Source organism: Lotus japonicus, chromosome 1, assembly GCF_012489685.1.
Source record: "Lotus japonicus ecotype B-129 chromosome 1, LjGifu_v1.2".
NCBI classification, from domain to species: domain Eukaryota; kingdom Viridiplantae; phylum Streptophyta; class Magnoliopsida; order Fabales; family Fabaceae; genus Lotus; species Lotus japonicus.
Window position 1 is genome coordinate 92990417 of NC_080041.1, and position 58317 is coordinate 93048733.

General features: G+C 37.1%; 6 protein-coding genes across 8 annotated transcripts; 3 read left to right on the forward strand and 3 right to left on the reverse strand.

The window, feature by feature from the left end:
- Window positions 1–9316: 9316 nt before the first annotated feature.
- LOC130727888 (pentatricopeptide repeat-containing protein At5g42310, chloroplastic) lies at window positions 9317–13220 on the forward strand. Its single transcript, XM_057579164.1, has 5 exons — window positions 9317–11148; window positions 11587–11739; window positions 11851–11922; window positions 12372–12556; window positions 12831–13220. Exons 1-4 carry the CDS (start codon window positions 9418–9420, stop codon window positions 12480–12482), a joined length of 2067 nt encoding a protein of 688 aa, XP_057435147.1. The 5' UTR covers window positions 9317–9417; the 3' UTR covers window positions 12483–12556; window positions 12831–13220.
- A 136-nt stretch (window positions 13221–13356) lies between these two features.
- Window positions 13357–17134, reverse strand: LOC130727889 (uncharacterized). The gene is made up of 10 exons (XM_057579165.1): window positions 16915–17134; window positions 16376–16544; window positions 15977–16114; window positions 15643–15712; window positions 15512–15567; window positions 15109–15234; window positions 14648–14787; window positions 14148–14220; window positions 13990–14064; window positions 13357–13836 (listed from the first exon to the last, which is right to left on the reverse strand). The coding sequence occupies exons 1-10, from the start codon at window positions 17052–17054 to the stop codon at window positions 13537–13539; spliced, it is 1287 nt and encodes a 428-aa protein (XP_057435148.1). The 5' UTR covers window positions 17055–17134; the 3' UTR covers window positions 13357–13536.
- Window positions 17135–20049: 2915 nt separating this feature from the next.
- LOC130727890 (uncharacterized) lies at window positions 20050–21074 on the forward strand. The gene is made up of 2 exons (XM_057579166.1): window positions 20050–20278; window positions 20372–21074. The coding sequence occupies exons 1-2, from the start codon at window positions 20158–20160 to the stop codon at window positions 20893–20895; spliced, it is 645 nt and encodes a 214-aa protein (XP_057435149.1). The 5' UTR covers window positions 20050–20157; the 3' UTR covers window positions 20896–21074.
- A 4557-nt stretch (window positions 21075–25631) lies between these two features.
- LOC130712337 (uncharacterized) lies at window positions 25632–27655 on the forward strand. The gene is made up of 4 exons (XM_057562176.1): window positions 25632–25641; window positions 25738–26183; window positions 26749–27586; window positions 27639–27655. Exons 1-4 carry the CDS (start codon window positions 25632–25634, stop codon window positions 27653–27655), a joined length of 1311 nt encoding a protein of 436 aa, XP_057418159.1.
- Window positions 27656–28781: 1126 nt separating this feature from the next.
- LOC130732240 (uncharacterized) lies at window positions 28782–29684 on the reverse strand. The gene is made up of 2 exons (XM_057584334.1): window positions 29303–29684; window positions 28782–29223 (listed from the first exon to the last, which is right to left on the reverse strand). Exons 1-2 carry the CDS (start codon window positions 29465–29467, stop codon window positions 29041–29043), a joined length of 348 nt encoding a protein of 115 aa, XP_057440317.1. The 5' UTR covers window positions 29468–29684; the 3' UTR covers window positions 28782–29040.
- Window positions 29685–43769: 14085 nt separating this feature from the next.
- LOC130727891 (1,4-alpha-glucan-branching enzyme 1, chloroplastic/amyloplastic-like) lies at window positions 43770–52050 on the reverse strand. Of its 3 annotated transcripts, XM_057579168.1 has the most exons (15): window positions 51630–52046; window positions 50951–51070; window positions 50167–50377; window positions 49755–49824; window positions 49397–49663; window positions 47855–48761; window positions 46987–47103; window positions 46785–46847; window positions 46327–46434; window positions 45560–45661; window positions 45223–45290; window positions 44997–45078; window positions 44658–44774; window positions 44115–44246; window positions 43770–44026 (listed from the first exon to the last, which is right to left on the reverse strand). In XM_057579168.1, exons 1-15 carry the CDS (start codon window positions 51678–51680, stop codon window positions 44000–44002), a joined length of 2442 nt encoding a protein of 813 aa, XP_057435151.1. In that variant the 5' UTR covers window positions 51681–52046; the 3' UTR covers window positions 43770–43999. The 3 variants fall into 3 exon arrangements, 2 of the variants coding, with proteins under 2 accessions (XP_057435151.1, XP_057435150.1); XM_057579167.1 differs by having other exon boundaries at window positions 43770–44246; window positions 51630–52044; XR_009015457.1 differs by lacking the exons at window positions 43770–44026; window positions 44115–44246 and having other exon boundaries at window positions 44874–45078; window positions 51630–52050.
- Window positions 52051–58317: the final 6267 nt, after the last annotated feature.

Sequence of the window (58317 nt, forward strand, 5' to 3'; positions counted from 1 at the left end):
TCGCTAGCTTTGAGTTGTAAGGAATGGGCTTGTTTGGCATTAGCTTTGGCGTCTTCAAGCTTCGTAGGACCCAATTCAACAGCTCCGAATTCAGCCAGACGCGCAACATGAAACGTCGCTAAAGCGCGACGTAGCAATCTGCTGCCCTCTCAGCTCGTATAATGCTGAGGTCAGCTAAACATTGTGGTAGATCATTCTCAAAAGGAAGACCAGTGAAATCTGGAAGGTCAAGTGAACAAGCAGAGGTTAAGCAAGTGAACTCCTCCGCCACCGCTACTGCAGCAGCGACGAATGCAAATGTTTCGACGAGGTTTCCCTGAATAACTCGCTATCGAACCTGGTGATACTCAGGAAAATCCACATGGTTCTTGGAAACGATAACAGAAAGGTCCTAAAGATTTTGGAATATGGTTGCGGCAGCGACGAATGGGCACTCGGTGGCGGATGCAATCATGTCGGCGGTGATTGGGAGCCTTTCCCCTCGAATACGGATTTGGTGCCCTCAGATCCATAGCCTTTCCCCTCAGATACGGATCTGAAGCCCTCGGATCCATAGCCCTTCCCCTCGGATCCGGATGTTGAGCTTGTCAAAGAATCATCAGTATAGTCATGATCGCTGTTGGCATCAGCGTCAGAGTCATTTCTCAACATTCTCGTAGCAGAGAGGGAGAAGTAGTGAGAGAAAAGAAATTTTGATAATAATCTCCTTTATTCATTCATACAATGGGTTCTACGTTCCACAAGGCCCAAGTAACAACTTGATAAATTTTGATACTTCAACTTCAGCAACAGCTTCAATGTCAGTATCATAAGTACTTTGAGCACTAGTAGCTCGAGCAGCAGCTGATACTTCCGCAAGGCGAGCCGCTCGAAACACCGCAAAAGCGCGATGACAGCTATCAGAGGCCCCCTCAGCTCCCTTCAGTGTGACCTCAGCAAAATATTGTGCCTTAGTCGCTGCATGATGAGGTATGTAAGGAAGATGCATGAATGCGGTGGGACGTAGAGCACCCGCGTTGTCCAAAAAGGTGAACTCCGACACCGTATATGCGACAAAAAAAATTGAAGACATCGCCCTGGTGGTTGCGCTTGAGGCCAACCTTTTCATAGTGGGGCAAGTTGGCTTGGTTGTTCATTATGTAAAGTGAAAGATCCATGATGTTTTTAACCCGGTTTTCCATGGCGAGCACGACTGGATTCTTAGTCGGACTATGTAGCTGGATCCATTATCATCGGATCCGGAGCCGTTCTTGACCAAGTGGGAGGAAGAAAAAAGCTTTTGAGACGGAGAAGGTTGCTAGCTCCTGTTTTCCAGAGTCGTGCTAGGGCTCTACACCCAGATGTGTTGTCTCTCCTCTTGAGGTTGCTTCTTGCGTTGCTTTACCTTGGGATCAGTTGGTTAACCCGAGGAAAGTTCATACTAGAGGAAGGAAGAAAAAGGGCTCTGAGAAAACACCTAATTGATTTGTTCTAGAGGTGGACGCAGTTGTTGATGTGGATTCGAGAAGGAGAGATGTTGTTTTGATGGGAAAGCTATTTGGTATGAAATATGACTACACAAAAGCTATTTGATGGGAAAGCTATTTGGTATGAAATATCACCAGATTGCAGCCCAGATATATGGTAGCTGAGGTAGTTTCTTGGATTTTGGTTCTTTCTTTGGGGTAGGGGTTTTGTGCTTTTGAATTGTTTTAATTCTGTAGGGGTTGGTTTATTTGGCATTGAAGACTTATTTTCCTTTTCGTAACTTTTTTCTGTTTTTCTAGTCAAGGTGTGCCTGTTTTTGGGTTGCGTTGTCGCTATTTTTACAGGCTTTTTGGTTACTTAGGGGAAGATTGTCTATCCTGAACATTTTCCTCGATAAAACGATTATTTTACTTTACAAAAATTTGATTAATTTTTAAAGTTATCATTCGGTCTATTCCCATAAAATCTCGCTTCCAAACCTGATGATACTCAAGGAATCCACATGGTTCTTGGAAATGAGAATAGTAAGGTCCTAAAGCTTCGGGACTCTGGTTGCGGCGATGGTAGATGCGCGCTCGGTGGCGGATGCGATCATGTTGGCGACTGCCTTTGTCGTATGATCAGAAGGATTCAGAGCCCTTCCCCTCAAATCCATAAACCTTGCCATCGGATCCGATCTTTGTGTAACTCTATTCAATTCTGATTTTTTTTATAGACTAGCGTGACTGAGACTAGTGCAACTGAACTTATCAAACTTCTTTATTTGTCGATGGTGGTCAGGTACAACATTCACAGTATTGAAGTTCATTATGGCATGAAAAGTGTACTCAGTACTCCTCTAAAGCTTGTTTAATTATAATCTTCATATAGTTGGTCGTTGAAATACGGTTGTCACCAAGTTGGAGCCTTGTGCCCTACGTTTTTTGTTGATCGGCTGAAGTCTAGATGTTGGCTTTGATCTGAGTCTTCCATGGCCTTGTCGTGTGGTTCATTTTTATTGCAGCTTTCTTACATGATTTGGAACTTGACATGTGTGTATGTGTGTTTGAATATTAGTTGAGCAGACTATCAAGAGTTTGGTTCACTTTTAATTTTGAAGTAGACACAAATTGATGCTAGTTCTTACACAGAAAACGCTCATTTCACTTCTATTTCTTTCACCTCTCCATAGTAAAAAAAATGGAAATGCTAAGTTAACAAACTAACAACTACCATCTCCTTGGAGGTGTTGTTAAGGCTTTTAAAATTGTGTACTCTTTTTCCCTCACTAGGTTTTACCCAATGGGAGTTTTCATAGTAAGGTTTTAATGAGGCATAATTTTTAAAAGCCTAGCTTCCATTGGAGTTTTGCATTTTTTTTTTGAACCAACAAAAAAAAACTACAATTTAGGTTAAATAAATTGTACATCAAAACTAAATGAAAATGTCATACAGCCAAAATAACACCGCATAGTAAGAAGATAGAAGCCTCCCCATTCCTCTACATGCCCATCAAACTTACTCAACAATCTCTCGTCTTTGTGTTGAATAATGTTTCGAATATACCTAACTAGATCTCTAACCAGACCAAAGTCATAGATTGCTCCCTTCTTTCCATCCAACTTCAACCGCTCATTTTCAACGGAATCGAAGAGGTACTCAGAATGATCTGGGTCGAGTTGTAATTGCCACAATGGCTCAACACAAACCTTACCTTTTATCGCCTCTACATCATAGTTGTAGGGAATTGTCTTCAACTTGTTTCCAACATGTGTGAGAAAACCTAATCTCGTCTCTGAATTCTAGAAGAAATGATGGGCGAGAACAAATGATATATCCTTCCTTTCTAGCGGAGAACCCTTTAATAGAGGAGAAATAAGAAACCTAGCTTCTGCACTTATATCCTTACTAAGAGACATTTGGTTTTCGTTAATTCGCTCTTAACACTTTTGAAGATACTAGATATCCGAAAAGGGATGATTTCCATTTGATACACAGAAGTAGATTACAAGACCCAGCCCGAACATATTAACTTTGGTTTTTTCTGGTCCATTTTGTTTATCGGGGGCTTTCCATCCTTCAGTGCCACCCCAACCTATTTATCGGGGGCTTTCCACACTTTTGAAGTTTTGCATTTTTTTCTTAATCTTGTATTTACTTCTTTTGTATTGGGTTGAAGTGCCCCTTATACTTCTATTCAATATATTGCTTGGCTTATAAAAAATACTAACCTGTAGAGTGCAAAATGCACGCGAATATACATAATATATGTTAGGAAAATTAACTTTCATGCAACTTATAAATTGTGTTGTATTTTGTTAGATCAGTTTATAGCCTTATGCATATCTATATTTTTTTATATTCACTTGAAGTAATTCATGGAATCTTGGTGGCCTCTATGGTGAAGCACTTCACATGTGCTGCACTAGTACATCACCTAAATGACATGCTGCAACAGATATTGTAACTGGGAATGGAATTTGGTATGAAATATGACTACATAAACGACGTTGTCCTTCACCAGTTTGCAGCCCAGATATACGGTAGCTGAGGTAGTTTCTTGGGTTTTGGTTTTATCTTTGTGGTAGGGGGTTTCGTGCTTTTGTGTTGTTTTAATTTTGTAGGGGTTGTTTTATTTGGCATTAAAGACATATTTTCCTTTTCGTAACTTTTTGTTGTTTTTCTAGTCTAGTTGTGCCTGTTTTTGGGTTGCGGTATTTTTACATGCTTTTTGGTTACTTAGAGGAAGGTTGTTTATCCTAAACATTTTTCTCAATAAAACAATTATTTTACTTTAAAAAAACTTGATTAATTTTTAAAGTTACCTTTCGGTCTATTTCCATAAAATCTCACTTCCAAACCTTATGATACTTAGGGAATCCACATGGTTCTTGGAAATGAGAACAGTAAGGTCCTGAAGCTTCGGGACTCTGGTTGCGGCGCTGGTGGATGCGAGCTCGGTGGCGGATGCGATCATGTCTGTGGTGGTTGGACTGCCTTTGTCGTATGATCAGAAGGATTCAGAGCCCTTCCCCTCAGATCCATAACCCTTGCCATCGGATCTGGATCCCTCAAATTTGGATCCCTTCTTCTCGGATCCATCGCTTTTCGAAGACTCATCAGTGTACTCAAAATCGGTTATTGCATCAACATCGGATTCCCATTCAGATTAGTAGAGAGGGAAACGCTAGTAGAGAAGAGAATAAGGAGAAGTAGTGAGAGAAAAGGGATAATTAGTGAGAGAAGCAGTGTAGTTATGATATTTACTTCTGTAACTTTGATTTGACTTTCCCATTCAGATTACTTAACTTGATTAATTTTTAAAATTACCATTCGGTCTATTCCTGTGCTCAGTCCCCACCCTTATTTTTGTTTGGTACATAGTGTTCACCCTTATTAATTGGGTTAATGTTGAATGCCTTAATTTTAGAATTCTTTCATTTTTAAGAGCTATGTGTTACATACTTACATGTCTACATGGAAGGTGTAACATTCTTTTTTCTCTAGCGCCTAAGATCAACTCAAGAGCACACAATAGGAACCAACTCCTCTGATAATTGCTGACCTGACCATACTTTTTATATTACTTTACATTTTTGCTTGTTATTACAAAAGCCATTGTTTTTTCCGACCTTTGTGTAACTCGATTCAATTCTGATTTTTTTTATATACTAGCTTGACTGATACTAGTGCAACTGAACTTTTTTATTTTCCTTTTTACTTTGTATTATGAGGGACTGAATATCGTTGATAAGGACTCTGATCATACGAGATTCCTAACATATCATATGATTCCCTTTCTTGAAAATCCGCACTTTTCCAAACCCAGAAAATAGAAGAAATTCGGGGATTGTTCCTTGGAACAAATATTTTAATGCATACCTCTTCTGGTTGATATATACCACACTCTATTCGCGTAAAATGATACACACTAGCTAACAGTCCTCCGAGTGATACATCATAGGCACATTGGGAAAGGCAAACCCATGAGAATACCTCTTCTATCAACAGAAAATAGACACTATGTGACTTTAATGCACTGGAAAAAACTATACTATGGACCTTCACCTTTTAGTAGATTATCTCGTATAAATAATTAATATTTGATATAGTTTTTTAGTAATAATGGAATAATGGAATAATTCTATGCATAGGAACAAAAAGAAACAGATCTATTCTATACCCGATAAGTAACAATAAACAATGGGGGTTGACCCTATACTTTTTATGAGGGTATCAAACTTCTTTATTTGTCAATGGTGGTCGGGTACAACATTCACAGTATTGAAGTTCATTATGACATGAAAAGTGTACTTAGTACTCCTCTAAAGCTTGTTTAATTGCCTCAAGGTGAAAATGTTTAAGCAATCTTCATATAGTTGGTCGTTGAAATACGGTTGTCACCAAGTTGGAGCCTTGTACCCTAAGTCTTTTGTTGATCGGCTGAAGTCTAGATGTTGGCTTTGATCTGAGTCTTCCATTGCCTTGTCGTGTGGTTCATTTTAATTGCAGCTTTCTTACATGATTGAGAACTTTACATGTGTGTATGTCTGTTTGAATATTAGTTGAGCAGACTTTCAAGAGTTTGGTTCACTTTTAATTTTGAAGTAGACACAAATTGATGCTAGTTCTTACACATAAAACACTCATCTCACTTCTAGTTCTTTCACCTCTCCATAGTAAAAAAAAATGGAAATGCTAAGTTAACAAACTAACAACTACCATCTCCTTGGAGGTGTTGTTAAGGCTTTTAAAATTGTGTACTCTTTTTCCTTCACTAGGTTTTACCCAATGAGAGTTTTCATAGTAAGGTTTTAATGAGACATAATTTTTAAAAGCCTAGCTTCCATTGGAGTTTTGCATTTATTTTTTTGAACCAACAAAAAAAAACTACAATTTAGATTAAATAAATTGTACATCAAAACTAAATAAAAATGTCATACAGCCAAAATAACACCGCATAGTTAGAAGATAGAAGCGTCTACATTCCTCTACATTACATTTAACAAATAAAATCACTACATTCCCATATTAGACCTAAAATAGGACCTAAAATCATCATCGTTGCTCCACTTTTCGCCAACAAATTTATGAAGATACATGAAGAGAAGCGGGAAGCATTCTGTGAAGCAAGCATCTATCTTTGATTGAATCGACCCATCATGCCCATCAAACCTACTCAACAATCTCTCATCTTTGTGTTGAATAGTGTTTCGAATATACCTAACTAGATCTCTTACCAGACCAAAGGTCATCCACCTTCAACCACTCATTCTCAATGGAATCGAAGAGGTACTCAGAGTCTTCAACTTGTTTCCAACATGTGTGAGAAAACCTAATCTCATCTCTGAATTCCAGAAGAAAGGATGGGCGACAACAAATGATATATCCTTCCTTTCTAGCGGAGAACCCTTTAATAGAGGAGAAATAAGAAACCTAGCTTCTGCACTTATATCCTTACTAAGAGACATTTGGTTTTCGTTAATTCGCTCTTGACACTTTTGAAGACACTTGATATCCGAAAAGGGATGATTTCCATTTGATACACAGAAGTAGATAAGAAGATCCAACCCGAACATATTAATTTTGGTTGTTTCTGGTCCATTTTGTTCATCGGGGGCTTTCCATCTTCTGTGCCACCTCGACCTATTTATCGGGGGCTTTCCACACTTTTGAAGTTTTGTATTTTTTTCTACTTCAATTTTTTATTAATCTTGTATTTACTCCTTTTGTATTGGGTTGAATTACCCCTTACACTTCTATTCAATATATTGCTTGGCTTATAAAAAAAACTAACCTGTAGAGTGCAAAATGCACACGAATATACCTAATATATGTTAGGAAAATTGGACTTTCATGCAGCTTATAAATTGTGTTGTATTTTGTTCGGTCAGTTTATAGCCTTATGTGTATCTATATTTTTTTATATTCACTTGAAGTAATCCATGGAATCTTGGTGGCCTCTATGGTGAAGCACTTCACATGTGTTGAACCTGTACATCACCTAAATGACCTGCTGCAACATGTATTGTAACTGGGAAACATAAGAAAACGAAATTTCTAAATTTGACCATGAAGTTTGAGAAATTACAAAGCCTACCTGACCCTTCTCATGTTCATCTTCACTTACTAATCTCATATGGAAGAGGTCCTTATTCCCCCCCCCCCCCCACCTACAATTTCTGCATAAGTAACGCAACACCTGACCATAAGAGAAGGTTAAATCCCAAGTTAGATTCAAAAAAAATTCCAGCATCAATTAATCAACCAATTATTTGAAGTTCCAACAATAATGTGCCCCATCGCAGTCATCCAACATCAACAAGGTTTTTCTCAAAAGTCTGGTTGTTTCAAGTTAGAGACCCACTCTTAACCCAGAAAAGCACATCCATGGCTTCCACCGCTTCGATGGAAGACATCATTTTTGTGATTGCCCCCCTGCATACATATAACTATTTGTCTTTATTTGCATATCATCAATAAAAATGCACAATTGGAATAACCCAATCGGCTTGTATATAACCTTAATCAATTGTAAGGTGTTAATTAGATTGAACTTAAAGCACCCAATTGACCTGTATATAAAAATGCACAATTGAAAGAACCCAATTGACCTGTATAACTTTTATTGATTGTAAGGTGTTAATTAGATTGAACTTAAAGCATGAAACCAACCTTATTAAGTTTGACTACAAACCCCAAAACTCAAATTTAATTAGGCTTAAACAATTCATTAACATTCTTCATCAAATTTAAGCTTATACAGTTTCACTTTCGACTTTTCAGCATGAAATCAACTTCTTCAATTATAACACCCAAAATCGGAATTTGATTACGAGGTGAAGTTAAATAATTCATTCTCAACCTTATCTTTAAGGATACATATCATAATTTTGAGCATAAAATGAACCTCGTAAGTTTAACTATAGAAACACAATATGCGAATTTGATAATGGGTATTAGAGCCAAATGATTCAATACACGTCCTCGTCGCTCTAGGAATTTGATAAAAAGCTATGGAATCAGCGATGATGCACTCATGACCGAAGATTTTAGCAGCCATTGTAGAGAAGGGGGCCTGCACGTACGACTTCGCCATGGCTGGAACAGAAGCGACAATGACGATGAGTGGTGGCTCTTGGACTGCGACGACGAAGGTTTGGCCCGCAGAAGCGGTGCGAACTAGATCGGGGTCGGGGCCCTTGTTTGCTGTTGGAGGCACTGCCATCGTCAATGACGGCGGACTGGTGGGGGGACACAAACAAGGAGGTGTAGTGAGGTGTTTGGCAACAGGTTTGACAATGTCGTTGAGGAACTCCGATCAGGTGGTCGCTGGATCTGCGGCGGCTACGGGTTAATGACGGTGGGGGTAGGATGTGGTATGAGTTTGTTGTGGAAGGGGAAAGTTGTTTGAGGACTCTACTAGTATTTTCACAAGACTAGCTTTACATGTTGTCATTCATGAATCACCACCATTGATTAAAATAAATAAATAATGATATATCCAATGGCTATGAGGAGGTGCGGTATTGGTGCAACACATGTGATGTGCTTCACCATAGAAACCACCTCGAATCTTAGCCCAATACTTGCAAAAACTTGTATGCAATCTAACAACATAAAAACCAGCCCATATTAACTCTTCATTGAACAGTAGTCTCAAAAATCTCTCATTATCTGCTTTAGATATTCATGAACAGTGCTAAAGGGAACTCTATAATGTCCATTTTTCCAGCATGAATAATGACATAAAAACCTTGAAATAATAGGTTTTTCATTCTCTACGAAACAAATTTACCATGGAAGATGAGAAGGTTGTTCTTTCTCATTAATTGTTTTTTGTATATATAACTTGAAAAGAAAAGTAAAGAAAAGAAAAGAAAAAATAAAGTGTCTTCTCCAAGCTTGGTGTGGTCATAAACGAACAAGCTTCCCTGTTCTATCTCACTGTGTGACTGGTTTCATGATAACATGTTGGCTCTGACACCACAACTTTCTACTCCACCCACTATCTTCCCTTCTTCAACCCACCACCTCAATTACTCCCCCATCCGCCTCCGCCACCACCTCTTCCATTTCCAACCACACGCCACCGTCTCCTCCGCCACACCCATCATCGTCGATGACGGCCCTGACGACATCCTCGCCCTCCAAAACCGCCGCTACGACTTCACCCCACTCCTCAACTTCCTCTCCAACTCCCCTTCCCCCGACCCCGACTCTCCCTCCCCCACCTCCCTCGACTCCACCGAGTTCCACCTCGCCGAGTCCTACCGCGCCGTCCCCGCTCCGCTCTGGCACGCTCTCCTCAAATCCCTCTGCTCCTCCACCTCTTCCTCCGCCTCCTCCATCACCCTAGCCTACGCCGTCGTTTCATGGCTCCAGAAGCACAACCTCTGCTTCTCCTACGAGCTTCTCTACTCCATCCTCATCCACGCTCTTGGCCGCTCCGAGAAGCTCTACGAAGCGTTCTTGCTCTCTCAGCGGCAAACGCTGACTCCTCTCACCTACAACGCCCTCATCGCCGCCTGTGCTCGCAACGGCGACCTCGAGAAAGCGCTCAACCTCATGTCCCGCATGCGCCGCGACGGTTTCCACCCAGATTTTGTCAACTACAGCTCCATCATCAGGTCCCTCACGCACTCCAACATAATCGATTCCCCCATTTTGCAGAAGCTATACAGGGAGATTGAGAGTGATAAGATTGAAGCTGATGCTCATCTTCTGAACGACATCATTCTAGGATTCTCCAAAGCCGGTGACCCGACTCGGGCAATGCACTTCCTCGCTGTGGCTCAGGGGAACGGGCTGAGTCCAAAATCAAGCACCCTTGTGGCTGTTATCCTTGCTTTGGGGAACTCCGGCCGGACCGCGGAGGCGGAGGCGCTGTTTGAGGAGATTAAGGAGAATGGGATGGAGCCTAGAACGAGGGCTTTCAATGCCCTGCTCAAAGGGTATGTGAAGACGGGCTCGCTGAGGGATGCTGAGTTTGTGGTTTCTGAGATGGAGAGGAGTGGTGTTTTGCCTGATGAGCATACTTATAGCATGTTGGTGGATGCGTATGCGCAAGCCGGAAGGTGGGAGAGTGCGAGGATCGTGTTGAAGGAGATGGAGGCGAGTAATTTGCCGCCTAATTCGTATGTTTATAGCAGAATCTTGGCGGGTTATCGCGACAAGGGGGAGTGGCAGAAATCGTTTCAGGTTTTGAAGGAGATGAAGAGTAATGGGGTGCAGCCTGATAGGCATTTTTACAATGTGATGATTGATACTTTTGGGAAGTTCAATTGTCTTGATCATGCTATGGCAACGTTCGAGCGAATGTTGTCGGAGGAGATTCGACCCGATACGGTTACTTGGAACACGCTGATAGATTGTCATTGTAAGGCCGGGTACCATGATAGAGCAGAGGAGTTGTTTCAGGAAATGCAGCAGAAGGGATACTCCCCTTGTGTCTTGACTTATAATATCATGATCAATTCTATGGGGGCACAGGAAAAGTGGGACCAAGTGAGTGATTTGTTAACTAGGATGCAGAGTCAGGGATTGCTGCCGAATGCGGTAACGTTTACAACCCTTGTTGATGTGTATGGAAAGTCAGGAAGGTTTAATGACGCGTTAGAGTGCTTGGAGGTCTTGAAATCTATGGGATTCAAGCCAACTCCAACCATGTATAATGCCCTGATCAATGCATACGCGCAAAGGGTATGTAGGATGCTGTTTTGTGAGTTCTTTCACCATATGCCCCAGAAATTGTTTAATGCTTCAAATCCTAGTATAATTAATCATGGATCCTTATATACCAATATGCTGATTGCATTATCCTAGTTTACAATTCTGTACCAAGTTACTCAATTGAACCATGATAAATTCCCTGTCTGTACTTATTATGCATTGGGAATGGATCAAGCACTATGAACAGGTTCTTTTTCAAAAACCTTGAGAACCATTCTGGTGCTGAGCTGACAGGCATCAAATGTATTTTTTCTGCTACGAAATTTCTGATTCCCTTGTTCTTTAATCTTCCTCCATTGAGAAACACATGGCACAAGCTATGGGACTAGACCAGAATGCACTAACTCAGATTTGATGAATGGATTGGTTAGGTAATGATTTTGGTATTATTTGACGTAATTTGGGCAGGGTCTGTCTGATCAAGCAGTAAACGCTTTCAGGAAGATGACAGCTGAGGGTCTAACACCCAGTCTTTTAGCTCTCAATTCATTGATCAATGCTTTTGGTGAAGATAGAAGGGATCCTGAGGCCTTTGCTGTGCTGCAGTACATGAAAGAAAATGTATGGCTTTTTTAGCATGTTTTTCTTTCTCTTTTATGGCTAAATGTTTTACATGTTAATAATTGTCTCTGGTAAAGTACTTAGGCATCTTTTCGCTCATATTAACTACAGGACTTGCAACCTGATGTAGTTACCTATACTACACTTATGAAAGCCTTGATTCGTGTTGACAAGTTCCACAAGGTACATTATATAATATTACTACTTTCAGCTTGTCTTCTGTGTTTTCATAAATAATCATAATCCTTCCGTCTTGCATGATGTACCCCACCAAGGGGAATTGTTGTAGGCTTTTTAGCACGCCCCCATTTTTAGAATTCCAAGTATTACCTTTTTCTGTAGATGTCGTTCATATTGGTATGTATTCCCCAAGCTATGGTGACTCACAGTAAACCAATCAATGGAAAATAATGATTTTTCAACTTAAAAATTGGCATGGATTTGGTCTTTTGCTGTGTTTTTTATATCTTAAGTATCATTCGCATTCCACATCATGCCTAATATGGATGATAGTGTGATTTTTCACGGATGAAAAACAAGACTCCGGTGAAAGTTGTATATTTATTAGTTTATTTGTGACTTTAGGTCACTCAACTTCATTGCAAAACTATGATGCATCATTTGGGTTTCAGGTCCCCGCTGTGTATGAAGAAATGGTTTCGTCTGGATGCACTCCAGATAGAAAGGCTAGAGCAATGCTGCGGTCTGCTCTTAGATACATGAGACAGACACTTAAATCATAAATTATCAAGCACATTAATATAGCCTAAACACAGTCGAATCGGATCACGTGGTGTACATTAATCTAGTTCTGAAGGTTAGTGCTAACTTGCTACCTCTGCTTACAATTGCATTTTTTTGCCTTCTTAATTTCCAAGCATACATGATACACCCAACGAAAAAGATTTATAAATTCATCCATCAAAATATGAATTTGACATTGATAATCTTGATCAAAACATAGTAAAATATGTTGCTAATGTGATAAGAGGTGGCTGTATGTTGATTTTCATAAACAATTTTTGAGTTTTTCATGTTTGTTTTGCTGTATTAGTACAAACTATGAACTTTCTGTGAACGTTATCTGACAGGATATAATAGGATCCATGGATCCATATAGGTGTGTGCTACCTAGTGGGAAAAGGTTGAATTGTTGTTGTAATGTAATAACAATATTATGATTCAGTTGAAGTCTTTGAGACTAGTACAGACGATTCGGCAGGATGCATTTGCGTGGTTTGTCATCCTGGAAATATGTGCACCAACAAGTCTGAATGAGAAATGAAGTTGCTGAAATAACATCCCCCTTCCTTCATGCAGAGAACAATTAGAAAACTAACTGGCTTACGGTAATGTTGTACTATGTATCTATCAATCTTTGGGATTAATGTAATACTGTGTTTATTGTAATTAAAGCTCATACGTTAAAGGAAGAGTTTAGTGTGTCAGCATTTCAATTACATTGTCATTCCCAGTGTCAATTACTTATAGAAGCTTCTCCCCAAATCTAAAATTGATTTTGACTTAAGAATCAATTATTTTCAAAATTGATTATGATAAAAGAGAAACTGATTCGGACATACTATAAGTCCTGTTATTTCTACTTTGAAAATTAGATGAATCAATAAATAACTATGGAGTTATTTTACATATCAATGGAGACCAATTACCGGCTCCTTAGTTGAACACAATAAAGAATCAGCTCATGTGAAGAAGCGTTACATTGAAATACAGAACAATTTGACTTGTAACTTTTTTTCTCAAAATTGAATGTACATTTTCAGCTACGACCTAATTTTATAGGGGCATAGCAGCAACAATTGGTCTACACTTACTTTTTGAAATTCTAGAACAAAACATGAACAATAGTAAAACTGAAGATAGTAAAAAGAGCCTGAAATACGTTCTTATTTCTTGCATTCCAAGCTCAAGCACCTCTATCTTTTTTCCGTATCTATTTCTCCTCTCCATCAAATACCCATCTAGATATTCATCTATTGATACCAACTTATCCAACTTCAAGACAGACTCACCAAGCTGAAGTGGTGCCAATTTAAAAATCGTAAAGAATGCTGCAGACCAGTCACTGAGAACTCTCTGAAAATGAAAAAAATGCCAAACATTAGGATCACTGTCGTTTTACTTTCTTAAACACTTTGCATATAAAGGAAGAAGAAACAGGTTCCAAATAAACTTAGAACGAATGGACTAATGGAGTGATCATTGCCGAGAAGTTTTGAAGTAACATACGTTGTAGCTAGCAAGGTCAACTGGATTAAACATTTTAAAACAGTCTTTTGATGAGGCTGTTCCATCTCCGTATATCTGCCCGTCAATATAAGATGTTAGTACTCCCCTAGAACAAAATTGCTATAATACGAAAAAGGAAAGAGATCCTGCTGGCATACCTCAAATGTGAAAGCCATGGGAACCCTCACGATGTCGTACATGAAATCTGTTGCAGTCCCGTGAGCAAAATACCTGGATGAGCAAATTCTAAACTTGAGGAAGGACTGAAGTATATAGACTATTGACAGCATTGCAAAGGCGTCATTTGACTACCTCAAGCCAGTCAATTTGAAGCACTGAAACAGATCAGGTATGTTGTACTCTTAAACTTTACCATTTTCATTCTTTTAACTCCAAATTATCAAAAGCAGTAGAAGGCAGGAAAAAATGTAATTAGTGAAAGTAAGAAACCTTTTTACAGTCATTAATCATATTCCAGTACAAATAAACTAATCCTACAGAATCACTATTTTTTATTCTACCCAATAAGACAGGAAACAGAAAGCAAACATATATACAAAACACAAACATTTGGCCTAGTGAAAATTTGTATCAGATATCATCAGATTCAAATAAAAATCAAGCTATGATGATCATATTCAAATAAAAATCAACTAACCCTACGGAACCGCCTCCAGACCCAATCATGCAACGCTTTTGGCAATGAAGCTGGTTTACTTCTTCAAGCAACAACTTCATCCGTTGCAATGGCAACCCATCAGGTGTTCTATTTTTATGATCATATGGCATAAAAAGAGCCTGCATATGTGAAAAATTCATGCTTTAGGAAGATTCTATTGTAATGCGTGTCAAGCTAGAAAATTTCAACTAAAGATAGTTCTTGTATTTTTCAACAAAATATGGAGAAAACATGGTTTTAAGCCACTGGAGTTCTCCAAACATCAAATGAACCATCATGAAGAAATTGATGCATGATGCTAATAGATCTATCAGAGTGTATTCTTCCTGCTTGGGATACATAATGTGCACATCCTGAATTATAGCATGGATACAGATAAAAAGTATATGGGAACATTGAATTTGATTTCTACAAACAGCTGAAAAATGAAGCAAACTTACTTCCATTCCAGAGTGCACATTGACCCATATATGCGGTTGAAAAGATATCGCAAGATTCCGCATAAGTTGACTTTCAGGCTCGCTAAATGGAGCGAGTCCAGGATTCTCCTCATAAGGATCATAATCCTATAGATTTGAACAATTATTAAAATGAAAAAAAAATACTTCAAAAACATCACACGATTTGACATATTGGCAGAAAATAAAGAGATCAGTGCACAGATTGACATCCAGATAGTAGGAAGAATGAGAAAAATCATCTGGCTAAAGCCCCTTCAAGTGTCACACTATGTTGTTATCACAATCTATCTACTAGGTGCAAGTCAATACTGGGCACAGTAAAAGCACCATTAATTAACAAAGTTTATGGCATGGACAGATAGATTGAAGACACATAACAAACCTTCTCCTTTTTTCCCCAGTCTACACTCCAGTTCCGGTTGAGATCAACTCCTCTGCCTGCAACATAATATAAACTCAGGTTTCAAAGCTAGTCAATTATTACACTAAACATTACAAAGGGGAAAAAAAGACCATTTCTTCTCTCGCAAAGATCTCCAGCCTCAACAAGTTTGCGGCCATTCCAGTTTTCCATCGGAACTACCTGTTAAGCAATTAGACATCAGCACTGAAAAGATACCAAATCTCTCCTGTTAACTGTATCAGACTACAGATGCATATATTTCTCATCTAAATTCTATTACACTTAGTAGAAGTACGTAAGTCTAAAGCTTCAATGTGGAACTCATGGGACAGAGTGGGAATACTTCATATATTTTAGTAGCATCATGATAATCAGAGCTCAGTTCCATAATGGATTTCATGATTATCAGTTTATCACATACTTATGGCAGAAATTTTTACTTACTTTTATGACTAGCTTGTCAAGTGTACTGTTTAAGGAAGCTTGATCCATGCCGGGTAGAAATTGTTCTTCACTTAGAATAGACAAAATCCTTAAAGCAAGTTCTGTGGTAATCAGCTCCCTTCCATGCTGCCCAAAACTCTGGAAGACAAGGAATCATCTGTCAAAAACACCAGAATAACCAATTTGAGATAACTATCCACTACAAGCTTAATTATTATAGCTTTCTCTAAAAGAACGCCCCCACTACAAATTAGCTATTATATTATCACAATTTCTTCCCTTGTTGGCATTCAACTCTCGAAGGAGAATCTAGTAGACAACACACAACTATTTGCAGTACTAACAATCTTCTAACACGAAAGTTTACCACCAAAACCAATTAATATATAGAAAGCTTACAAGAAGTATCCGAAGCTTCAATCTCTCATCATTCTCTTTTTTCCGCTTGCAATAAGTAACCACCGGAACCTCAGCGCCATATCCTTTGTTTCCAGCTCTAAGTGTCTCCACAGTGAGTTTATCCGAATGACGATGGACCAAGGCCCTAATCTCCTCCATCAAATTGTCACTGCAGAAAATTCCACAAACAAAAAATGCTTCAACAAACAAATAATCAAGTTTCACAAAAAAAAAATCAAGCTCAGTACTTCATCAACTCACAAAAACTAATATGCACATGACAATTGATAAATTCAGTCAGTTGCACAGAGGTAAAAATAGAAACAAATCAATTCCTACACAATTCAAGGAAAACTATCGATTGAGAGAGCGTTGTTCAGATTGATTGAACTAAATCGTAACCGGAATTTAACGATGATTATGTAACACGTGAATTGTGAAATTCTAAGATACCGATTTCTGTAATTGAATTACGAAATTGAGCAATTTAAATTCAAATCTATGGAAGGTGAGGAATTAAGGTAGATCAAGTTTGTTACCTGGAATGGTAGAGATCGTGGTTGATTTGCGTGATGGAAGTTTGATTGTTTGATTCGCCATGAACATGAAGATGAAGATGAAGAGAGTGGAGGAAGATTGAGAAGAAGAGAAAACATGAGAGAGAAAGAAGATCCGCCATGGTAGGCAAGATCTACAGTTTCATTTCTTCATCATCGTTCTTGTAATTTTATTTTATACGTAGTAGTAGTTGTTAACTTGATTAATTAATTCTGAAATTCTTTGCTTAATCATGTTTATGTTTTTGAATTGGACTAGTTACTAGTTACTTTTCAGGACGGATTGCTCATCATTTCCACGTTTAACGGTCTCGATTGAACCAAGTTTACACGTCACTTCACATATACAGTTTTTTTCTTTTCATATACTCATTTTCTATATGAATTTATTTTTTATAACGTCATTTGATTGTTGACAACATCATAAAACTGTTTTTCTCAAGGCAGACAAATCAATCCGGCCTTGAAATATACTCCATTTTTTGTAGTTCCTGCTGCATGATGAAAATTATAGAACAAATTCTTGAGTCAAGTTCGGTTCATTAATTAAATCATGAATGTGTACTACATTGGATGAATTGGTTCTTAGTATATGTTTGAATTGATTGAATAGATGAGAACAAAATGAAATGATACTTATTTGGTTGTTCGAATTTGATAAAAAATGATGAAATGAAGTATAATTGAAGACATTTCAACGGTTCCCACCAGCCATAGACCAAGTGTCTTTTTAGTAATTTACATTTAAAAAAATTAAACCCTAAAATTTTCATTTCATCCTGCACCAGATCTGTCGGCTCTACCTCACTCCTTTCTCTCTCTACCTCCAACCATGGCTTCTTCATCTTCTAGAACCAAATCCAGTGGACCAGTTCTACGATCTTTTTCACTCTCTGGCAGATTCTGCTCATACACCACATCCAAAACCCCTTCTCATCACAAACCCTCTTGATCAGTGGGAGTGAGTCTAGATCGGTGTGCTGAAAGGTTGGATCGAAAACCCTCTTGATTTCGTGGATGAGGAGGAAGTCGGCGTCGTAGATCGGCGTCGCTGTGATCCTGACCTTGTTGATTTTTCCCCAAATTTCAAACATTCATCTAAGAGAGAGATCAGGTGAGGATTGAAATTGCAACCCAAAAGCTTCGAATTGCAACCCAGATCTTCAAATCACACCCTAATATGTTCGAATCACAGCCTAGAATGTTCAAATCCCAACCCGGAGAATCCCTAATATTCATATATGCGGCTGTGTAGGCTTGTTGTATTTGTGCTTTTTTCTGCACTATTGGCTCGGGTGTTTTTCAATGTGTATGTGGTTACTGGTTAGAAGTTTTCAATATTACAGGTGTTTCTGTATGTGAGTTTTGGTTGTATGCTTACTTGGAGCGTGATTTGGGATTGTAGGAAAATTTAAAATCACGTTGCTTGATTTCATTATCTTGTTGCTTGACTTCACTATATGGCTTCGATTGTTAACAAGGAACGTGATTTCTTACTGGTGTGTTTTTGTATGTGGGTTTTGGTTGTATGCTTACTTGGAATTGGAAAAGCTTGACTCCAAGAATTGATTCAATAAAGCTTAACTCTATTTTCAAAAAAAAAAAAAAAATTAAATCTGCTAGTTACTTGAAATCTGGGATTTGACAGAAACCACTATGGTTTGGGATCCGGCAGTTCTTGCAATTTTTGGGTGTGAAGAAGATAAAGAAGTGATGAAGAATGAAGATGAATGTGTATTTTTGTAATCATTTGGACTGAAATCACAGGGTGTGAAGAAGATGAAGATGAAGATAGATCCGTCGGTAATGGAATTCATATGAGATTTGGTGAAAGATAAAAAATAAAATTAAAAATCATGTATTTTTGTTTTATTTTTTAATTAATAAGATAAAGAACATTACATTTTTGTCCTTTTACCACCCATTCAATCCTAGCCGTTCGATTAAAGAATATTCCAAGATTCTTTAATCTAACGGTGCTTAAATGTGGTGCACCGGTGGACCAGAAAAAAAACTTGCCCACCCTAGTGGGCACCCATTTCAACTTATTCTATGCCCTATTATCATGATGTAGGAGATTCGAACATAATTATTTTTAGTCATTTTAAAAAAGAAAAAATAAACATAATTGCTTTTAGTGGAGGATACCCTGTAAGTAAAAATAAACTTTTCCGTGAGATTAAATCAATCAAAGAATAAAGTGTCTGAGAGGGTTGAAAATGTTGGTGGTTCATGAATCTTTTTTGCAATGATTGATAGCACAACCTTAACAAATGAACAATGGATGAATACAGAGTATTACTTATTTGCAAGTTCAATCTTAATTTTTACCGGAGCGATTGATTAATTTTAAGACTATTAACTATGTAAATACCTTAATTAATATCGAAAACAAAGTCTCTAATTGGTGGAAATTAAATTGATGAACTCTCTTACACTTTTCCTTCAAACTAAACAACACTATTGCCTTCATTTTCTTAGTAGGATTTTCTCTTTGGTTATTTCTCACCATTCACACAACTTTATTATTGTACCAACAAAGTTTATTGTACCAAAAAAAAGATAGTATAATTTGTTAGAGAGTACCAACAAATTTGTAGGAGTATAATTCTCATCAAGTCATCATTCACACAACTTTATTATTGTACCAACAAAGTTTTAATGGTAACCACGCTATTCAATCCATAAAACACATTTGTTGAGAGTGCAATTTCTAAACAAGTAGAGACACATGTTAAAGAAAAAAAAAACTTTAATATGATACATCCTCATCCTCTCATTCCTTTTCAGTCCTCAACTTAGAATGGTGAAGATAAAAAGAGAAGCTCCAACATCATAAGGACAATGACATCAAACATAGTGGCTCTTTGGAGTAAGCAACGAGGCACATGATAAGCTCAAGTGTAGGATCAATTAAGAAAAAATGCCAAATAAGCCCCATCATAATACCAATTTTGAAAATCCAACAAATAAAAAAGGCCTGATAAGCCCACTAGCCTACTTTGGAAGTAAAATAAAAATAGGTAACCGTTTCAAATTTTGACCCAAAAACTCTTGACCAAAAAATTATCCATTTCAAATCAACAACAAAATATGACCGTTACAGACGCTCCTCTTCCCATAAAATACAAAGAAAACAAAAAAGAAAAACACCATTACCAGTTTACAACCACTGTTGCTTCTCTCGTTTCTTGTCTCTGATCTCTGTTGTCTCTCACAATCACCATGTACTCATCCATGAAACCGAATCGCAGGCCACCACTACCCAAATCACCAATCCGTCTCCGATCTTCCCGTCGCCCCCTTCGTTCCTCAGATTCCACCTCTCTACTTCAAACCCCACCAGGTTCTTCTTCTTCTTCTCTGCTTTGATTCTCTATATTTTGTATTTTTTTCTTGTTTTATGCTTACCCTTTTGCTTTCTGGATTCGAAAAACAGGATCGTTGACCAAATCTCAGAAACCGCTTCGATCCCCTGATCTCCGACCTGAATACCGCACAATTTCATACGAGCTTCGTGCCCTGGCGAAGATGGTTCATAACGAATTCGGAGATGCAGGTTCTGGTTCAGAAAACGTGGCTGTTGGTGTGAAGAAGAACCCTGATTCTCTGTTTGAGAGGGGGAGGTTCTATGATGAATACTCTGCTCGGAGGAACGAGAGGCTGAAGAGGAAGAAGGGTGTGGCCGTGGAGGAAGGTAGCGTTGCTAACAAGGCTACTAAGGCCGCGTTTGGTTTAGGTGTTAATATGGAATCTGGAAAGAAGAGTAGTACTGCGAGGAAAATTGGGAGTCTGAGGAAATCTGTTTCTGCTGCTTACTCGATGGAGGTGAGTGAAACTCCGAGGTACATGCTCAGAAGCATGACCAAGGAGAATAAGAAACCTCCTCTGGCTGGGAAGTTTGAGAAATCTGTTGTTGGTGGGGAGAAGAAGATTGGAGCAAGAAGAGTGGGACGAATTTGAAATTAGTTGGTAGGGCTTTGTTTACATTTACTTGATTGAGAGAACTTGATTTAATTTGATGTTTGTGTTGAATCTTGTTCTCTGTTTTCTTGGTCTGTTAATTTTTACTCAAACCTGTGGAATGAACCTGAAGGAAGGTTTATGAATTGATATAGATAAATCTTTGTTCTTAGTTGATATGATTTGATGATTTGATTTATCTGCAACTAGAGATTTAATTTGTTTTTTTTTACTGGGATTTGCCGCATTGCTTCAACTAACATGCATGATAGAAAAGGATACCATAAACTGTGGAAGAGGTAATGAAATCTATTGGTGAGATAAATACACTTAGTGCTCAGATGCTGCTTGCTTGGTTTGGGGTTTGGTTTAACGCGATTTCACATATTCAAGATATTAGACGGAGAAACTATAATTTGACACGTTGTGATGGGTTAGTACAAACTCAAACATGATTTCATAGTATTCAAGATATGAGACAAAAAAACTAAAATTTGACACGTTGAATTTAACGTGGATCGAAGAAACATGATTTTATTACATCAAGTTAAGCGTGAAATTATATTAATGAAAGAAAATTGATAATTTCACTCTCAAAGGGCTAGTGGTGAAAGGTTAAGTAGTTTGTATGAGATTGTAGATTCAAAATAAAGAGGGGCAAGAAAGAGGGTAAAAATTGAGGCATAAAAAAGAAACCAAGTTTGGCACTGCGAGACTAAAGAGAAATAGGAGGAGGAGATAAAGTGAGAAATGTAATGTAATAAGCCACTAGTCTTAGTGATGAAAGGTTGAAGTAGTTTAGGGTGTTAAGCTGAGGGGGGGAAATTCAGGCATAAAAATCAAAGTTGTTAGCCAAAATGCAAAACAAAATTGTGCTCCCCATAGGAATTTGTAGAACTATGACTTGCAATCCATCTACCCACATGATAAACCCTAATGTAAATACAAAATAAGAAATGGGCAAAGAGGGGATAAAATGATCTTTAACATTTTTAGTTTTATTTTAGGCTTAATTGCACTATTGGTCCCCCAACTTTAGCCTTCTTGCGAAAATCGTCTCCAAACTTTAAAATTAGCAAAAATCATCCCTGAGGTTTACACCTGGTTGCAAAATTGGTTTTCCGTTACACTTCCGTGAGAAACTAACAGAATATTCCGTTAAAAATGAATTAAAAAATAAAGAAAAAATATTGAGAAAAAAAAATTAAAAAATAGTGGAAGCTCTTCAGATCTTCACCTTCCTAGTAAGCAAGAGGGAGTGGAAGATTAGGGTTCATCACAGCTTCTCCTCTCCCCATCTCCTCTGCTGATCTTCTTCTGCCTCTCCTCTCTGTCCCTCAATCGTGTTCATCTTCTTCTTCTCTTCTCTTCTCCGTTCCTCTTCTCTTCTCGCGTTCATCTTCCTCCCACATCTTCTTCTTTATCTTCCGAAACCCAGCAACCCCAAATCGCGAAAAGAACCCAGATCCTTTGCCAATGGCGGTGCCTTTCTTGCGATCGGTTGCAGGTGATGGTGGGGTCGGGGTTCTTCAGAAACCTGATCTTCAGAAACGCGAGAGAGAGAAGCCGACGACGGAGATAGAGAGAGGGACAATGACGGAGATAGAGAGAGAGGGACGGCGACGGAGATAGAGAGAGAGAGGGACGGTGGAGTCGGCTGGAACACGTGACGGCGTTCGAGGAGGTGGGGCGATGGAGACTCGGTGAGGACGATGCCATGGAGCGCTGGGGCGACCCTTGCGGCGACAATGGAGCTGGCTACGGCGATGGGAAGAGGGAAACGATGAAGACATCAGAACCAAGGTGACCGAGAGATGGTTATGACAGTTGGGGTGTTTTCTTTCATCTTCTTCTCTGATTGGTGTGATAGGGAAAATTGGGGGTTTTTAAGATGTGGCTTAATAGCATGGTGGTTTGGGTTCTGTGTGGTGCGTGATATTGGCGTTTTTGTTCTTCCTTTCATCTTTTCCTTCTGGTTATGGTGATTGGGGAATGGCTGTGGCGATTGACAGGGAGAAGAGGTGGTGTCTTCAGGTTGGAATTGTTTCAATGGTGAAGTGGGAGGTTCTGTTTTGAGTGTTGAAATGGGAGGTTCTGGTTTGGTGTGGTTGAGGAAATGGTTATTTGGAGATGGATTCATGAGGTGAAGAATAGTGGTTAGTCATGGCTATGGAAAGAATGATCAAATGGTGTTGGTGATGGAAGATGAAGAGAAGCTTGGTTTGTGTTATTTGGTTATTATTGAGGAAGAAGGACATGATGAAAGTTTAACCAAGCTTTGTAAGAGTAAGGAGCAGAAATTACAAAGGGATAAAAAGCCTCTTTAACATGATTGTGTTTGTTCATTTCATACATCTTCATGTAAATTTCATTGAATCTTGTTAAACATAATTATTTTGATTTAGAGCATGTAGTTTCAAAAAAAAAAGTTGAGATAATTTTTATTTGTGGGATTTTCTGAGTTTTGAATGAAGATGATGAATTGATGATGAAGATTGTTGAAGATGATGAAAACTCTATGAATTTTCTGGGTTTTTAATTTTTTTTACCCAGAAAACGTTAGTTTCTCACGGAAGTGTAACGGAAAATCAATTTTGCAACCGGGTGTAAACTTCAGGGATGGTTTTTGCTAATTTTGAAGTTTGGGGACGATTTTCGCAAGAAGGCTAAAGTTGGGGGACCAAAAGTGCAATTAAGCCTTTATTTTAATACACCGAAACTTTCCATCCACCCGCATTAGGTCAAATTGTTCACAGAAGTTCCCTGGTGGATGGCTTTTGGGAGCCTAGCAGCCATTTAAAGTCACTCTGTTGTTATTACTTAGGTAGTGTTTGACCCAGCTTCTTTTTTACTCTTAAGTAAAAGTTGGGCCAAACACAATTTTTAATAGGGTTAAATATGTTTTCCGTCCCCGAACTTTCAGCGAGTGCTGGTTTCCGTCCCTCCCCGGAGTAAAAGCTGAAAAAGGTCCTTGAACACTATGAAAATAGCTGGCTTCCATCCCTGCCGGAGTGAGGGCTCCGGCCACCGTAGCCACATGTGCCGGTAAGCTGATGTGGCTCCTCCACGTCAATTAATGAGACTGAGTCACTTTTTCTTTTTTTTTTTCGTTTAAAAAAATCATAATTTTATAATCTCTAAATTAATCCCTAACAATCCTCATTATTATCCTAACCTAACCTAACCTAACCCATCTAATCCCAAATCCCACTAACTTAAAACCCCAAATTAGAATCTTATCCTCTTACGTTCTTCCTCAACACCGCTCACCATCGTTCCTACCGCTCACCATCGTTCCCACCGTCCAAGCATCGAACCTCAACATCACTCAACCCACTCTTCGCAATCGCTCTCTGGAAGTTGCTCTAATCACTCTCTGGCACTCCTTTGCACTCGGTCTCGTCATTTGCTTTGCAAGAACACAGGTTAGGGCTTTGAAACCTAACTTCATTTTCTTCCATCGCGACTATATTTTGGGTAGATTAGTGTCTTCTATTTTTCATTGGTTATGTTTGTTGTTGGGGGTTATTTCAGTATTCGGATGTGGTGTGGGTTTTGGTTTGAACACATGTTAGGGTTTTTTGAGTAATCAGATGTGGTGTGGGTTTTGGTTTGAACACAGGTTAGGGTTATTTGAGTATTCTGATGTGGTGTGGGTTTTGGTTTAAACACAGGTTAGGGTTATTTGAGTATTGGGATGTGGTGTGGGTTTTGGGGATTTCACTTGTTTATATTTCTAATGGGTTATTTGGCTTTGATTTCAATATTGTATGTGTGTTTGGCTGTGGTTTCTAATGGGTTATTTGGCTTTGGTTTCTAACAGGATGACATTCAATTTGGTTGCTCATTATAAGGGGCTTTTTATGAGAGAGCCTTACAAGAACTACATGAACTACAAACGAGGCTGCATTGTCACGAAGCGTGGAATTGATCTTGATACTTGGAGCTACTTTGAATGTGTTGATGTTGTGAAGGACTTGGGGTATGCAAGTGGTAACTTCAAAATGTGGTGGAGGATACGAGAGGACATTCAGACTCATATCTTTAGACCTGTATTGTCTGATGATGATGCAATGCTACTAGGGACTTATGGAGTCAACGATAGGGTGGATGTTCATCTATTTGTTGAGCACGAAGGGGAAGAAAACCCAAGTTAGGAAAATGCTCCGAATGATGACCCAACAAGGCCTGCTCCTGCTCCAAATAAGCCTTTCAAGCATCCTGCTAAGGTGGCTACACATGCTCATCCTGCTAACGTGGCTACACATGCTAATCCTGCTAAGGTGGCCAAGAAGGCTACCCCAACAAAGAAGGTTTCCACCCAGTCTGTTAGGAGATCAAACATGATAATGTTCTATGGAGGTACATCTAAGAAGAACAAAGGCCCCCTTGAAACTGTTGTTTTGTCTAGTGATGAGGAAGGTAATGAGCCTATGGTGCAGCAGAAACAGAAAAAGCATATGGTGCAGAAGAAACAGAAAGAGCCTATGGTGCAGAAGAAGAATGATGTATCTCTGAGTAAGAACCAGAAGCTGAAACAGGTTACTACTGATCCTGTTTGGAGTGAAGGTGAGGATGATGACACTTATGTACCCAGCTCTGACAGTGAAGATTCAGTTGAAGGAATCCACTTCTCTGACAGTGAAGATGAGAAGGAGGCACGTGCTGAGGATGATGGGTTTGAAATTCCAACTGTTGGTGTTGCTGAAGCACTCTTAAAGAAGTAGTTGAAATCCATGGCTACTGGTGTAGTGCAGGGAAATGATGTGCAACTGCATCCTAATGTCCCATATGCAGTTGATGATGTGGATGTGCCTTAACAAGATCATGAAATTGATCTAGGTTATGATACTGAAGAGCTAATCAGTTCTAGTGAGGATGAATATGATGGTGCTAATCAAAGGAAGAGGAAGAGATATGGAGAGTTTCATGAGGAGGACATGAGTGCAAATTTCAATTTCAGAGTAGGCATGCAATTCACCTCATTGGAGCAGTTCAAAAAAACAATAAGAGACCATTCAGTTCTCAATGGAAGAGAAGTTACATTCCCTAAGAATGATTCTGTTAGAGTAAGAGGAGTTTGCAAGAAGAAGTGTGGATTTGTGATGCTTTGCAGCAAGGTTGGAGGGAAGCAAACCTTCAGCATCAAGACTCTGAATGCTAACCATTTATGTGGTAGGGTCTTCAACAACAAATCTGCAACTTCCAAATGGATTGCATCCAAGCTCATTGACAAGGTTCAAATTGCAAGAAAGGTGAGGGTTAATGAAATAGTTGATGAAGTGAAAGTGAGATTTAGCTGTGGTATCACAAGGTGGAGAGCATGGAGGGCCAGACAATTGGCAATGGAGATTGTTGAGGGGGATGCCAGCTGACAATATAGCCTGCTATATAGGTTTAGTGCTGAACTGAGAAGGGCATCAGTTGGGAATACCTGGAAGATTAATTTGGATACTCCAGTTATGGGTTTGATGCCTAGGTTGAAAAGATTTTACATGTGTCTGGAGGGGTGCAAGAGAGGTTTCATTGTTGGTTGTAGGCCTTTCATTGGCCTAGATGGGTGCCATTTGAAAACCCAATTTGGTGGAATTCTACTGTGTGCAGTTGCTAGAGACCTGAACGATTAGTACTTTCCTTTGGCTTTTGGAGTAGTTGAATCTGAGTGCAAGGAAAGCTGGAGATGATTCCTTGATCTCCTATTAGGTGATATTGGTCCCAACAATAGATGAATATTCATTTCTGATCAGCAAAAGGTAAACCATCCATCTTTGCTAAATGTATTTTAATTTTCATGTTGTCATAATCCCATAATATAACCACTGTCTTCTTCTTGGTCTTTGTTCTTGTTTCCAGGGACTTCTATCTGTATTTGATGAGCTCTTGCCTGGAGTTGAGCACAGGTTCTGTCTAAGACACATGTACGCAAACTTCAAGAAGAAGTTTGGGGGTGGAGTGATTATGATGGCTGCAGCTAAAGCTACTTATAAGCAGTTATGGGATGAGAAGATGATGGAGCTGAGAAGTGCAAATGAGGCAGCATACACTTGGTTGATGGCTATTCCAATCCGGACTTGGTGCAAACATGCCTTCACTCACTACCCCAAGTGTGATGTTCTTTTGAACAACTTGTCTGAGAGTTTCAATGCCACAATTCTTCTAGCTCGGGACAAGCCAATTCTCACTATGATGGACTGGATCAGAACATACATCATGGGAAGATTTGCTACTTTAAATGAGAAGTTTGCAAGGTATAGTGGACAGGTATTGCCAAAACCTTTGAAGAGGTTATCTTGGGAGGTGAACAAGAGCGCTTCATGGCTGCCAACTCAATGTGGTGAAGGGAAGTATGAGGTTAAACATGCAGTTTCTGGAGAAGGGTTTACTGTTGACCTGAATAGACACTATTGCAGTTGTAATTTTTTGGAGCTGGTGGGAATACTCTGCAGACATGCATGTGCTGGGATGTCATATAGTAGACACAACCCTGAAGACTATGTCCACATATACTACAAAAGGGATGCTTATATAACAACTTATGCACATGAGATTAGTCCAATCAATGGACAGAAACTATGGGAACCAACTGAAGACCCAACAATTCTTCCACCCTTGTACAAGAGGGGTTCAGGCAGGCCTAAAAAGCTAAGAATAAGAGACCCTCATGAGGACACTGAGGAAATGTTGAACAGAGGTGTGGCCAGGCATAGATGCAGCAGATGTGGCCAATTTGGTCACAACTTAAGAAGCTGCAGGAACTTAGTTATGAACACAGATCCGCTGCCTAGACAGCAAACTCAACCAGTTAACTCAGATCCACAACCTAGTCAAGTAATCAACCCTGATCCAGAATCTACTCAAACTGTAAGTAGTTCATATCACAACTTTGTCAGTATGCATATAAAGTCTATCTACAACATTATGCTTACATTTCATATACAATTCAGGTTCGAGCTGAAGATATACCACCTCAGTTGAGAGAGAGGTGGAATGAAATTATTGGAAGAGTGCCTCCAGTGAATCCAGATCCAGTGCCACAGGTTGGAGTTCATGCTGCAGATATGGATCATGTTGCTGCTGCTACTGTTGATCTTCAGGGAGGAGTATCTCAGATCTCAGCAATTGATGAGGAAGCTTGAAGAGCACTTATTGAGGGGGGGTGGTTGGGTCAGTTATGTAGCTGTAAGGGAATATGCTTTTTGGTTGGTTTTATGCATATTGCAGACATGCACATGGGTGCCTAGTTGATGTCATATTTTGTTGTTTAAGTTGGACCACTAAGGCCAAACTTGGTTATTATATTGTGCTGTATTTTGTTGTTTAAGTTGGACCACTAAGGCCAAACTTGGTTATTATATTGTGCTGTATTTTGTTGTGATGGACCACTAAGTAATGTGTTGTCTTATTTTATTTAAGTGGATGTACCACTAAGACATAATGTGTTGTCTTATTGTATTTTGAGTGTATGGACCACTTTCACTTCTTATTATATTGTCATGTATTTTGAGTGGATGGACCACTTTCATTACCCTAAGTCTTGACATTCACATTTCATGTCATTATGTTGTTTAGTTTTTCTCCAGATCATCACTTTATGTAGTTCCCTTTAGTTTGTATCAAATTGTGATGTTCATGACAAAAGTCTATGGCTTGTAGCAGAAGCACCACTATCTGTTCCTTTATCAATTATCATGTTCATGGTTAGGACAACATCTTGGTTAGGGTCATTTAAACTTGAATATTCGTGGCACTGAGAAGCTACATAAATTTTTACAAACAACTCTTATCAAGGATAGAGAAACAAATTAGAAAACTTTTACTGAGAAGAGCCTTCTACTGTTACTTCATCAAGGATAAAAAATCACACATTAGAAAGAAATGGCAAATTAGTTTATGTTTTGGAATAAGATGACAACACACATCAAATGTTTCTACCACAATCATAAATTGTCATTAATTGAGAAGAACCCATAAGTTTGGTACACATAACTTTAGTACACTTCAACATAATAGAGATTGACATTTTTCTTCTTCTTTTTCATTTCCTCAACTCTCCTACTTTCCAAATGATACAACAGAAGCTAAGATTATGATCAGCAGAATAACAACAACAAAGGCCAAGTTCTTCGTTTTCATTTCACTCTCCAACTACATATAGAGATTGACATTTTTCTTCTTCATTTCCTCAACCCTCCTCTTTCTATCTTCCAGTTTCTTTTTGCTTTCCTCCAACTCCTGCAAGGTTTTCATCAGTTGAACTACATAGTACCTTTGTGCACCATCCAAACCAGCCTCATCATCCCACAAGAAGAATCCACAATTGTTCGGTAACTGAAAAGGAAAAGAACACTTACATGAATATACCACAAATAACGCACAAATAATTATGAAGGAATTCAAATTCAATTACCTTCCAATTTCTGCACCTCCAGAAATTTCTTTCTGGGTTGATGTCAGTGTGGGAAGTTAGATAGAGAAGCCTTTCTCCACATTCACACACTCCACGTTGCACCATTCCTCGACGCACCTCCAATTTCGAAGAACAACGAGACCCAGAAGACGAAGCCCTAGTCATGGTCGCGCAAACGAGTTTCAGGGTGCAGAGAAGAAGGCCAGAAGAAGACGGATATGGAATCGAGCGTGAAGAAGGGTGATGTTGAGGCTCAAGGTTTTGCCCAATTTGAAGCTCAATTTGACGGATATTGAAATCCCTAATTTGAAGCTCAAGGTTTTGCCCAATTTCTTCAGTGTCGATGTTGAGGAAGAACGTAAGAGGATAAGATTCTAATTTGGGGTTTTAAGTTAGTGGGATTTGGGATTAGATGGGTTAGGTTAGGTTAGGTTAGGATAATAATGAGGATTGTTAGGGATTAATTTATAGATTATAAAATTATGTTTTTTTAAACGAAAAAAGAAAAAAAAAGTGACTTAGCCTCATTAATTGACGTGGAGGAGCCACGTCAGCTTACCGACACATGTGGTTATGGTGGCCGGAGCCCCTCACTCCGGCAGGGATGGAAGCCAGCTATTTTCATGGTGTTCAAGGACCCTTTTCAGCTTTTACTCCGGGAGGGACGGAAACCAGCACTCGCTGAAAGTTCGGGGACGGAAAACATATTTAACCCTTTTTAATAAGAACTTAAAAATTAAGTTACTTATTTTTTTACAAAGAAATATAAAAAAATAACTTTTAAGGAAAAAGTTAAAAAATTGAGCTTTTTTCTAATATGCTGTTGAGAGTGTTAGCTCTTATTCTCACGTTACTTCCTGGTTTAGGCTGCGCAAGACTTCTCCGTCGTTCTCATCATTCTCTTCTCCTCGTTGCTGATTTCTCAAGTTTTTCTTCCTTGCGTGTTTGATTTGAATTCTGTTTTGTGGCTTTAAGACATTTTCTCCCCTGTTTTCTCCCTTGTTTTTCCCCTGATTTTATTGCCATCTGTAGTGTGTGTTCCCTTTCTTTTGATTGCTGTTTTTATTCTCTTGTAATTCTACTAGGCAGGCACCCCTTTGCCCTTTAATGAATTTGAATGAATTTGTTGCTTATAAAAAAAAAAAACTGCTTCTCTCTCAATCTAAATTTATCATTCAACCATACAAGAAAACTGAACTTTGTGATTTTTCTAATTTATTAATTTTATTTTGTTTTTTATACTGAGTTTGAATGTTTGATTGATGAGAAAACCCTGAACAATTGAAAACCTAGAATATGAACTTTCTAATGGTAGGCTACTTTCAGTTTTCTCTTTGCTATAATCAACCATTAGCTTTAGATTGATGGTATAATTTGTGATATTTTTGTATTGGCACAAGTGAATTTGGACGATATAATACTTTCTGTTTTCCTCCAATCTAGTTTACTTGTTCGTCTTTTACTCGTTGTTGTAACTCTCTGCCTGGGTCTTTAAATCACAGATTCATCAGTATATATTGGCTTAATACATCAGAAGACCTCTGTAATTGTAAAGGGAATCAAATCCAGGGCCTGAAAAATTTTTGCATCAAATTGGGTCCTTAGAATTTTTTTTTTTTAATTCAATTAAGGCCAAAGTGTGTCAGCCTTCAATTTTATCCCAGTCATCAATTCCACGTGACTTTTATAATTTTTTTTAAATTAAAAAAATTTAAAAAAAATTATTTTTAATTCCAACTCAATTATTTAATCAGAAAAAAAAAATTAAAAACTTAATAAAAAACCTAATCTAATAATCCTTAACTAAACAATCTAATAATCTAACTAATAAACTAATATAATAATATAATCTAATCTAATAATCCTTATAACCAATCCCTAATTAAAATATTTTCACCCCCAAATTGAACCAAATCTCAAATCTTCCCCCAAATTGAACCCTAATTAGATTATGTTAGATAGCAGAGATCCACTGACTACCACCACTGCCACCACCGTATCCACCTTCACACTGATCACCACCACCATCTTATCCTCCTCCGTCCCAGCCCTTCTTTCCTAGCCATTTAAACCAGCCATAGCAGAGATCCAACCTCTTTTCCACACCGGCGACCTCAAGACACTCTGGTGATGATGCAGATCAGGGAGCATATGCCAAAGCCATCTGGTACTGAAACCCCTCCTCTTGTCACCGTCGATTTTCACCATGACCCCTCGTGAAGATCGAAGCTTGGTCGCCGCTGAGAAAGATGAAAAACCCAGTAACAGAAATCACCCAGAAATGCAAAAAAGATGAGATCTTTGGTGTTTGTTGATGGATCCATCGCGCCATGTTCGTCAATCTCCTCCCCTTCCTGCGATCTCGCTCCCAGGCGCAAAGGGAAGAAAATAATTAGGAGAAGGAGGAGGCGAAAGGTGGAAGGTTTTAAACGGATCGGTCCCGGCGCTGATAAACAGAGCATGGGAGAGGGAGGAACATGGTGTAGAGGATCGGATTCCATGTGGGATCCATCTTTGGTTTCAACCAACAGAAGTCGCGTCTTTAACAGAATCTCGCTTCCCCTCTCATCTTCTGCGCCATCCACCTTGGCTTGAACCGGAAACACGCCATGAACTGAACTTCTGTTAACCTCTCAAACGAAACTACGTGCCTCAGCCTGCTATCTTCCTTCTCCATCTCCGCTCCAAGAAACACGCCGCCGCACGTTGCTCCTGCTCCTCCTCTGCTTCTGCTTCTGCTTTTAGGGTTTAATTTTTTAAATATATTTAGTTATTGAAAATTACTAAAAGCACCCTTGTTTAGTTAAAGATTATTAGATTAGGTATTTATTGAGTTTTTAATTTTTTTTCTGATTAAATTATTGAGTTGGAATTAAAAATTATTTTTAAAAGCCACGTGTAATTGATGACTAGGACAAAATTGAGATTTGCCTTAATTGAATTAAAAAAAAAATTTTAGGGACCCAATTTGATGCGAAAATTTTTCAGGCCCTGGAACTGATTCCCTTTACAATTTCAGGGGCCTTCTGATGTATTAAGCCGTATATATTTCGTTCTATTCTAAAAAAAAAAGTAATTATGTGGCCAAACAACTTTTAATTTAAAAGTAGCTTTTAAGTTATTAAAAAATGAAAACTAACAAACAGCTTCTGTCTTTTTTTTAGAACTCTTATTTTAAGCTTAAACTTAAAAGTAACCCAAAAGCTGAAAAAAGGTTGGGTCAAACACTACCTTAATTAGTATTCAAAAGGGGAATTGCTCAAATTTTTTTGACTAAATCTTTCTCAGTAGTGGATTTATATCGTAGCAGAAAATTATGGATATATGCTGATGTGATTATAATTGCAGTCATGAAATCCCTGAACATTTTTGGGGCATTGATTTCCTTTCATAAACACTACTAATTAACTATCAACAAAAATATTGGTATAGAGACAAGAAAAATTATGGTTCCTGCACCACGGTTTGGCAACAGAGTTGAGGTGCTGTTATTTCAGTGAATTCATATCTCGTGATTCCATGATTGCAAGGTGTGTAGTTAGGATTTAGAGTTTAAGCTTTGAATCTCCCTTAAAAAGGAAATAATAATTACCAGTTTTTTGACTTTTGTTACATATATCCGATAATAATTTAAAATATAGGGCTCGTTTGGAGATTGTATTAAGCCTAATTGTATAATACATCAGAAGACCCCTGTAATTGTAAAGGGAATCAGTTCCAGGGCCTGGAATTTTTTTGCATCAAATTGGGTCCCTACGAATTTTTTTTAAATTCAATTAAAGCCAAAGTGTACCAGCAGGTGATGTGGCTTGATTTATAGCTAACTCAGTTTTCCCACGTGGCATTTTAATTTTTTTTAAAATAATTCATTCCAAAACTTAATTTTATTATTCCAAGTCATAACTTAAAAATAAAAACTTAATATAATCTTTAAAAAAATCTAACTTAATCAATACTAATCTCTAATCTAATCAATACTAATCTCTAACTTAAAAAATTTAAAGTGTTGAAGATAATGAAAAATAAAAATGTTTCGAGATGAAGGTGATAGGATTTTTTTTGAAAAGAAGGTGATAGGATTAGTATTATATTAAGTTGGGGCTGAACAGATTAAATTTGGGGTTAATCTTGATTAGTCTAGGTTTTTTTAAGATTATATCAAGTTTTTATTTTTAAGTTATGACTGGGAATAAAAAATTAAGTTTTGGAATTAATTATTTAAAAAAATAAATTAAAATGTCACGTGGAAAAGCTGAATCAGCTAAAAATCAAGTCATATCACCTGTTGGCACACTTTGTCCTTAATTGGATTAAAAAAAATATTTTAAGGACCCAATTTGATGCAAAAAGCTTGCAAGCCTTGGAATTGATTCCCTTTACAATTACAGGGGTCTTTTCTGATGTATTAAGCCTTAAAATTATTCCAGATCTAGCCCCATTCATTTTTAACGCACTTCGTTGACGAGAAATTTTCTTTCACCTTCCTTGTCTTTGCGAATCTCTGTTGGGCACTTACCGTCTTCGTCCTCATCCTCCCTTTCACCTATCCTTTTGAGTTTCCAGTTTTCTTGCTTTTTTCTAATTGTCGTTTGATTTTCAATTTTTGGTGTTGCATATGCAATTTCTACCACATGTGATTTCATATACAATTTTTATGGAAAATGAAACAACTTTCAATCTTATTAAAGAATTGTCAAAGAGCACATGTGATTCACAATAATTGCTTGCGATTAAAAGCAAAGTCCAAGAATGATTATGTAGATAGCAGAGGAAGAGATATATCAGCGTGGGTGGGTGGGTGCGGCGGAGCAGTGTGTACATAGAAGAAGGGAAGATGAAGAAAAAACCTGAGTTAGGGTTTCCTGGAAAAGATTTAGCCAAATTAAATCTGGGCCATATATTTTTATGCCAAAAATTCAACTCTCACAATATTTTTAACTCTTTCATTTTCTTAAAAATTATTTCAATACATTAAAAACCAAATAAATGCATTTTTTATGGGAGGGTATTTTTGTATAAATATTCAACTTTTATACTATCCATCCTTATTCAATATTTCACCAAATATTGTATTGTATTATTTAAAACAGCAATGATAAGTTATATAAGGTCTCACCAAACGCTGTATAGTATTAAATTTTTATCAGGCGTAATACTATCAGGTCTTATACAATCAGGTCTAATACTATCCATCCTTATACTATACAGCGTACCAAACGGGCCCATATTGTAGCAAAATTTTCTGTGAAGTTTGCCTATGAATAAATAAGAATTATAACTAAGATTATCTTAAGGAAATTAAAAACTATACGTTAGTTGATAGTGTAAAGTATTTTTACGCACAAGCCTTGTCACATTTTTGAAAGACCATTTTAGATTAAATAAAATTTTTTAAGGACTAAAATTTTTGTGTTTATTTTCGGGTACCATTTTATATTTATGCGTATAAGTGAGGGACAAAAACATATTTAATCCTAAATAAATTATAAATAATATATAAAAAATTCAACAAATTTATCTTAAATGTGATTGGTCCAAATAGAACATGAGTTATTTAACCCAATTTTCACTATGGGTCATTTAGACAATCCCTTTGATAAAATATAACTTGATGCATATTTCTAAACTAGTACACATTTATAGTTATAATTCAAGCAAGACCCTAAAAATTAAAAATAAGCGATTACATGCTCCAAAAAGTACATATTTTCATTTAAATTGCAATTGTGTCGAATCAAATTTTTTAGAACAAACCCCAAACATTACATTTGATTTGGTTTTATATGTTTGGGGGTTGTATCTCTGCCTAGCTAGCATTTGTATTTACAAACACACTGAGTCAACTGTCCTTCGTTATGACAATATCCAGTACTTCCCTGAGGGTACTTTTGGAAACATTGGTTCCGGCAGTTTCTAACGTCGCAGTTTTGGCTAACACCTATTGGTGCTTCACAGATTTTGAAGTCTCCAGCGTCCTCCTTATGTACTGGGTTGCCAGCCATGATCATGTTCAAAGTTCCTTCAAAAGAAAAAATTGTCGACAAATATTTAAAACTTGATGTTAGACTCAATGGATCATCATAAAAGCCATTAACAATAATAGTATACATGATGTGTATGCATATGTGTACCTGATGCAAATAGGAGGAAGAAAATGAAAAACACGAGCTTCGTCATTTGTGCAAAATTAGTTGTAGTATTTTACTTGAATGAGTTTTTGTGAAGCTTTTTTGCCTTGAAAACTAAGTTCTCTAGTATGGTACACCCTCCAGTCATATATATATAAGCAAAAAATAGATTTTAGGATAGAATATGATAGGATATGATATGTGAGCAGGATAACAACAAGATAGGATAAGAGTAGGATGACTCTTATCCTATCATGTGTTTGAGGTGCACATGATAATGACAAGATATAATAAGGAAAAATGTTATATTTGAATACAAAAATACATTTAAAAATTGATCATTTTACCAAATTTAATTTTTTTACATTTTCATGAATGAGTCTATATTTTAAAATAACTAAAGTTAATTTAAATTTTATTAATTAGTCTATTTTATTGTTTTGAAGATAGCATATATTTTAAATAAAATTATGCTACTAACCAATTGGTTTTCACTTAGTTTTGACATGTGATAATTAACAATAAAAGTTAACTAAATTAAGAATATCATTATTTAAAAAGTACTATATATTTAAATTATAAATTATTATATAAGTAGATAAATAGTTTTAAATAATAAGAGATGAAAATAGAAAATTAGTCCATTACTATTAAAAAATAATATTTATAATCAATTGGTTTTCACTTAGTTGTGACACGTGATAAATAAAAAATATTATTGTTTAAAAAATACTTTATATCTATATTATTAATTTTTAAATAATAGGAGATGAAAAATATTAAATTAGTCTATTACTATTAATACATTAATATTTGTAGTCTGTTTTACTATTTATGAATAATAATTTTATTTATTTTATTTTATTTAAGTTAATATTTTTATATTTATTAATGAATATTATTTAAAATTATATAATATTAAAATAATTTAATTTGGAGTTAGGATACTGAAAGAAAATATATAACTAATATCCTATCCTGTTCTATCATAGCTCCCCCTCATGATAACTTTTACACATGATGGACAGGATATGATAGAAGACATGATAGCGTTATCATATCCTGCTGGTGCAACAAACAACAGATAACAACTAGATATGATTACTATCCTTTCCTACCCTATCCTTTCCTGGCCACCAAACGTGCCCTAAAATGTCTTTTTTGATTATACTAGCGTTTTTACTTCGTGCGTTGCACGACAAATATTGATCTCATTATTTATGCACGTAATAATGAATAGACGATCTCGCAAAAATGAGTATTCAACCAAGCAAAATCACAATGAGTATCACACGACTTGCAAAATTTGTCAAAAACTTCATATATATTTAATCATAAATACTTTGTGAAAAACATTTTTAAAATTGTGAAAAAACATACTTAAATGAGATAAAAATTGATACCGAGAGTTGTAAAGCTATGAGATATAAGGGCTGAAGGGGAATGAAGAGTTAGAAAAAATTATTAGTTTTTACATGTGATCTAAATATAATTATATTTTTTTAAGTGCACTAAATATAAGTATATAGTACTCATTTAAGAAAACCAATAATAACAACATAAAATAGAATGGCCAAGCAAATTAAATAATATCGTCAAAACTAAAATCTGGCAATCACATTTTACTAATTTATGTAAAGTCGTGATGCCTCATAAATATTAACGTCATACAAATTTCATAAAATTCAGAATTATTTAGGTTGTGAATTGGATAACTTCGGAACAATCAACATTCGAGAAACATTTAAATTCTTTTAGAGACTTCCCATTAGACTGAAGATGCTTGTCAATTTGTAGAAGACAGAGTTTCTTGAAGACAGACTCTTCTAGTATCAAATATGTAAAAGATGGCAATAGATTAAATTAATTTCAAAAGTCCGTCGATCAAAGTGTATGCAAGTTTGAATCATACCTGGTTGCTTAAGAGTTCCGCGATATTCATGTTCGATGTTGTTAGCCAACAGTTTTCAAGTGTTATTCCATACGTGATATGGGCTATTCATAGTATTTGTGAACAACAATGAAGCAAAAAAGCCTTATTAATTCATTTCCTAAACGTTGTTCTTCCGTAATGATTTCACCTGCTTCTGTGACCTCAATGAACTCATGATCTGTTAACGTTGCTGTTGATGGAGCAGCTATAACAGGGGAATTCATTAGGGGTTAGATATGAACTTGTTGCAGTGAGATAAAGGTTTAAAAGCAGAGAAATAATTTGTTAATAGATAGAAACATGGTGTGGCTTTATAAAGAATTAGTATAAGAGACTTTAATATGACTCCATATTCATAATTATTACACATATAAGTCAGTTATGTATTATCATAATATTATGTATTATATATGGTATGGTTATGTTATTATAAATAGAATGAATAAATTGACATTATTCATTGATTTCGTTTTTTCAAAATTCAAATTATTTCCTTTTTAGTAGCATGGTGCTTTATTAGTATTAGAGTAAAATATACTCACCCCCCTCAAGATTTGCAAGAATGACACTCCACCCCATTCTTTTTAAAAATCTACACTCCACCCCATTTTTTATAAAGGTAAATTTTAGTGACGAAAACAAATTCCTCACTACTAAAAACTAATTACTAATTAGTAAAAATTTAAATAAATTTAATGCATATACACTATCATACATTAATTTATGAAAATAATTTTACTGAATTAAATTTAAAAAAACCATCCACTCTGTCTGTTAAGTCCACGTCCCATCTATCTCCAAATCATATTTCTCACCACAAACGGCCACCACCAAGCCTTTACTCCCTTTAACACGGCTCCACTGTCCCACAATGTGAAACCCCATGGCACCTCCATGCCTCAAAGTTTTGTTGCGACCTGAACCCCAGAACGTGAATCGCACATCCCTAAAGCCACTTGTTCAACTACTTCTTGTGAATTTCACCCCTTTAAGTTGTGAGCGAACGCTCTGTTGGTCTTAGATATTGTTGGATTTTGTTAAAAACGATGCTCCACCGCCTCGTTGGGCTCTAATAACCTCAGATCCACTTCATATTTTCATAATTTTGTTTCTCTATTTTCTTCACCCATTTGTGTTGCTTTTTTGGCCCACAACCCAATTTTGAAAATTGGAGGTATAAAGAGATTATTTTGATTAAAATTGAATTATTACCAAATATGAAAACACAAGCATGTTTCACTATGTTCGAGATATGGTTTGTAAATCGGGCAGGTGTGCTATTGCATAATTTGCATTATGAATTTACGGAGGAAAAACGCGATTGAGAGAATGAGGAGGATTGTGATGTTTTCATTTTTAAATTTATTGGATTATATTGATTTTTTTTTGAAATTATTGATTAACAATTTAAATAATAACTAATTATTAATGAAAAATATTTTTCGTCACTAAATTTGCCTCTATATAAAATGGGGTGGGATGTAGATTTTAGATAAGAATGGGGTGGAGTGTAATTCTAACAAACCTTAAGGGGGGTGAGTGTACTTTACTCTTAGTATTATTTTTCAAAAAAATTTCATTTAAATAGGGGACAAACAAACAAAATTATAGAGAAATCACTTAGGATAATTAATTTGTGTGAGTCTCTCTAACTGTGACACTTGTCAGCCAAAGAGAGGGGTGAGATAAAAATCATTCTTGAAATGTCATGTGTAAAATTATTTTGGATAACGATTTTTTTTTTAAAAGTATATAGATATGTGACCGGAGAGTGTATATATATATATATAAGACCATTTACAATGGTTTGTTTAAATTACAGGTGCCCACTAGGGTGGACCATTATTATTTTGGTCCACTGGTGCACCAGGGATATTTTAGACATTGCACTAAGGCTATTTTAGACTTTACCTCTTCCTCTTCCTCTTCCTCTTCCTCTCCTTCTCCCTCCCACTCTCCCCTTCCTTCTTAGTCCTACATCCCTCAACACTCTGAATAATCCCCAAAATTTGTTGATTTGTGAGGAAAACAGAAATGAATTATGTAACCAATATAACACAGACACAAGCATAAGCAGCAGCTTGGAGCTTCTAACTTCCTTTGGATTTCAATTCGTTCATACCACACAAGGACGAAGAAAAAGGACCCATCTTCCCCCTCCTCTTTTGGCAGCATCAAGCAACCGCACACAGCACCGCCATCCACCATTGCGTTCGACTAACCATCATCCCCAACTTGCTTCACCATCATTTTATCTTAATTTCACAGGGATGGGGAAGAAAGCTTCAATTTTTCCTTCACAAGTGGAGCCCTACAATGAAGATCACTTCAAATATGCTTTGTTGCATGCCTGAATCGCAGCTCCCAAGATAAAGATTGGGTTTTTCTTAAGATCTGGGTCTTGAAGATTCAATCTTTCTTCTCTCTTATTTTTGTTTCTGGGTTTTTAAGTCACTGCACGAGCAAGGGCTGAGGCAGCTGATGTTCTTCAGAAGGAAAATTTGATGCTAAAGGAACAAATTGAAGTGTTGATCTAGGATAAAATTTCCTTTAAAAATGCTTTTAAATACCAAAGCTCACAGTATTCTAATTATGAGGAAAAGGTCCAAGTGCTGCAGCATTTGAAGCCACTAGTGTCTCAATAGCAGGAGCATATCAGAACTCTTAAGGTCCTTGAGCTGCAACATTTGTCTCAAATTGAATGTGCGGTAGCTTATGCTTTGAGAATGTTGGATACAGAAGCAGGCGCAAGTTAAATTTTCAGATCAGAACTTTGAGAATGGCTTTGGATGAAGTTTACTTGTTTACCCTTTCATGTCTAAATGAATCCTAGCCACTCATCCTAAAGAATATTCCTAGATTCCAAATCCAATGGTATTTAACTCTGGTGCACCGGTGGACCAAAATATAAATGGTTCACCCTAGTGGGCACCTAAATTACACACTCTCAACACCACTTTTTCTCTTCCCAACACTCCACATCATCTTCTCTCTCCAATTCAACACTCTCTCAACAATTACCCACTCCAATGGTTTTCATTCAACACCCTACCCCACCACTCACCCTATCCCACCACTTTTTTATTTCATATTTTTATTTAATTTTATATTTTTATTTTTATTATTTACATAAAATTACAATTATTGTTTTAAATTAAATTAAACAATAAACACTTAACAATTTAAATTTTTTTTTTTAATATAGACAATAATTTATTTTATTTCCTTAACTTAAAAATGGAAGACAACAAACTAAGCACACAATAATTTATTTTATTTTCTTAACTTAAAATGCAAGACAACAAACTAAGCACACAACACACAAATAACGTAATTAGTACGATACAAATCATCTTCAATCACGAAACATTTGCAAACTTTGTCCATATGTGCTTCACTAGATCTGCTTGGAGTTCGTGATGAACATTCGAATCACGCAACTCGGATCTAGCACGCACATGATTTGCAAAAGCGGGTAACACCTCGGTCGAGTATGGTTGCGATGTACGAACCAAGTCTCTATTTATAGAGGAAAAAAAGTTATGAATTTTGGTTAAAAAAAAATTTCAAATTTTTTTTTTTCAACAAGATAATTCAGTTTAAAAAAAAATAATTCGGCAGACCAATACGGAAACGCCACGCGTCCCACCATGCCAGCCAGTCGTTTCTCTCTCTCCTTTCCACTGCCACTCACGCACCCTGTCTGCGCGTGTGGGCCACTCGCGCGTTGACACGTGGCACCGGTCTCAGCTCTCAACAATGTTTACCCCTCTCAACATCTCGCTCCTCCACCTCATCCTCAACAAACTCTCAACAACCACTACAAACCCTCAACAACTCTCAACATCAACTCTTAACAACCATTGCAAATGGTCTAAGTAGGGGAGGCTAGTCGTTTCAGAAAACTTTCACGAAATCAGTGGAAGATACAATCCCAAAGATTGAGGTTATAAAAAAAATCCAAAGATTGAAAACGTTGAAGAAATTTGAAGAAACAATCAAGGATAATTCTGATTTCAATGCGGTGACTTTCAATTTTAATGATAATTGGGAAAATGAAGTAATTAATACTTTTTCAAAAGTCTATTTCATATGTGGAAGTCAACTAAAATCAAATCATATTCATGTCTTCTTTAAAAAAAAAAAATCATAAACAAAAAGTCAAAAACACAAGCTGACACGGATAGGCCTTTGTGGGCCAGCGTAAACCCTCTTTTGGCTTCCAGTGGGCCGGACCAAAACTCTACTCCTAACTTAAAAAAAAGGCTAGGGCCCGGGAAGGACTTTGTAGGACTCAAAGCTATGAAAGATATTGACCAAAAAAAAAAAGCTATGAAAGATAAGGATTTTGGCCTTAAGACTTGCATTATCAGGGAGACAAAAGACACTGACCAATAAGGTCCAACATAGTTAGTAGATAGCTGAAGTCGCATTTAGTCCAGGGTTCGATCTAGGCATTGTGTATGAATAAAGATCTGTTAGTAGAGACCTACCCATTTTATGTGATCTCCAAGCCATGAGGGTACCTTGGGAGTTTTTCCTCAAAGATAGAACAGAGATAGCAGTAGGGATGTCAATGGGTACGGGTGGGCATGAATAGTATAGTATATACCTACTACCCGCTCCACATGTAAAAATTTATATCCATACCCGCTCCATACCTACATGGATATCAATTTAGTGGGTTTTAACCGGATTTTACACTATCCATGGGCACCCGACACCCATGAACATAAATGAATTCACATATATTTGTTCAAAAGAAAATTATGTTAAATATAAAATTTAACATTGGACTTTACAGTCAATCAATGTGTAAAGGAAAATACTTTTTTTCTACTATTTTTTGGGTCCAAGGGCTTCTTTTTACCATTACCATTGTATAAGTTTACTTGAAAGAGAACTATAACTCAAACACAAATTCATTAGATATTTAAGGCTTAATCCAGTTTTTGGTCCCCATCTTTTGTCATAAATATGGCTTTAGTCCCTCGCCGGAGTAAAGGTGGGGATTGGTCCCCAGTTTTTGGCAAAATAGTTGGCTTTGGTCCTTCCGGCCGGTAGGGTCATCGCCGGAGCTCCGGGAAGCTCATGTGGCATTGCCATGTCATTTAATGAGCTTAGGTGGAATTTTTATTTATTTATTTTTTGAAATTTTAAAAAAATTAGCCCCAGTAATTATGTCCCTAATTAACCTCATATATTATTTAAATAAAATCATTAAAAAGATGAAATTCAACAAAATCCTTTTGCAATACCCAGAACTCCAATGCCACAAAATCATAACTCTAACCCATATTACACAAAGAATATTCATCAAGCACCACCAACCTCCTTCACTTAATCCTTTTGCAATACCCAGAACTGATGTCACCATCAAAATACACCTCCTCCACGCAGGTATGGGTAAAGGCTGGAGTTTTATAGCAAAAGGAACACGGGGCAAAGAAAGGTGTTGGCTTTGTTGTTTTTGTGTAAATGGGTATTATTTGCTGCGGTGGATGGATGATACTCAGCAAATCTTCTCAAAACTTTAGCTTCCATGCAGAGAAGTGAGAACGATGGTGTGGTGGTAACGGACGAGATTGAGGACCTGAAGCGTCGATCTGAACCTCGCGCGATGAAGACATCAGTTTGGTGGTGACAGATCTGAGCTTTTGGGAGTTTAAGAAGGTGGTTGGGGCGGACCAGATCTGAGCTTCTGGTGCCTATGGATTCTGTTCTTGCGTATCTGTTGGTGCTGTGATTCTCCTAGCTGGGCGTGGTTGTTGCTTGTGCTTGTGTTATGTTCATGAAGATGATGAAATGATGATGAAGATCAATTTAATTTAATTAGGGGAAGTTTCAAATTGGGTTTCTGGGAAAGAAAAGATGAAGTTGAGGATGATGAAGATGAAGATTGAATGATGGTGATTAATCTGAGTTTTTTTTTTAAATTAAATAAAAAATAAATAAATATTCCACCTAAGCTCATTAATTGACGTGGCAAGAGCCACATCAGCTGGCGGAGCTCCGGCGTTGACCCAACCGACCGGAAGGACCAAAGCCAACTATTTTGCCAAAAACTGGGGACCAATCCCCACCTTTGCTCCGGCGAGGGACTAAAGTCATATTTATGACAAAGGATAGGGACCAAAAACTGGATTAAGCCGATATTTAATATACATCTATGTATATAAATATAAAAGATATTTTAGTATTTTATATATCGGGTGGGTATGGATACATCAATATTCGTACCCGCCCCATTAATAAATGGATAGTGAAAATATCCATGAAATTAATCCGTGGATACCCGTGGGCATGGGTAATTTTACCCATAGCGGGTTTTTATCCGCGGGTATCCACGGGTGTGGATAATTTTGACATCCCTAGAGATAGGTCAATATAATATGTACACAGCTACTGCCAAAACAAGTAAGGAGACTGAATATACATGAGTGTTAGTAATAATATTTGTAACACCTACAAAATATACATGGTGATTTGAGGGACAAACGTTTCCCCAAAATTTGCACCCAAGTCCTTTTATTGATATCCAAAAACCTGCTTGTCTCATCAGTCATCACTGGAATGATGGCAACTAAAAACTGGTAACATTCACAATGGAACAAGATTGTTATTCGTCTGCATCTTCTACTTCGTCTTGAAATACTTCATTTTCTGCAGCAGGAACCAATTCATCAGGAATTTTCGCCACATCTGCATTTGCTGCAGCCAATGTCTCCATTGTCCAATTGAAATTGCTAACCTCGCGTTCTTTTGAAGCTGAGGATCCATCCGGAATGTTTGCAACAATATCTGCTGCAGTAGAAGTCTCTTGTACCCCGACCAAATTGCTAATACTGTTTTCTTCTTGGCTTTCATCCACTCTATAATATACCTTTGAAAATTTTCAAATTGCATTAGCAGTTCATATTTTGCAGGGAATTGCAAGTGAAAAGCTTAACTCAAACCTAATGTTGACATGACAATTAAATAACCACTGGGATGAAACCCATTGTTGTCATGGAGCAAGGGTAGATTTGAGCTTCAGCTGTGACTATTGCATATCTGACTTGTCTTTCATAGATATTGAAGATTTAGGGGGGAACTCAACAGAAGTTTTTATGCATTAAAATATGCCATACATACAGTAAAAAGGTTTGAGTTAATCATGATTTGTTACGATGTTTTGCCAGAAATCATAAATTCAAACTTCTAAACCACCATTGAAATAAATAAATAAAAAGTTATGCAATCAAACCGGATAAAAGCAAATAAAAGAGATATTAAAAGGCACGAGATAACATACCACACAGGTACGAGGAGGGGAGAGGATCTTGAAGGAATTGGGCCGATTATTAAAATTTGATTCGGGAACTCCTGGTATGCCTTCTGGAGCGGTGAAGTGGTCTACATTGTGCCCCACCTAGAAGTGGAAAATGGTCAACCTTAGACACAAGTGCATAACCAGGAAAAATGACAAGGAACATATTCAAAAACCATAGAATAACATAGTAATGAGCACCTTCACCCTCCCATTCTTTTTGTTCTCCACACCTCACTGCCACTCACAGCACTCTGTCCCTCACTACCTCTCACAGAGGAAAATACAACAATTTATACTTGTGTGAAGATTAGGGCTTCTTACTCTTCCATGGCCTCCAAATTCCCGAGCGTCACTATCCAGTGCAACTCTATATTTCCCAGGCAAGTCACATCCAACTTTATACCTGTATGTTCAAGGTTTCTTCCAAATCATTTGTGGTTAACAGTTACTATTATAGAAATATTAATAAAACCTTTACATAAAACCAGACACACAACCTGATACAAATTAATTCCCCAAACATGAAAATTGAACACATATTGCATACCCTTCGTATGTAGTCTCTGGATGAAAATTGAACACAAATACCAGATCTCCACGTTCAAAGACTATAACCTATAAAAGAAAAAAAATTAGGCATTTAATTATAACATAGCATAGAGTTCCACTTGAGATTAACTCAGAGAAGACAATAGCTTGTAAATGATTTTATCTTCTTAAATCGCTAATTTTCAGAAACAACTTCATGATGTTCACGATACCGATGTATATTTTCTCGGAAGCATTCTTGTTTCACTCAGTCTTAATATAAATAATCTCTAATTGACTAGCAAGTAGCAAAAACACCATATTATGAATGAGTATATTACAAAAATTATATTCACCTTGTCTTCCTCATTTGTGCTGCTCACAATCTGTTTTGTTGATGCAAGGAATGAGAATTTATCATCAAGCAAATTCATAGCTTTGTCAAATGCGTTCATGAACTGCACAAATTCCAAAAACAAAAATATAACATCTCAAAGACAAGCAACAAACTGCAAGAATGAAAGAATAAGCAGTGTTCTCGACTAGGGGAAAAAAGAAGCTCCACAAAATCAGATTACACTGTTGCCTACAGCATCACACAAAAATATGCAAGGGCAAGGCCCATTTTTAACATTATTTCTTGAGCAAGGCCCATTTTAACTTAAGCCCTAGCATATCGTACGGAGATTCTGAACTCAGAGCTAAACAGAGATTCCAATGAAGTTTTAATTTATGAATGTCCATAGTTGATGAGGATTCAAATGCAAATTACATGTATCGGCTTACACCATTTTTGTCATCTTCATTAAAATCGTATTCGAAAAAAGTGTAAATGAGGAAATTTTCATATTGTATCTTTAAATATTTATATTTGCTCAGCGCAATTAACAAGGAATTATTTTCTTTTATAATTTGACTAAGTGGATTATTTTACCGAATCAGGTTCAAATGTGAGCAATCTTTAAAAGAAGATAGCTTGACTCATACAGGTATAACATCCACTTAAGGACTCAATTGGTGTTAAAATTGCGCAAGAAATGAAGCCACAAACAAAAGAGATGTCAAAGTTCTGTGTCCAGTGAATAAACACAATACGTTGAGTATGTACACACACATATATTACCTTATATCTCAAGTGATCTGTATCCACCAGACTCCACTGACGCCTGCACTTCTCATAACTCCATCCATTGCCTTCTCTTGGGAAATCAATCCACTCCGGATGGCCAAACTAAAAATGGCCTCATGAGTACAATTTAACAAGTGATAACATGGTATACAATTATAGCAATGAGCGATGCTTGACAATCTCCAGCTTAGCTGCTATTGGAAATAAATAATGTGCAGATAATTTCACAGGGGGCTAGCTCGTAGGAGAAACCCATCCACCAAAAAAAGAACAAGAAAAAAGTAGAGAGGAAACATTCAGTTCATTCCTGTATAAACATCACCTCATAGGAATCCATTTTTCATGAACAATATGCATTTTTATTCAATGAAAAGGTAAAGGTCAGTTGCAACATGCAATAACAGTGAGCAGCACTTTTGCAGCAGAAGTTACGTAATATGCAATATGCATACCTCATTGCCCATGAAATTAAGGTAGCCCTCTCCACCTAATGACATGGTTATAAAATGTATCATCTGCAAAATATTAAGATAACAAATTAACAATGACTATAAGGAGATTATGAAGCAGCGTTAATTATGTATATATTATCAACTTCATGATTCAAATTCTATATAATTGTAGTCCAATAGTCTTTATGGTCAGATGAACAACCTTATGAAGAGCAATCCCTCGCTCGATAGTAGGAGAAGCATCAGCCAAGCAAGACATGCCAGAATAAATTTCCTCATCCATCAGTAAAAATGAAAAAGTCTTGTCCCCAACAATGGACTGCCAAAAGCAAAAATAAAAATAAAAAAATAAACAATAATAGTGCAGGCATTAAAAAACAAATCAAATAACAGAAATTCTCGATTACTCGTCCCCTGTAGTTTCCATCATTTACCTGTTCACAAATTGTTGGTGATTTTAGAATCATCAATGTATTTTAGTAGTAATGTGATCTACTATAGGCTGATGCAATTATGCGTTAGGCTCGGAATCGAGTCAGGTTAGTGCGGAGTGCACGCTCGGTGAGCCAATGCATAATTGACCGCGAATACGAACCGGGGTCCAAGGGGCGGAGCCCCTGGCTGGGGTCCCGCTGTTAGAAATTTTTTCTGAACGTTTGTGACCCTAGTTTGAAATTGTTTGAAAAGTTGTGACTTAATTTCGAACAGTTGTGACCATTCGTGCAGCCTCTTATATAAGGTTGCTTGCAGCCTAAGGAATGAAGACAAAAAACCAGAAACAGTATTCTGAAACAGATATTCGAACAACACAACATCTCTCTACTTTCTTTATCTGTTCTCTTGTGCCAAGAAACAGATTGACTGTCAAGCATTATCCCAACAAAGATTTCGTGAACCCAGGCAATTACAGGGTCGAAATAATTTGTTCGGAAAGTGGACGCTCACGATTCTTGACTTTATCCAGGATTATCACACCCGATTTTCTAACACAAATTAGTTTAACCTAAATTCTTATAGTATTTTTTCCATCACAAAGTAACACTTAACATAAAAATATCAAAAGCTCATACCTGGTCATGACTTTCAGCATAAGACACACATTTCTCAGAGTATCTCCTATTTGTCAAACTCAAAGAGATTTCCTTCATAGACCATTCATGGTCTTTCTTGTTCTTCAAGTAGTCAATCCACTTGTCCGGGATAGCCATGGCTAGACGATAGTCAAAACCAATTCCCACCTCAGAAATTGGACGACCAAGTCCAGGCATGCCAGAAACATCTTCAGCAATTACAGTTGCATCTGGCAAAATATTATGGATCAGAGAATTAGCCAGCATTAGATAGACAACAGCATCCACGTCTGTTGCTTCACTAAAGTATTCATTATAATCCCCAGAAAATGCAATGTTGACTCCATGGTGATGGTACAGCATTGATGTTACTCCATCAAATCGAAATCCGTCAAATTTGAACTCCTCAAGCCACCACCTCAAATTAGATAAAAGGAAACGAAGAACTTCCCAGTTGGCATAGTTAAAGAGTCTACTATCCCACAATTTATGATAGCCTCTATCTCCAGTGTGGAAGTATGATTCTTGTGAAACTTGGCCAACATCAAAGCCATTAAGTCCATCAGTAACATTATTACTAGCATGACTATGGACGACATCCATCAAAACATGTAAGCCTAGGCTATGGGCCTTATCTATCAGATATTTAAGATCTTCAGGGGTTCCAGATCTACTGCTCACAGCAAAAAAATTAGTTACATGATACCCAAACGATGCATAATAGGAATGCTCCATCACAGCCATCAGCTGGACTGTATTATAGTTATTGGCCCGAATACGTGGCAGAATATCATCTGCAAATTCCTTGTACGAGTTTATGCGGGGCTCAGAGCTACTCATTCCCACATGAGCTTCATATATCCGCGGGGCCTTGGGCTTCGGTGGACGAGGATATTTAAACTGATACCTGCCAAACAAACAAGAGGGTGAACAAACAGCTGAGATAATTTCACCAAAACTTAATCAAGGGTGGAATGAGGAAAAATATAGACATCAAACAGATAAGCCCAGAAAAGGCTTCTTTTTATTACCGGTCATATAAATCGAATAAGGAATTGAAAAAACCTGGAACTCCTAGCATTTGTACATGAATTCTATCATAACACAGATTTGAAATCATTATTTGTTCATTCAACAATCAGGATTTAAATTGACAATTTTAAATAATGACATGTGATAGGAATTTGGTATAATGCATTGGCAAACAAATTTAGTTTATTTAATAAGAAATCTTATTTCATGTTATATTTCCATTCCATATATGTCCCAGAGATGAGAAAATTCGTTTATTATTTAATTGAAATAATTAAGAATATTTTGATCCAAAATATAATTCAATTTTTAATCATTTCTTTTGAACTGAGTTAATGTATTCATATAAAAAAATTAAAAAAGAAATTATTCACATAATTTTAAAATCAGTTGATATGTTGCATACATTGAAGTCCCTTTTAGTATTGATACTTCAACTTCAATGCTATGCTTAATTCTTTACTGAGGATAACAAGTCAACAGATATTCTACATATGTGAATAACAGGACCTCTCTGAAAGCGGTGGATCCCAATAGACACCATCATATGGCGCAGCAAATTTGGTAGGATCTACAGTGGCATATTTAATCCAAGCCGGAATGCGGTCAGCCCAGACTCCACCATGTCTGAATCTAAACTTCACTCTAGAATTGTGAGGTATAGCTGGATTCCCAGCAACATCAGGGATCTTAATACTCCAGACACCAAACTGATTTTTTTCCATTGGGTGATTGGAACCATTCCATTCATTAAAATCCCCAATAATTTGTGCTTCCCTGCATTGAAAGAGATGTGAAATCTGAAAAGAAAAGTGAATAGAACAATGGCAACGAACATGACTAATTTGTGTTGTTTGATATAACTTACTGAGCAGCAGGTGCCCACTCACGGTACACAATGCCACCTTCTTCTCTGTTGAATCCAAATTTCAAATAACCTGAGAGAAAAGAGGGAAGGGAAAACAAAAAGAAACATTATATTGAAGCTGCAACTAGTCTCAGCCAATAAATTAGTAAGGCATTTTAACAGAAATATAACAGTTGATAGTTAAATGAAATTGTTTTCATTCCAACATAATCAATTGATTGTGTTCTAGATTGGCTTGTGCATGCCAGACAATTTAATATGACTTCTCTACTACCACTAACACTCACTATCAAGAATCAATTAATACCCCGGCTTTATCATGAACATCTAATTTGTAGTTACCTAATCTTAGTAGGCATAGATATATAGAAAGGGAAAATAGAAGGGAAACAATGCCAGCAATTACAATCACCTTGTGCAAATTCCTCAAGACCTCCTTCATATTCTTCAATTAGCTTTTTCTGGTCTATATATCTCTTCAGTCTACATTTGAAGTGATCTTTAAATGGTTTTATGGCTGGATCGATATGCAAGATGCCTATATTTTCTAAATCTTCCTCAGTGGCAGACATTGCTGACTTGTTATCTGTAATAACAGCTACGCCCTTGAAACCAGTGCTCACCTGGTTGTAGGAAAGCACACTGAAATAACTTATCCACATGCAGCACATCACATATGTAGATAAAGATATGTAAACTTTCATTTTTCTTTAAACATACAGCACATCAGTACAAATGCTTCATTTCATTTTCATTAATTCCCTAACCCTTTGACCGGTCATTAGTCATTACTATCTGGGAAGAGACAAGTAGAAATTTGAGGGAATATTAACACAATATAATACCCACTGAATTTGTTATCTGCTTTCTTTAGTACATTCATGTTTAAACTGTAATTGAAGGTGGCTCACCAAAACATGAACCATAATCAAATTTAGGAACTGCTCACCACAGAGCCAAACACAATAAACCTTATATTTCAAAAGAAAATCAATTCCAACAAAGTGTGCCAGCTAATTCATATGACTAAACCAATCTCAAGTTTTATCTCAAGACCATCTACCATACGCAAGACCTCCAAATGACACTGAACACTACTTAGAACTTTGGACAGGACAGCACATGTGCATCAAAGTTTGTCAAGAAATGTTAACCCGATTGTTTATGTAAGAGACATCAAATAGAGTCAACTATACCCTCTCATGTATTGATCTTCTTGATCCGAAACTGAACCTATTGCATCCCTTTGGATTTCTATACCCAAGAACCAATTCTACTGAGTTTTGCTTGGCGAGATCCTGCTTATTCCTCGAGTTCTGCCAATAAGAAAAGTAGAAAATTATAAAACATACAAGCAATCAATACACAGCCGTAAGGAGCCAACAGTCCAGATCACTGAAGTTTAAATTGAAAATGAGTTTTGGAAAGAGATTACATTCAATGAGCAAAAGCAAGTAGTTGTAGTACATATCTAAACTATTAAAGGCAATATTTGAGTTTTACCCTACTGTAAGAGTTTTGAACAATTGAACATCGAGCACAAGCATGTTGTCACCTGCATTTAAATTTGGAGAAAACCAGGGGTGTGTTTGGGATAAATAGAACCCAATTCAGAACCTCTTACTATAGATAAATACAGAAAATTACTAAAAAGAGAAAAAGTCATTCACTAACTAGTCATAACAGACTAGAAAACCAGTTCATGTAACGAAATCTCTTGAAAGAAAAATTCACAGTATATCTCAGGCTAATTTTCTGAAATGAACAGTTACACCCCTAGGGTTACAACATTTTTTCAACAAAAAGAAAAAAGGAAACAAATGGTGTTAAATATGAAATCAAAATCTCAGAAACAAATAGAAATGAGTGAATTACGTGAGCGGTAGAGGCAATGTTGAAAGATTGGAGACTGAAAGAGGTGATCATCTTCTTCAAATGCTCGAGCTCTGGTTCGATCACTTGGTCTTCAGCTACGAGAGAAGTGAAGTGTGTTGAAGAAGAGAGGCATTAAATTAAATAGCTACGACTACTATTTTGCTTGCTGAGTAAGGGAGGGACCCAATTTTCACATGAATTATTAACCGTCTTTTTCATTTATTTTCAGTGTTTGATTACAAACAAGAAAGAAACAGAGCAAAGTATATAGGATATGCTTTTCCCCCTTTAAAGTAAGCAAAGCCTCAACGGCGGAAGAGCTTCCATCTGTTGAAATTTCACGAGCACTCAGGTCCTTCTCTTCCTCACAACCGTTCAATTTTCCAGCACGAAGTAACATGTGTTTTGCTTTGGTTGGTCCTGCCTCAAAACTCATCAGTGAACAGTGAACTTGACTACTTGAGATCACTTTTGTAACATGTTCTGGTCCTTGACTAATTTTTTGAGTTTCTTTTATTTTTTTTAAATAATTTTTTGAGTTTCTTTTATAACATGAACACCACTTATGTAAGTGTTTTGAAAAGCCTATGTAATTAATTTTATCATCAACATGATTTTTTTTTCTAACCAATGATCTAATTTTTTTAATAAGTCATGAGAAATATATTAAAATAAAGTAAAATAAGAACTTCAACTTAATACAAGAAGAAAGAATGAGAATTAAACTAATTACACCTAAATACAACAAATTACAGTGTCATAAAATATCTCTCCTATTCATGTGATCCCACCAATGATCTACATGACTACATATAAGCTTTCTTGAGTTTATTTTTAAAAAGTGGTCAAATTATTTATAAATACTAACTTATGTTTATATATAACTTATTTTCATCTTATTTTAATAAGTCTATTTAATTTGCCTACAAACAAACGTTTATGTGATAAGCGCTTGTTTACCCATTATTTCATTAAATAATCTATTTCCTCAAATCGGTACACGTTTGTTTTTAAAAAACCATACAAAAAAATGGGTTAATCGTCTACTTAGCCCCTGTCTTTGTCTCGCCGTCTGAAATTAGTCCCTCCCCGGAAAATTTACAAATCTGGGTCCTCTCGTTTGCAATAAGTATGAAGCAGGTCCTCGCCGGAGCCCGGAGCTCCAGCGAATGATGATATGGCATGGTGACTGGATAAATGAGGCTGACGTGTCAAGGAAAAAAAATTAAAAAAAAATAATAAATACAAATCAGTTTTAATTAATTAAAATTTCCTAATTAACCCTAACATCTAACTAATCCTAATCAAAGTCCAAAAACTAATCTAATTAACAAAATCATTTCCCCCTAAATTAAATTAAGAAAATAAAATTGAATTAAAAACCCAAATTAACCCCAATTCCAAATCTCTAAACAAAAATCCAATATTTTGAACCATCTTCATCTTCATTCTTTTTTCAATCATCTTCATCTTCATGAAGATCTTCAAATTCATTATCAAACCCAAAAAAAAAAAACCCCAAAAGCTCACTTCCACAACACCCTTTCAAACCCATCATCAATTTCACTTTCCACTCTCTTATTCTCATAAAAATCCATAAAAGATCAAGAACCAGATTTAAGTTGAAAAGAACAGCTTCATCATATAGTTCAAAAATATCCAGAAAATCAGATACAGACACAGCACAAGGCAAATACAGGCACAACACAGAAAATCCAAACTGCAGAACCTCCTCTGCCTCTCTTCCTGTAAGACCCAAAATTTTAGAATTAAATAAATAAATAATTTTCAGATCACGCATAGGACTCTGTGTAAGCGTGAGAGGAACTTGACTTTCGCTTAATGTTTGGATTAGTATTATGAAGAAGAAAACGTTAGTAAACGACTAATTTACACTTAAAGACACGATGGAAACTAATTCCAAAAATCTTCAGAGAAATGTTAGAACTTCTCTTAATCCTTCCATAACAGGCGTTTCGATACGAAACCCTGGAATGTACGAACGTCCGATTCTAATTCTCGGAGGTTTGCCGAAACTAAATCACTGATAGTTCAAGAAACCTAAAATCAACCGACGATGAAGACTTTTTCTATTCGGAGCTTCAAATGAAGATTCCACACGCATACACCTATTTCTCTTGATGTTTCCAACCTTTTTTCAGAATGAAGTTTTCTCATCCGACATCAACGGCAAAAAGTAGTTTTTCGGGTAAAATCGATTTACACCGACTTTGGATCGTTTGATTTAATTTCAAGAAACCTGTTTTGAGTTCTGGAATTCTGTCGCCAGAACCTATCTTAGAATTCACGGAGGAGTGTGCAGGAAAAATCGGAATCGCGAAATATTCATTTTCCCGCGTTTTCCATTTTCTATATATAGCTTGAAAAATGAAAAAAAAAAAACAAAAAAAAGCATCACCATTTTCACATTGTGGCCGTGGGTTTCTTGGAGGAAGGAGGAGAAAAGTGATTTTTGCCGATTCTTGCCTGATCGTCTCACAGTTCGTTGCTACGCGTAGGCCTCGAGGTACTGATGTTTTTCCTTACCTCTGATCGTAAATTCTGTCGCTATTCTCTATGTTTTTCTGTGCTCAAAGTTTTGAGCTTTTTGTAAAACTGTCCAAATAACTTGATTTCTCTGTCTAAACTTATTCCCTGCGTGCCCCTGAGCATGTTTAGCGGATTACATTTTGCTGAATGTCGCCGAAAGGCCGCCGAGTTTCAATTCTGCTTGAAAAACCCATTTTTGGCTAAAGTTCCGTCATTTGGGCTTAAAACTCTCGACTGAGCTTAGCGTTAGTAGGATTAGTCGTCATAATCGTCGTTTGTGTCGACCCCATCTAATTTGTTTTTCGAAATTCTGATTTTGAGTTTCCGAGCTAAAAATATTGACCAAAATACCCCTACGACAGTTTTCGACCCGATAATTTTTCTGAGAGTTTCCCTAGCCTAGATATCGCCTAAGAATACCTAGGAATTGATTTAGACCGAAGAAAAAGTTCGGAAACCCTATTTTTGAGAGTGGCCGAAACCTATTTGCTAGGGTACCGTGTCCAAAAATAATTTTTGGGTCTCTATGACCTGAGCTATAGCGTAGCTCTTTCTATTGTCGAAATTTTGGCGTTGGTTTCGTGTCATTCCGAGTTCTGTAGCTCGAGTTATGCTCGTTTTAGCGAACGAAGTCTCCGTTGTCAATTTGTGCTTAAATAGGAACTCTGAAGCTTTAAAAGCTTTCTTTACGATTTCGATTAGTGTTATTAGATAGTGTTGTTTCTAGTGAGGCTTGTGTTGATGATTTTGTTTCCTTGTTCTAGGTTCGCAATTTCCATGCCCAACTTCTACTCACGAAGGTAAGGGTAACTCGGTTTTAGAGTGTCTTTGAGTCTTGCATGCTTTTAACGCACTGCCTGTGTTTGAGATGAAGATGTTTATATTGATTGGCAGATGATTATGATTATTATGCTTGTTTATGTTGACTGTTTCTGAGGCTTGTGCCAAATGTTTTCTGAAGGCTTCGGTCGAGTGAACTTATGGAGACGTGTGTCTCCGTTTTCTGAGAGGCTTTGGCCGTTTACTGGTTTCTGTCATTGAACTGAGTTGGTATGCAATTGAATTGAGTTATGTTCGTTGATAATAGGAATAACATGTGGTTACTCCGAATAAATCATTGGTTTGGGCATTGTTGTTGATTGACTTGGCATATAGGGCTTGGTCTTTAAGTGGCGATGAGGTGGGGTGTGGTCCCGCGGGATTGTCACGTCTTTCGAGACGTTATTAAGTGGCGATGAGGTGGGGTGTGGTCCCGCGTGATTGTCCCGTCTTTCGAGACGTTATTAAGTGGCGATGAGGTGGGGTGTGGTCCCGCGTGATTGTCCCGTCCTTCGAGGCGTTATAAAGTGGCGATGAGGTGGGGTGTGGTCCCGCGTGATTGTCCCATCTTGTGAGATGTTCTAAAGTGGCGATGAGGTGGGGTGTGGTCCCGCGTGATTGTCCCGTCTTGCGAGACGTTGCTGATCGATCCATTTTGGTAGAAGCATATAGTTGCATTATAGGGAACTAACACCTAACCCTATGTTGTTGGATTTTAGTTATTGGTTTATTGATATATATGATTTGATGTTACATTGTTGAGGTTATTATTATCTGAGTTAATCTATGTTAAGTTGTTGATATATGAGTTGAGTTATGTTGCTAGTTTATTTACCATGCTAGGTAATTAAATTTGAATAGCATGATTTTCTCTTTTATACATGGTAATTGCATGGAGTTAACCCTTTCTATTTGCTACTTGTTGTTTGGGCGCTTAACGCTATTAGGCGATGGAGAGCCTTCCGCTGAAGCTTAGCTGTTCGAGTTGGAGATCGTGATCGTGGGCGGTCGAATAATGGTGGATGAAGCAGTTGCTTCTCCCTTTTTGGTGGACTATGTTTGAGTTTCTTTCTCCATCTGAAAACTCTGTTGTTTAAACCTTATCTTCGCCACTTGTCCAAGTGAGCGTACTTATTTTGGAAACTTGCTTATGATATTTCTTTCGATGTTTCTAATCTTTCTTCAGAAGAAAGTTTTCTCATCCGACATCAACTGCAAAAAGTAGCTTTTCGGGTTAAATCGATTCACACGACTTTGGATCGTTTGCTTTAATTCCAAGAAATCTGTTTCGAGTTCTGGAATTCTGTCGCCAGAATCTATCTTAGAATTAACAGAGGAACGCGCAGAAAAAATCGGAATCGCGAAATTTTGATTTTTCCGCATTTTCCCTCACCTATAAATAGGTGAGAAATGAAAAAAAATCATCACCACCATCACCAAGAGGCCGCGAGCTTGAGAGGAGAAATGGGGGAAGTGATTTTCGCCGATTCTTGCCTGATCGTTGCACCGTTCGTTGCTACGCGAAGACCTCGAGGTATAGATGCTATTCCTTACTTCTGATCGTCAATTCTGTCGCTTTTCTCTATGTCATTCTGTGCTCAAAGTTTTGAGCTTTTTGTAAAACTGTCCAAATAACTTGATTTCAGTGTCTAAACTTATTGCCTACATGCCCAAGAGCATGAATATCCGGTTGTTTTCTGCTGAATCTCGCCGAATCGTCGCGGAGCTTCAATTATGTGAAAATACCCATTTTCTGACCAAAGCTTCGTTCTTTGGATTAAAAACACTCGAATGAGCTTAGTGCCAGTAGGATTAGTTGTCATAAACGTCGTTAGGGACACGCTCATCAAATTTATTTTTCAAAATTCCGACTTTGAGTTTTCGGGATAAAAACACTGACCAAAATACCCCTGTGTTAGTTTTCGACCCGATAAATTTTCTGAGAGTTTCCCTGGCCTAGATATCGCCTAAGAATACCTAGGAATTAATTTCAATCAAAGAAAAAGTTCGGGAAACCCTATTTTGATAGTGGCCGAAACTTATTTGCTATGGTACCGTGTCCAAAAATAATTTTTGGGTCTGTATGACCTGAGTTATAGCGTAGCTCTCTCCATTGTCGAAATTTTGGCTTTGGTTTCGTGTCATTCCGAGTTTTGTAGCTCGAGTAATGCACGTTTTAGCGAATAAAGTGTTTTTCTACAAAACTTGAATCGAGTCAAAACTCATCCATTCAGGGAAAGCCCTTCCATTCGTGCCTAAATGTTGTACTCTGAAGCTCCTTGAGCTTTGTCTAACGTTATTTAGTATTGTTTCGATTGTACCGACTTATTTTGATTGATTCTTACTTTGTTTGCTCTAAGGTTCGTTTGTGGAAACCTTGGACTTGACTGAGCAAGCTTGTGAGTGTGACTTACACTGTGATTATGGAGGAACTAGAGGTGAGGGCAACTTATCTTGCTAGCTAATGTTTTAGGCGTCAATGAATTCGACTTGATTTATTGTTTATGCACCTGATTGTGATTGACTGGGAAACGTTTTCTGAGGCTTCGGCTGACAATGTTGAATATTTATCGCTGCATTTGTTTTTGCTATTGATTCACATGCTATGTGCTAAATGGTTAATCTAGGATGTGTTGATATTGATTCACATGCTATGTGCTAAATGGTTAATCTAGGATGTGTTGATATATGTGCCATGACTTTCGGATTGTGCTAATTTGATTATGCAATTACACATATATCTGTTGTACGTCAGAGTGAGGATAACGGGCAGTTATGCCAAATTTATCATGAGATTTTGGGAAAGTTTGACTGGACGAACGGAGGTTCGGGCCTTGTTATTGTTTTAATGGATCTAGACCTTCTCTGAGAATTACTTGGGATGATGAGATCTTTTAAACTTATAAGATTATAGATAAACCTAAATGAAAAATATTTTACAAGAGAAATTCATAATACACTAAACAATCTCTGAACCCTTTAAATAATGATAACAATGTCAGATGAAAGCTTAGGGCTTGGATGTTAGTTTTGGAAAATGAGAAGTGTCGCCGAATCCAAGTTTTGGGGAAACTAATAAGTTTCTGAGTATGTTTGTACTCTTCGCTCGATGAGCAGTTTGTGGTTTGGCTATCTAGAGGATAAGTCGGGGAACTATAAGTTTACAAGTACATTGGTACTCCTTCGCTCCTTGAGCAGTTTATTTAGCCATCCAAAGGATGAGCCGAGAAGCTTCACTGAGGCATGAGACTTCGTGAAAGCATGGAACTTCACTGAAGCGTGAGACTTCATGAAAGTGTGCAAATTCACTGAAGCGTGA

Bases quoted from the DNA above. Each gene is read 5' to 3' on its own strand.
- LOC130712337 (XM_057562176.1), top strand. The intron at 26,184-26,748 runs GTGAGATTTAGC...TCTTGTTTCCAG, and splicing joins AAATAGTTGATGAAGTGAAA to GGACTTCTATCTGTATTTGA.
- LOC130727888 (XM_057579164.1), top strand. From the start codon at position 9,418: ATGTTGGCTCTGACACCACAACTTTCTACTCCACCCACTATCTTCCCT. The intron at 11,740-11,850 runs GTATGGCTTTTT...TATTAACTACAG, and splicing joins TGCAGTACATGAAAGAAAAT to GACTTGCAACCTGATGTAGT. The intron at 11,923-12,371 runs GTACATTATATA...TTTGGGTTTCAG, and splicing joins GTGTTGACAAGTTCCACAAG to GTCCCCGCTGTGTATGAAGA.
- LOC130727891 (XM_057579167.1), bottom strand. From the start codon at position 51,680: ATGATCACCTCTTTCAGTCTCCAATCTTTCAACATTGCCTCTACCGCT. The intron at 46,435-46,784 runs GTATGCATATTG...GGCCATTTTTAG, and splicing joins TTAATTTCATGGGCAATGAG to TTTGGCCATCCGGAGTGGAT. The intron at 44,775-44,996 runs GTAAGAAGCCCT...TTCCACTTCTAG, and splicing joins AATTTGGAGGCCATGGAAGA to GTGGGGCACAATGTAGACCA.
- LOC130727889 (XM_057579165.1), bottom strand. From the start codon at position 17,054: ATGGCGGATCTTCTTTCTCTCTCATGTTTTCTCTTCTTCTCAATCTTC. The intron at 15,568-15,642 runs GTCTTTTTTTCC...ATTATGTTGCAG, and splicing joins TCTTTGCGAGAGAAGAAATG to GCAGAGGAGTTGATCTCAAC. The intron at 14,788-15,108 runs GTAAGTTTGCTT...TCACATATGCAG, and splicing joins ATGTGCACTCTGGAATGGAA to GCTCTTTTTATGCCATATGA.
- LOC130732240 (XM_057584334.1), bottom strand. From the start codon at position 29,467: ATGACTAGGGCTTCGTCTTCTGGGTCTCGTTGTTCTTCGAAATTGGAG. The intron at 29,224-29,302 runs GTAATTGAATTT...TTTCCTTTTCAG, and splicing joins GGAGGTGCAGAAATTGGAAG to TTACCGAACAATTGTGGATT.
- LOC130727890 (XM_057579166.1), top strand. From the start codon at position 20,158: ATGTACTCATCCATGAAACCGAATCGCAGGCCACCACTACCCAAATCA. The intron at 20,279-20,371 runs GTTCTTCTTCTT...TTCGAAAAACAG, and splicing joins TCTACTTCAAACCCCACCAG to GATCGTTGACCAAATCTCAG.